General features: G+C 42.5%; 1 protein-coding gene across 1 annotated transcript; it reads left to right on the top strand.

Moving 5' to 3' along the window:
- Positions 1–39,297: 39,297 nt before the first annotated feature.
- LOC147439908 (NADH dehydrogenase [ubiquinone] 1 beta subcomplex subunit 10-B-like) lies at positions 39,298–63,769 on the top strand. The gene is made up of 2 exons (XM_086485635.1): positions 39,298–39,705; positions 63,550–63,769. Exon 1 carries the CDS (start codon positions 39,356–39,358, stop codon positions 39,689–39,691), a length of 336 nt encoding a protein of 111 aa, XP_086341761.1. The 5' UTR covers positions 39,298–39,355; the 3' UTR covers positions 39,692–39,705; positions 63,550–63,769.
- Positions 63,770–72,089: the final 8,320 nt, after the last annotated feature.

The raw sequence follows: 72,089 nt of genomic DNA, 5'->3' as shown, positions 1-72,089 counted from the left end.
ATATCGAGCAAATGTGAGAGCTAGGATAAACAAGGAAAGATCTACTGCAGTATGGCTTAACTATCTAGGGGCATGTGATGCTCATCGAAAGCTAGTAGACAATTGGGGTGAACATCTCCAGAGTGTCATCTGGTGCAGCCCGCGACCCATTGACCTCGCTCAATTGGAGGTTACAGAGCCGAAATTGAGTCGAACTATAAGAAGACGTCAAAACCGAGAGTTAGCACAACAACAAAAGGAGGTAGAACTAAAAGAAAGGTCTCCGTCAGGACAAGAGCCTGCTGACTTACATACGACTCCTGAACATTTTAAATCTTATACCACGGGGGAGCGAAAGGTTGTGTATGCCAAAGCCCAACAAATACCTACCAATGGAAGCAGTGGAGTCTATGATGGTCCAGCGATAGTTAAAGAGATAGAATTATCAGAACCAGGTGAGGAGTCTAAACCAGTCTTTATTGCTCAAGACCTTACCGAAACTGAAGAGGCTGTACTTAAGGAGCTCCTCAAGGAATACAAGGATATCTTTGCTTGGACATATCATGACATGAAGGGCGTTCCACCTTCTGTGGTGCAACATACAATTCCCATGATCAACACTGCTAAACCCGACCCTATCCAATGAATCCTAAGTACGCCAAAATTGTACAAGAGGAGATTGAAAAACTTATCCAATGTGGATTCATATACCCTATTGAGCACTCAGAATGGGTTTCTCCAATAGTCATTGTGCCAAAAAAGAATGGGAAACTAAGAGTGTGCGTGGACCTCAAGAAAGTTAATGCAACCACTAGGAGAGATCATTATCCCTTGCCATATTCAGAACATGTGCTTGAAAGAGTTGCGGGCAAGGAAGCTTATAGCTTTTTAGATGGGTACTCTGGTTACAATCAAATCACAATTGCATTAGAGGACCAAGCTAAAACTGCTTTTATCACAGAGTTTGGAGTGTTTGCATTTCGTGTTATGGCTTTTGGCTTAACGAATGCCCCTGCTACATTCCAACGATTAATAAACACTGCGTTTAAAGAATTTCTAAGGGAGTTTTGTGAAGCTTTCCTAGACGACCTTGTGTTTATTCTTCTTGGGAGAAGCATTTGTTATATCTATGAAAAATATTTGAAAGGTGCATATTTTATCGCATCTCATTGAACCCTTTCAAATGCCAATTTTGGGTTAAGCATGGAGTCATTCTAGGGCATATAGTGTCCAAGAATGGGATATCCACAGATGAGAGTAAGATTAAAGCCATTGCCGATTTGCCACCACCTACTAACTATAAAGGAGTTCAAAGATTTATGGGCCATGTTGGTTATTATCGAAGGTTTATTTTTAACTTTTTCGAGATAGCGCGTCCATTGTACAAGCTTCTTATCGAGTTTCACTGGACGGAAGAATGTCATCAATCTTATGAGTTATTAAAGAAGGCCCTAACAAGTGCTCCAATCCTGCGAACACCTGATTGGAATGTACCTTTTCATGTGCATATTGATGCATCAAATTTTGCTATTGGGTGTGTTCTAACTCAACCAGGAGAACATAAATTGGACTACCCTATTAGCTTTGCAAGTCGCCAATTAAATGATGCCGAGATAAACTACACTACTACAGAGCGCGAAGGTCTAGCTATGATTTACGCAGTAAAGAAATTTCGCTATTACCTTCTTGCTACCAAGTTTGTGTTTTATGTTGGTCATCAAGCATTGCTATATTTGGTAAACAAGCCGTGTTCCACAGGTCGAATTACACGATGGTTGTTAATTCTTCTTGAGTTTGACTTCACCGTTGTTGTGAGGCCTGGGAGGAAACATGTCATGGCGGATCATTTATCTCGTATCCCTAATGGCGAAGCTCCTACGGGGGTTGATGATGAATTGCCTGATACTCCTTTGTTCATTGTTGAGACAATGCCTGAATGGAGTGAAAAGATTGTTAACTTCTTAGTTAATGGTTTTCCACCCAAAGAACTGCGAAAAGATATAGCTCGAAAATTAATCAAGGAATGCGAACCCTATTGCTTACTGGCTGGAACTCTCTATAAGAGAGGAAAAGATTATGTTCTTAGACGCTGTGCCCGCGAGGATGAGTATTTATATATTCTACAAGAGGCACACATGGGCATAGCTAGTGGTCACTTTTCAGGAAAGTTGACTGCCCGAAAGATCTTACAGTCAGGCTATTGGTGGCCCACTCTGTTTAAGGATGCATCACTTTTTGCAAAGGGATGTGATGAATGCCAACGCTTCAACAAGCCACAAAGAAGGGATAGGATGCCTCTACATTCCATCAAGGTAACCCAACCATTTGAAAAGTGGGGCTTAGACTTTGTAGGACCGATTAGTCCTGCTGCACGTAACACGCAATCACGATATATCATTGTCGCTACCGACTATGTAACCAAATGGGCTGAAGCAAAAGCAACACGAAAGGCGGATGCAAAAACAACAGCTAAGTTCCTCTTTGAGAACATTATCACACGTTTTGGATGCCCCTTTGAACTTGTGAGTGACAATGGAACTCATTTTATAAATGAAGTAATAAAATAACTCACATCAAACTTCATGATATCTCACCAAAAGTCTACACCCTATTATCCCCAAGCAAATGGCCAAGCTGAGAGTACCAACAAAACTCTCATCTCCATTTTGACAAAGACAGTCGAGGCTCATCGCACTGATTGGGACCTAAAGCTTACATCAGCTTTATGGGCTTATCGTACTGCGTATAAAGATGCTATTAATTGCACACCAGTTAAGATGGTGTATGGCCAAGAAGCAGTTATGCCATGGGAGTTTGTCATTCCTAGTCTTCGAGTAGCTTCTCAAGAAGGTTGGGAGGGTAACCCCTTAGTGGAGCGATTATATATCCTGGAAAGGCTAGATGAAGAAAGGCAATTAGCTGTGCGAAATGCTCTAATGGAGAAGGATAGGAGAAAGCAGTGGTTTGATAGCCATTTAAAGGATAAAGACATCAAGGTTGGTGATAAAGTTCTTATGTACGGGGTACGTAATGAAAAGAAGAAATTGAAATACGCTGGTAAGGGACCATATCGAGTGTGTGAAATTACTCCGTAAGGTACCATTCGTGTGGAGACTCTAGATGGAGTTGAAACCATTGGATTCCTTAATGGGAGTAAATTCAAAAGATATTATGATCCTCTAAGCCAGGAAGAGTTGCAAGCCATCCATCAAAAGAAGGTTTCCAAGGAACAAGCAGAGCTTTAAAAAATCCAAGCAAGAGTTGAAGCTCGAGAACGACAACAACGTCTTAGACGCCAACGAGAGGCTAATTTGGGAATCACGCAAGCATTTTTCGAGGACACAGATGACGACTCATTAGAATCTGAGCCACCCCTACGATACCCAATTGAGCTAAATAGCCCCTATGGGAAAGTACTATACAATGCCTTATTAGATACGGGAGCTAAACACAATTTGTTATCCTATGGAGTTTGGTGTCAATTAGGGAAACCGACCCTATCCCCGAGTACGATGCAAGTCAAGGGCATTAATAAAAAGAAAACTGCTATTCTTGGAGTCCTTCAGACCCCTGTTGTCTACGACAATGGAAGCGTAGTGCAGAGGTTTCTAGTCATGCCCGCAGGAGCTATGGAAGGCAACGTAAACCTGGGACGCACGTGGATGTTGGCAACCAAATGCACTATTGATTGGGATACTGGTAGTGTCACGACGCGACCACCGACTCTTACCCCTATCATTCAAGCAAAGTCACCTACGTGTAGTGGACCTCCATGAAGCTACAAAAGAATCCACACCTCGCAGTGTTCAAGAATCACCTGATGAACCACTTCAAGTTCGATCCTGGGAGAGTACCTTACCACCCTTGCAACTTGACGAGGCACCTAGGGTAATAGAAAACTACTGGCAAAAATCCTCACCTATTACCAACCGGAACAATTAGTTTCAAAGGGTGACGACATCATTTCAAACGATATGATCTATCCAAGGAAGGGGGGAGTGTTTGTGGACATCCATCATTCACTTGCTTCCCTCTCAACCTTTCTCCCTGACCTCTTAATCTCCGATCTTAGGGAATGTATATATAAAGCCTTATACTCACAAAAACAAGATAAAAAAGTAAAAAAGCAAGAGCCATAACACAAATCATAAAAACAAATTATGCACAAGAACACGACCCTTGTAATATTTGCACTCTAACCATCATCTATTTGCGTGTACAGATATGGCTAGTACGCTAGAGTCATCCACTCCTGCCTTGGGTGAGAGGTACCCTTGTTACTTTTCATAAATATATCACATGGTCTTTCCAGTGCTTGCATGTGAATGGGATTTGATAGGTTCGCTTGCATGTGAGAGGAATTTTGAGGAGTTAGAATGGCTGATACGTCTCTTGACCACGTCTGATCCATACTGAGTAGAGAGCGTTTCTCCCATTGCACAAGCCTACCCTTTTGACATAGATGACTATAGACGTCTAGTGACCTTCTTAGTAAACATGGGCACCTATGATGAAGAAGAAAATTTACACGACTACATGGATGGCACATATGGTCTCATGGATGATGACTTTGTTTATCTCGACGACGGGATAGGGGTTTAGCCTTAGGGTTTCCCCCCAACCTCTACAATATCCTATTCCCTTGACTCTCTAGGGGGAGTGCAAATAATTAGGTTAGGGTTCCTTATGTTTTTTGTTGTGTTCAATAAGTGTTAGTACCTTTTTCCACTAATGTGCCTCCTGTAGGTATTCCTTTTGTTTCCTAGTGTGTACAGGAGCGTGTTGCTATTGGTAGGATTTGGACCTTCATGGAATCTTTATCTCGACTCACTCTTCAAATCAAGCGCGACCATCGACACAAATAGGTGTTTCTTGTCCATTAGCATTGCCCCTTATCTTTTTTGCATCTATGATTGTCTGCTTTAATTGTGATTGGTAGCCTAATATTCACCGCATTTGCTTAGTATCACACATTTAATTCAATGTAATTTTTTGTCATAATCACTTGTCTAGGTTTAAAAATCAAGCAGTCCGACTAAGCTAATTTGACCAAGTTAGGTGTTAGAAATCTTCTCTTAATACCATGGGGAATGCCTTCCTAATAATCAATAGTTACTTAGGTTCTTAATCCGATTTAGGCAACATTGTGTAAAATGTACTAGGGCTTTCTAGTGGGCTTGACCCTATTGACCTTTAGCTTAAGTATTATAAAGGGAGTTAACTAGTGTGATGAGCCTGGGGAGGTGTATCAGTGTTATATGACCCCCCAAAGTTACAAAATTAAAATGCTGAAAATGAACAAACAAAAAATCAAAGTGCCACACTATAAAATCTTAAGCTAGAAGAGAAATCTTAGCTTGATTTGGTACTTCACTCACATGTATTGCCTATGGTACTAGAGCCCTAGAGGTTCCCAGTGTAGGCGCTTTTCCTTGAAAAGCAAAAAACCCAAGGCATACAAAATAAGCACACATATCAAATTGAATCAATGTGAAAAGACTTTGGGGGCTCAAAGAAAAAGTAATCAGTCAGACGATGATTTCATGAGAAATTCCTTTTATGGTAGCTTAACTACAAGGTCTTCTAGATATAGCCTCTAGTCAGCCCTCGAACATGAATACTTGGCTCTCGCGATTAAACAACTTAATTGATCACGAAAAATTAAGAAGCTTACCCATGGTATTAATATTTGATCTCTAGTGCCTTTCGACCGTCAAATTAGCGACCCCAGACTTGTTTAATTTTTTACCTTTACATCTGTTTATGCATTTGATTACATTGCAATTTAATGTTCATTGCTGACAAATTGTTTGAAATTCTTTTACCAATCAATTTGTCTACCTAAAACTACATATGCTTTTTAATCACTTATAAGAATGCAATTACTGTGCCAATGTTGTTTGATTTTGCAGTGACTGAAGAAGGCTAAGGACATTCATCTCAAATGCTCTTCCACCTCGACGAACGAGCTTCAACTCAATAGCTTCCGAGGACGGAATCTACATCAGGAAGGGGGGCATGTTAACCCTCACGGCTCACGGACACCTCAACACCTACGACGGACGTGTATTATGTATTTGGTAGAGTCAGGTACCGGGCTTGTCGGACCAATAGGAAAAGGGTAAGAGTGATCGCCGATGAGAGGCGCACTCTAACTGGGACATTCAAGGGATTAGTTGGCTAAGCATGGGCGCCCAAGTGTGAATGGGGTGAGCTCATATAAAAGCCACTAAACCTAAAATTCACTTATTCTCTCATTTGTGCAATAGAAGAGTGCTCTTGCTCCGTCTCCATCTCCATCTTCTTCTTCTTCACCTCCTTGTGTGTGTGTGTATGTGAGAGAGAGAGGGAGAGTGTGTGTGCGATCGAGCATTACGAAGGCACGACGGCGGCGAAGCGGTTGAGCGCGGCACGAGTGCAGCTTCTTCTTCATCGCGGCGAGGAATCCACCACGAAGGTGAGCGTAGAGCGGTGAGTGACACACCCTTTACTCTCTTGAGCTTGCTAGATTAGTCTTGTTGTGTGCTTGGAGCCATTTGTGGCTCGCACACCGTGTATCGGCAAGTCCCTTGCTTCGACAGTGCGGCAAGGAGCGCACAGTTTAATATGAGAAAATCATTTGGGTTGGTTAGATATTAGATATTTAATGGCATTACCTCTCTCTTGAAATCATAGTCATCCTTGACTATGAGGTAAAGGAGATAAATTCATAGTCATTAGTCAATTTGTCTTAGCGGGTAGAGGATCCCTTTTTACCCTACAACATCATTCCAAGATGGCTGACTAATCCATTTGGTGCTTGGGAGACATAGCTGCCGCAAGCATGTCTTCTCTTTAGTCCATTTCATCCTCCCAAGTAGAGTGACAAATTCTACATGGTGTTTGAGAGATGTCATCATCCCAAACATGATTCTTAGTATGCATACTACTTAAATTTGTGCACAATAAACAAGAAATTAGTCTTATAAGACAAAAACATTGATCATTTAAAAGAAACATGTACATTTGCTTACTCTAATGTAGCATTGTAAGCATTGGCAAGGTTTACACGATCTATAAGTTGGATTCCTTGCATCCATCTAGTATCTTCAAAAGGATAATTTTTGAACTTAATAAGATACCGTTAGATAATCTTACCATGTCGTAGTACCTTGTCTTCATGCCGAAGGATAGCTTTGGGTTGTAGCACCTCTTCTTGGTCTTCGATTTCGGGAGGGTCTTCAATACTTGGTTCATTTGGAGGCTCTCCTTTGTAGTGCTTAAGTAGGCTCACATGAAAATCCTTGTGTATGAGCCAATGGTTAGGCAACTTGAGTTGATAATCCACCTCATTGATTCGCTTCAAATTTTAAAAAGGACCATAGTATCTTTTTTCTAGTTTAGCATAATACTTTTGATGGCCCGTAGAATTTTTGCCCGTCGTTTGCCTCAATCGAGACTTAGGAAACTTAAGTAAGACCCAATCATTTTCTTTGAACGTTAAGGCCCTTCTGTGCTTGTCAACAACAACTTTTTGCCTCCTAGCCAATCACATGCAGCATGCAGTCAAGTACATGGGTAGTTTTTTTACCAGTGTCCTCCTTATCCCTTAGAGAGAGAGAGAGAGAGAGAGCTTGAAAATATCTAGATATTTGGTAGATGGAAGTAGAAGCTCATTGGACCCCTCTTTAGCCCAACCAATAGCATTCAAGCACACCATGTGGTTAAGCTTAGTGAGAGTCTGACATGTGTCCCATGTGCTCTTTTAGAATTCCCATAACTTTGAGATTTTTATTCATAGGAAGCTTCTCAAGCAACTTTCTCATTAAGTGTGTAGGTTCTCTTTTTAACTCAAGCATCTTACCCACCATGCATAGAAAGATTCTCAAGCAACTTCCTCATTGAATGTGACAAGCGCCTCAAGTACCTTAGTCATCAAGCATGACAAGCACCTTAGGTGGAGTTCCCACCTGAAGCTTAGCCCTAGCTTGCCTAAGGTCGAAGGCAAGTTTAGGTCGGGTTCCCACCTCAAGCACAGCCCTAGCTTGCTTAAGGTTCCCACCTCAAGCACAACCCTAGCTTGCTTAAGGTCAAAGACAAGTTTAGGTCAGGTCCCACCTCAAGCTTGCCCTAGCTTGCTTAAGGTCAAAGGACTTTTAACACTAACCATTGGAGGTCTTTAATGAATCTAACCCTAAGGTTTTTAAAACTTCATTAGTTAACCTTACTCTTTGACAGAACATCTTTCATTTGGGCCCCTTTACCATTGGCCCCATGTTGAGATAGATCCGTAAGCACATGTCTATATGCTAACCTTTGCTCCCGTTTATTATCCCATATTAAATGATCAGTGTAATATGAGAAAATCATTTGGGTTGGTTAGATATTAGATATTTCATGACATTACCTCTCTCTTGAACCATATTCGTCCTCGACTATGAGGTAAAAGAGATAAAGTCATAGTCATTAGTCATTTTGTCTTAGCGGGTAGAGGATCCCTTTTTACCCTTCGACATCATTCCAAGATGGATGACTAAATTATTTGGTGCTTGGGAGACATAGCTGCCGCAAGCACATCTGCTCTTTAGTCCATTTCATCCTCCCAAGTAGAGTGACAAATTCTACATAGTGTTTGAGAGGCGTCGACATCCAAACATGATTCTTAGTATGCATACTACTTAAATTTGTGCACAATGCAGAGAGAATTAGTCTTATAAGACAAAAACATTGATCATTTAAAAGAAACATGTACATTTGCTTACTCTAATGTAGCATTGTAAGCTCTGACAAGGTTTATACCATCCTTAAGCTGGATTCCTTGCATCCATCTAGCATCTTCAAAAGGATAATTTTTGAACTTAATCAAATACCGTTGGATAATCTTACCGTGTCGTAGTACCTTGTCTTCATGCTGAAGGATAGCTTCGGGTTGTAGCACCTCTTCTTGGTCTTCGATTTCGGGAGGGTCTTCAATAATTGGTTCATTTGGAGGCTCTCCTTTGTAAGTAGGCTCAAATGAAAAGCATTGTGTATGAGCAAATGGTTAGGCAACTTGAGTTGATAAGACACCTCATTGATTGGCTTCAAAATTTGAAAAGGACCATAGTATCTTTTTTGCTAGTTTAGCATGATACTTTTGATGGCCCGTAGGATTTTTGCCCGTCGTTTGCCTCAATCGAGCCTTAGGAAACTTAAGTAAGACCCAATCATTTTCTTTGAACGTTAAGGCCCTTCTGTGTTTGTGAGCAGCAACTTTTTGCCTTCCTTGGGAGATGGATATAGCCTCCTTAATCTTTTGAAAAGATGCTTGCAGGTCACAGCTATACTCATCGGCAACAAAGATCTTCCCATGTACTTTAAGTAGCAAGGGAGTTTTAGGTATTTCCTCTATGATTTCAAAAGGTGCTTTTCCCGCAGAAGTATGGATAGTATTATTATACGCATACTCTACAAGAGATAAGTACTTTTCCATTGCGAGCGTTGATCTACTTCTGTAACATAAGTCTTTAGTAGATCAAGAATCGTAAGATTGGCTATCTCACTTTGGCCATCCGTTTGTGGGTGATAGGCCGAAGAGAAATTCTATCTTGTACCTAGATTTTCGAAGAGACCTTTCTAAAAATTACTAGTCATTCTAGGATCTCTATCTGACACGATGTATGTTGGCAATCCATGGTGTTTGAAAATCTGTGATATGAAGAAAGTTGCCATTTGGTGTGCCTTAATAGTCTTCTTGACAGGGATAAAGTGTGCTTGCTTGCTAAACCTGTCGACTATTGTCCATATCCCCGTATTCCCATGGATAGACTTGGGTAATCCAAAGATAAAATCCATGGATATTCTCTCCCATGGTGAATTAAGAATTGGCAATGGCTGGAGTAATCCAGGTTGCTTTCCTCTATCATACTTGGTCTTTTGGCATACTACACATTTTGAAACATACTCTTGTATGTCCACTTTGATGGTAGGCCAATAAAAGTATGTCTCTACTCCTTGAAGAGTAGGTTGAATGCCTCTATGCCCCGCATAGGGAGGAGCATGGGATTCATACATGACTTTCTCACGAAGGGAGTGGGTAACACATAGTCTATTGCCATGGAGAAGATAACCATCCTGCAAGGTAAATGGTTCCTCTTTCTTCCCCAAAGCAAGGGCTGGCATTATGTCTTTAAAGTCACGGTCAGTAGCATACTCATCTATCATAGAAGATAGATCATTGTGAGTTGCTATTGACACAGCATTAACTTTTGGTCGTCGTGAAAGTGCATCAGCCACTTGATTGTGCTTACCAGCAATGTGATTAATGTGTAAATTAAATTGCGAAAGAAAATTTGCCCACCTCGTTTGTTTGTTGGAAAGCTTTGTTTGCGTCATGAAGTACTCGAGACTTTGATGGGTTGTTCCTAAAATGAATGGAGTACCCAATAGATAGTGCTTCCATGTGTCTAGGACATGTCGAACAGCTAACAGCTCTTTCTCATAAATGCCTAAGACCCGTTCATCCGTGTTGAGCCTTCAACTCTCATATGCTATGGCATGCCCTTCTTGAAGCAAGATTGCTCCAAGGCAATCACCACAAGCATCACATTGGACCTCAAATGGCTTTGAGAGACCTGGAATCATAAGAATCAGTTAGGAGGTGAGTTTCTCTTTAAGCTTGTCAAAAGCACTTTGCTCCTATCAGTCCATGAACACTTAACGTTTTTCTTTGTTAAGTCATGTAATGGTCCTGCTATTTGAGAGAATTTTGCTATGAAGCGTCTATAGTATGCATACATACCAATAAAGCTTTTTAGCTCATGTAGATTCCTTGGATTAAGCCATGCTTTTATTACCTCCAACTTTGATGGATCCATATGGTTACCATCTCGAGAGATAATTTGACCTAAGTATTGAATCTCTTGAAGGAAAAAATCGCTTTTCTTTTGATTGAGAAAAAGCTTATTCTCCCTTAATGCTTGAAATATCACTTGGAGATGTTGCTTGTGTTCCTCCAAGGAATTGGAGTAGATGATGATATCATCAAAGAACACTCCAACGAATTTGCGGTAGGGTCTAAAAATTTCTCCATTAATCTATTGAATGTAGCGGGTGCATTAGTCAAGCCAAAAGGCATGACTAGATATTCATAAAGGCCAAACGTTGTACGAAACACGGTCTTTAGGATATCTTCATTCACTATCCTTATTCAATGGTAGCCACTTTTAAGGTCAATCCTAATGAAGTAGGTAGAGCCTTGTAGCTTATCAAACAGATCTTCGACTCGAGGCACAAGAAATCTGTTTTTGATAGTGATATAGTTTAGTGTGCGATAGCCCACACACATGCGGTATGTACCCTCTTTCTTTTGTACTAAAAGGACTGGAGAACAAAAGGGAGAGGAGCTAGGAGTCGGAGCTAGGAGTCACCATCCCTTTGTCTACCAATTCTTGTACTTGCTTCATGATCTCCTCTTGTTGAGCTTGTGAAACTCGATAAGGAGGTTTATTAGGCGGTGAGCTTCCTGATAGGAGCTCAATTCGATGGTCATCATCCCCTCGTTTTGGAGGTAAGTCCATAGGGATATCATCAATGAACACATCTTGGAATACTTTTAGAAAGTTAGACAAGTCTAACTCTTCTTGATTCCTACCATTCACCTTTGATGAAACAGGGATTCTTTGACAAAATTCATGTATGCAGAAACTAAGCTCTTCATTGATTTATCAAGAGCAAGAGGATTTACAAGTGGGATAGTACGACCAAATTCATTAGCATCTATATACATATTCTTTCCCTTGTAGGTGAAGTAGATTCTCCTTTCAAGGAACTTCATGTTGGCAGCCATGCAGTTGAACAATGGTACCCCTAGGATAGCATCCTCATGTTGGAGAGGAGAGATAAAGAAGTCTTCTTTGTCAACATAGCTTTGGACATGAAGCCTCAATTTCCCAATCAAGGGAGTAACGGAGGCTTGTTGTCCCTTGAAAGTGGCATCAGTAGTTACAGCATCTCCCATCTCAAAAGCTTGAATGCCCAACTTGGTGTCCAACTCCATTGATATGAAGTTGTGAGTAGAACCAGGGTCAAACAAGATGAAGGCATCATGCTCCCTGACCTTTTCCCAAGCATAGGAGAGAGGTGATCCTTTGCAATGAGCATCCTCTTTTGGAGCTTCGATAGTGGAAGCTCTAGGACTCTCATTGCGAGCATTTCTTTTGGGGCAAGAACGATAGCCAAGTCCTTGCTCCCCACACTTAAAACATTTGTGATCCTTGCGAAAAGTTTCAAGCTCTTTAGGAGAGAGTTTATTTTTACCTTTGTAAACTCCTTTCTCCTTGGACCGATTATTGTTGTTGTTATTATTGGAATGGCCTTGGGAAAACTTTTGGGCATTGATTTTTCCCTTTGCATAACTTTTGTCTTTATTTTCCATGGGCTTGACATTCCGTATAACCCCTTGTTGGAAATTGATGCATGAAGCAACCATGGTATGGTGGATTACTTCGCTGATAGAACCAGGCCGTTGAGAGTTGACATACTCGGCCATCTCTTCAGGTATTCCTGCACACAATTGTTGCTTTTGCTCAGCAAAGTCTATCTTTTGAAAGACAATAGCCTTGAAATGTAAATCCCAACACTTGTCTACATATTTGTGGATAGACTCGTGAGGGAGAAGCCTCAAACTCTGCCATTTGGTGAGCACTTTGTCCTTTGCATCACTTGCAAGGAATTACTTCATGATGGAAACTCGTAAAGTTTTCCATGTCTAAGGGGCTTCGCCATTGCCATGAAGGCTAGCCCACCATTTACGAGCCGATTTTTGGAAGTGCATAGCTACATGGCGTTGTTTGGAGGACTCCGTGAAACCCTCGTCTCCAAAGGCCGCATCAAATTGTTGGATGAAGGCCAATACTTTGTCGGTAGCACCAAAGGTGCCATCATAGGTGAGGAAGGAGACACTCTTTCCTCCCTCTTTGAACTTCTTGAGCTTTTGCGACCTTCGCCATGCAGGGTAAGATTTGCGATGTCCTCCCCTCTTATATTCTCTAGGAGAATATCCATAGCTTTCATCGGTAGAGGAGAAGGTCAAGAAGAAGGATAAGAGGGTGACCTCTTTCTTGCCCTTTTCTTCCTTGGTTTCCTCTCTTCCCTTTTGGAGTGACGAGGAGAGGGACTATGGGTTAACCGTTTCCTCTTGGGAGGAGTTGGTGAGCGTTTAGTCCGCCTTTTTCGTGGAGCCACATCTTCGGAGGAATTTAGGGATTCATTGCTTTCTTGATCTTTGGATTTCTCCTCTCGTATGGAAGAGAGGCTTTTTTTGGGGGTCTCTTCAAGAGGCCTCATAAGCTCTCTCTCCTCTTGGAGAGGAAAGGAAATCCCATAAGCACGAAGTTGTTGAGTAACTTCGGCTTGCAAAGTGGGGTTGCCCATAGCTTGTTGCAACCTAGTGACAAGATAATTAACAAACATGGGGGCATCATCATTGGCACCTTCATGTGCAAAAGCAAAGTTATCAACGTTCATTCTACTCTCTTGGTTATTGTCAGCCATGTTAATTAAAATTATATGTTTACTTAGTGTATACTTTGGCAATTCAAAACCTTAGTTGCTACTCTTCTTAGCCTTTGAAAATAGGCACTTAAGTATCTACACCCACGGCTCGAATTGGTTAATTATAGAGAGTAGTGGAGTAAGTCTAACATAGCGAAGTTGCTGAGGGATAGCTCCTTTCCGACTTCTTATGGCTCAATAATGGTAAAGACGTAGGCAAGTCTAAAAAGACTCCAATATTAAGACCAAAGCTCCCGAGGTGTGCACCATATCCCACATAGTGGGCTCAACAAAACCGATAATAGATCTCATACCCACTTACCCTAATATAATTAACAAAAACAACCATTAATAGCCTAATTAAGGACCTCTCTTCTTAAGCAAGAAAAGAGAAACCAAATGATTTGATAACAATGTAATGGAAATTGCCTATGAACTTTGAAAGTAGTTGAATTAGGAAATAAGGTGAAGCACTTTTGAGAGATTACTTTGTGAGCATAGCGGGTGAATTTAATTGATGGTAGCAACATAAACATGGTACTTAGTTAACTTGGCATGAACAATACTTTTGCAAGAGAGAGAGTTTAGAGAACATGACAATAGTTGAGAACCGGATTCATACGGAGCCGGTCCCCCCTCCAATAGGCATTTGTATTATAGTTTCTCCCATCAAGGGAGACTTGGTACAATACAATCTTTGTGTTCCTTGTGACCTAGGTGATGCAGTGAAGATGGAAAGCTTCATGCATCACAAACATAACATAAACTTGAAGAAAGCATTAACTATCCCAACCGCAGTCCCAAGGCCTCAAACACCTTCGAAGGTGGAGAGAGCTAGCAAGGAATGAGGATAGGGAAGAGGAAGAAGAAACATTCCATAGGAGAAAGAAATAGTTCCTCACTTATCATTACTCTTCTTGCTAGCATACATAATAGCATAGTAATGAAGATGGAGGAGATGGCAACCTTAAGCATTGAAGCATGGCTCTTGGTTGGATTTGCATTCCATAGCCAAGAGTGTTGGTGTAGGCTCTCACTCTCACAAGCTTGGAGAAGGAGGTGGTGTTCCTCAACTTTCACCAAGTGAGAATGCCTCTGCAAATGAGTGTGTGTGTGTGGAGTATATCCACCTAGCACCCCCCCTCCTTGCTTTGGGCGAGTGGTGACCTTTCTGCATGTTGCAAGCTCATTGGACCCCTCTCCCCCTAGCCAATCACATGCAGCATGCAGTCAAGTACATGGGTAGTCTTTTGACAAGTGTCCTCCTTACCCCTTAGAGAGAGAGAGAGAGAGAGAGAGAGAGAGAGCTTGAAAATATCTAGATATTTGTTAGATGGAAGTAGAAGCTCATTGGACCCCTCTTTAGCCCAACCAATAGCATTCAAGCACACCATGTGGTTAAGCTTAGTGAGAGTCTGACATGTGTCCCATGTGCTCTTTTAGAGTTCCCCTAAATTTGAGATTTTTATGCATAGGAAGCTTCTCAAGCAACTTCCTCATTAAGTGTGTAGGTTCTCTTTTTTACTCAAGCATCTTACCCACCATGCATAGAAAGATTCTCAAGCAACTTCCTCATTGAATGTGACAAGCGCCTCAAGTACCTTAGTCATCAAGCATGACAAGCACCTTAGGTGGAGTTCCCACCTGAAGCTTAGCCCTAGCTTGCCTAAGGTCGAAGGCAAGTTTAGGTCGGGTTCCCACCTCAAGCACAGCCCTAGCTTGCTTAAGGTTCCTACCTCAAGCACAACCCTAGCTTGCTTAAGGTCAAAGACAAGTTTAGGTCGGGTTCCCACCTCAAGCTCAACCCTAGCTTGCTTAAGGTCAAAGGACTTTTAACACTAACCATTGGAGGTCTTTAATGAAGCTAACCCTTAGGTATTTTAAGCTTCATTAGTTAGACCATCTCTCATTTGGGCCCCTTTACCATTGGCCTCGTGTTGAGATAGATCCGTAAGCACATGTATATATTCTAACCCTTGTTCCCGTTTATTATCCCATATTCAATGGTCACTTTAATATGAGAAAATCATTTGGGTTGGTTAGATATTAGATATCTAATGACATCACTCATCCAATTTACCCCTCCTACCTATCCATAGATGACAGTGCCACCACATTTTAAGGTACACTTGGAGTAAGCACATCATTATTAAGCATGAAGTTGGTAGTTCACAACAACTAGCTTCAAAGAACAAGGATAAATAAGGAGTTGATGGTGCCAGTAAAGGTGCTCAAGTTTATTCATAGAAGTAGAAACAGACCTTTTGGATGGGCTCATAAAGTCTTCCTCTCCCAAATCAAACCCATCATCTTCAGCAATCATTCAACAGAGAAAGCAAGCAAAGATATCAAGGACCTAGTAAAGGCTTTTTGCAGCAACGGTTTTGAGAAAATTAGACTCTGGCAAATCATCTACAAGTACTTAAATTATTTTAAAGAATTGAAATCTTGTAAGGAGTTCCAAAAAATTCAACTCATTCTTCAAAAGGTGGGCACTAGGTCCGTTAAGGTGGCCTAGTGCCCCCCTTAGTGGACTCTCAAAAATCATAGTTTTATCCTGACCTAGTGCGGGTTTGGAAGGAGGGTTACACACACCAATATTTGCTTCACTTGAGAATATTGTAGGAACCTCCCCGTAATGTTAATTTACCTATCATTAAGGATTTTTAGCAAATCTAAAAGGATACCATATGATGTGGGCAACTATCATGCATTACAAAATAGAGGTATAATCAAAGTATTGCCTTACACGAGTCCACTATCCCATTATCTAGACTAAACCACTGCATGGTGAGAGCTATAAAAAAAAAGGCCCACTTCTTCCATGTGGAGATGGCTAGAGAGAAGGGGGGAGGAGATGAGCACAGAGTAGGTCTTTGGCGGAGCTATTGAGAATAATTATACTCACTCCTTATTGACATTATGAACATAGAATGAATAAGTGGGCGGGCGCCTAGTCATGGAACCTGAAACCTAACAATCTCCCACTTGAAGGACAATGTGGCTCAAGTGGCTAAAGAATGTAGGGGCTATTATGTTCAATTGTACAAAACGTAAAGTATAAATGTAGCTTCACCCTACGCCCATCATCTCTATGCAATGTGCGAACTGCTATGAGGCTAAGCTCTTCGTTAGAGCATCCACTGGGTTTTCATCCGTGTGAACTTTTACTAACTCAATGTGTTTGCTAGCCAAAATATCTTGTACCACATGATACCCGACCTCTATGTGTTTCTACTTGGAGTGAAACACGGGGTTCTTTGTTAATGCAATCGCATTCTGATTGTCACAATGTAGACACTGGAGTCTGGTGTACACCAAGGTCTCCCCCTTACTAGAACTAGAAACTGTAACATACTCTGCCTCAATGGTGGAAGACGAAGTGCAATTTTGGATACATGATCTCCAAGAAATTGCATCTCCAGTAAACAAGAGAACGTAGCCAGATGTGGATCTCCTAGTGTCCACACAACCAGCATAATCTGAATCAGTGAATCCAACTATGGATGCATCACTGTTTCCAAAGTGTAAGCACTTGCTAGCTGAGCCCTTGATGTATCTCAAGATGTGCTTCACTGTTTTCCAAATTCTTTCTGCGTGGATTTGCTATAAACCTGTTGACCACTCCTACTGCATATGCAATGTCTGGCCGTGTGCTAACCATGGCGAACATGAGACTGTCAATTGCCAAAAAACATGACACCTTTGCCATCTCTGCCTTTTCAGCATCTGATTCGGGACAATCATGCTTGCTAAGTTTCCGTATGCTATCATTGGGGTACTCCATGCTTTCCCCTCTTGCATATTAAAATGTTGCAAGACCTTGTGAATATACTCATCCTGTGAAAGTTCAAGTCTACCACGTTTGTGATCTCTCTTAATACGCACACCAAGAAAATGATGTGCATCACCCAAATCTTTCATAGAAAATTGCTTGCTTAAAGCATCCTTGAGAAGTGCAATCTCATATTTTGACTTCTCGGCTATGAGCATATCATCCACGTACAAAATTAGAATGATGAGGGAGCCATCGTTCAACCTCTTTGTGTACAAGCAGTGATCCTCTTGGGTTCGCACGTAACCGTGGGACTAAATGTACTTATCGAAATTGATGTACCATTGCCTTGAGCCTTGCTTTAATCCATGCAAAGCTTTCTTGAGTCTACACACCAGTTCTATCCGTGTTGGCTTCTCCGGATTTATCGTAAAACCTTCTGCCTGTTTCATGTAGACATCCTCTTCAAGATCCCCATGAAGAAACGTTGTCTTTACATCCATTTGGACCAATTCCATGTCCTTGATGGCTACTAGACCAAGCAAAAGATGCAATGTAGTCATCTTGACCACTGGAGAAAAGATTTCATCAATATCCACGCCTTTCGTTTGCTTGAACCCTTTTGCAACTAATCTTGCCTTATACTTAGGCTCGTGATCATTCATTGTATACTTCTTCTTGTACAACCCTTTGCATGGCAATGCCTGTTTACCTGCTCGTAACTTTGTCAATTCTTAAGTTTCATTTGCTAAGATTGAGTTTTACTCAGATTGCACATCCTCTTCCCACTTCACGCTATCGTCCATTTGAATGGCCTCTTTGTAGCAAGTGGGCTCACCGCAATCAGTGACTAGTAAGCAGTCCAATTCTGGCTCAAAACGCTTAGGTGCACAAGATGTACGAGTAGATCTCCAAAGTGCTTGACTTTGGATTACTCTCTCTTTGGAGCAACATGTGTGTGTGTGTGTGTGTGTGTGTGTGTGTGTGTGTGTGTGTGTGTGTGTGTGTACTAGTGGAAGGTGTATCTCTTGCACGTCCAACATTCTATGTAATTGGAGGTGAGGCAACATCCTCAAACCGTACGCTACGATACTCAATGTCTTTCATTGGCTTTCTATGCATCTTAGACTCGTTGAATATCACCTGATCTGCGTATAAACTTCTTAGATTCTGGGTGCCAGAGACGATATCCCATCTCTCCGTCCACACCATATCCAATGAAGATGCACTTGTGTGATTTGGGGTCCAGCTTTTGTTTAAGCTCTTTTGGCACATGTGAGAATGATTCACACTCAAACACACATAACCTGTCATAATTGGGCTCTTTGCCCGTCTACATCTCCTGCGAAACCTTGTACTTTAGTGGTGTACTAGGTGACCGATTGATCAAGTAAGCAGCCGTCGTAACAGCTTCTCCCCAAAATTCTTGAGGTAAGTTGGCCTTAAGTGACCCGTTCTTGAATGGTTTTATTCATCCTCTCAGCCACACCATTTTGGGTGGGTGTGTAAGGCGTGGGAAACTGTCTTCTAATGCCTCTTTTACTATGAAAGTCCTTTAACTCGTAGGAGATGTACTCGCCTCCATTGTCACATCGCAAAGTTTTAAGCTTTCTACCCGATTGGTTCTCTACCAATGCTAAGAACTTCTGAAAGATACTAAAGATGTGGCTCTTTTGCTTCAAGAGATAAACCCACACCTTTCTAGTAGAGTCATCTATGAATGTTAGGAAGTATAATGCTCCCCCTAGAGACTTGACTGTCATAGGTCCGCACAAGTCGCTATGAACGAGATCTAGAGGACTCCCTAACTCTTGTGCAAAGGCGTTGATGTCAACCTAGTCTGTTTGCCATAGATACAATGCTCACATAAAGAGAAGTTAGAGTAATCTAACACATGGATATAAGTAGAACGTTGCAAGACTTTCATTCCCTTCTGACTCATATGACCTAGCCAGCTATGCCACAACTCTGTAGACGATAGCTCGGCTACACAAATAGAGTTCTCTTTCACAGAAGGGACATAAAGTGGGTACAATGAGCCATGTTTCTGGCCTTTAAGCATGTCCATATTTCCCTTTTTGATAATCCAAGAACCATGAGTAAATATGGTAGTATAACCCAAATCATCCAGATGTCCAACTAACATCAAACTCTTTGTCAATTTGGGTACATGTCTGACATTGTGCGACATAAACTCAGTGACATTACACATAGAAAACGCCGCATATATCAAGCTCATAAGAATTGCCTAGTTTCACCGTGGCATGTATGGTAGTGTATGTAGAAACCCACTCCTTGTGAGGAGTCACATGAAAGCTAGCACTTGAGTCCACAATCCAATTCTGCACATAACACTCGTCAAGAGCTAACAATGCATCAGACTCAAATCCGATGTGAAAATCAACACATCATTTGGCAGTTAGAAACTGTCTCAATGGTTGGATACTCAACCACATTAATCTCTTCAATTTTTATGTTGCTTTTGGGTTTGTCAGACTTTGCTTTCTCTTTGCCCTTGTCACGCTGCATTGTGCGGCAATCTTTCTTCAAATGTCCCTTTTTATGGCAGTAGTAACACTTAACGTTTTTCATGTCTTTTCCACGACTCTTGCTACGACCTTGCCTGCGATCCTAAGAAAAACCGCGGCTACGACCACACTACGTTTGCTTGTCACGATTGCCACTAGCCAACATCGTTGGAAACTAGCTTGCCATTAGGTGCATAATTGCTTATGACTGTGTTGAAGGTATCCCATGACAATAGTAGCAAGCATAGCAAGAAAATGGCCTTCATTTCATCACCAAAATTGAGACCTTTTGAAGTAATCTGTAAAAATATGTTGTTGAACTCGATCAAATGAGAACTAACATTAGTGCCCTCTTTCATATTCATGCGCATCAATTTCTTCATCAAGTAAATCTTGTTCAAGGCATTGTTGCCATCCCATGCTGCATATACAGAGCATCCCATGAATATTTGGCATTGGCCTTATCCATTATGGTAAAGTAAAGGATTCACCAAGGTGCAAGAGAATGATCACAATAGCACGCTCATTCAAGTCTTCCCACTATTCATCAGTGTACGCATTCTCTCTTCTTTCATGCAGAGTGCTATCAAGCCTTTGTTGTTTAAAACAACTTGCATACGTTGCGGCCAAATAGAAAATTTTGTGCCATCAAACTTTTTGATGTAGTGTAGTACTCTTCTCTTTCGGAAGCGCCACTCATAGCCATGACTCAAGAGAATGTAGCCAAAAACTTTATGGTGAATTTCCTGGGATCATTTTGTCAAAGTTTCCCCTAGAACAGGAGCGAAAACTCAAACCAAAAGTAGTAAAATCACTGTGTAAGAACAACTAGAAGTGTTTAGAACGCATAAAATGGACTAACGGGAAAAATTCGACAAAGTTTACTCTCAAACCCAACAAACCAAAAAGTAAGCGTATAAACTGCTCAAAACAACCACTGGGCATAAACTACTCAAAACCACTACTGTGTGACCACCATGTCGACGTCAAAAGCACAAGAAACTGCCTAGATACATATCCTATGGTGAGGGTACCGTAAGAGGGGAACTCTAGTTACCTACATCACGGAAGGTATTTCAACATTCGAGAATACTCCAGCTCAAAGAAAACCTCATGCAATGACCCTACAAAGGCTAAAGTAGACACAAAACGACTAGCCACAGTCTCAGAAAGGGCTCTTCCGATCCGAATCTCAGAAACAACCGAAAAAATTGCCAAAATAGCCAAAAATTGCTGCACACATAGTACAATGGTCAGTGTTCGCAACTCAATGTACATGAGTGACTGTGCACGAACATGCGCCAATAACTGTATGCAGTAATAAGTATCCTTGCGGGGATATCTGCTCTCAAAAGAGCTCAATAGCACAATGTGAAGGAGTACGAGCGGAAGTGCGACGCGAGAGAGAGAGAGAGTGCGAGAAGAAGAGCACGACGATATGGTGAACTCGCTCTACTGTAATGTGTAGAGCATAGTGAGTTCTTATTAGGTTTTTACAAAAGAATATATGTACATACCTGGCGGCCCGCCCACTTACCTGGGAGTACGAGCGGAAGTGCGACGCGAGAGAGAGAGTGTGAGAAGAAGAGCACGACGATATGGTGAACTCGCTCTACTGTAATGTGTAGAGCATAGTGAGTTCTTATTAGGTTTTTACAAAAGAATATGTGTACATACCTGGCGGCCCGCCCACTTACCTGGGCGACCACATTGGGCTTTATACCCCAACAACCTCCCACTTAAAGTCCAATGTGGTACTTTAAGTGTGAGAGAAGCTACTATACAAGCTAATATACAACAGATGTGGAGAAGTGATGTACTACCCTACACCTAACTGCTTGCGAAAATGCACAAAGCTCTCTGAGGGAAGTCCTTTTGTAAGTAGATCAGCAGGATTTCCTGTGGTGTGAACTTTGACAAGCTGAAGTTGCTTATCCTCGAGCATTTCCCTGATGAAATGATACTTCACATCCACATGCTTTGTCTTTGAGTGATAAACTGGATTGCGAGCCAATTGTATAGCACTTTGACTATCACAATATAACACAGGCATCTCTTCTTTGATTCCCAAATCTATTACTAGTCGATTAAGCCAAATTGATTCTTTTCATGCCTCTAATGCTGCAACATATTCAGCCTCTGTAGTAGACTGAGTAACACAATCATGTAATCTAGAACGCCATGATACTGCTCCACCAGCCAATGTAAAGACATACCCTGACGTAGACCTTCGGTTGTCTAAGTCACCTGCATAATCTGTGTCTGTAAAACCCTTTACACTTAGCTCTTGACTCCCATAGCATATACGCATACTCTTTGTAGCTTTCAGGTATCTCAATATTCCTTTCACTACCTCCCAATGTTTCTTGCATGGGTTTGACATGTATCGACTTACTACTCACACTGCAAATGCAATGTCTGGGCGAGTAGCAATCATTGCATACATCAAACTACCCACTGCAGACGCATATGGAATCTTATCCATTTCAGCCTGTTCTTCTTCAGACACAGGACAATCTTGTTTGCTAAGTTTCACATATGGTGGCAATGGAACACTCAGTGCCTTTCCCTTCTCCATATTGAAACGTTGCAAAACTTGTCAATATACTCTGTTTGAGATAACCAAATCAACTTCTTTGATCTGTCTCTCTCAATGCGCATACCAAGTATATGACTTGCCTCACCGATGTCTTTCATGTCAAACGATTTTGCCATCTTTGACTTCAAAGCTGAAATTTCTTCCAAGTGCTTGCCAGCAATCAACATGTCATCCACATACAAAATAAGGATCAGCCAACTACCATCCTTAGCCTTCTTTGTATATAGACAGTGATCGAACTCACTACGTTTGTAGCCTTGAGAAAGCATAAACTTGTGGAATTTATGGTACCATGCCCTCGGTGATTGTTTTAAGCCATAAAGACTCTTTAACAGCTGGCATACCTAATCTTCCTTGCCTTTCTCAACAAACCCTTCTGGCTGCTGCATGTAAATTTCAACATCTAAATCACCATGCAAGAACGCAGTGTTGACATCCATTTGGTGCAACACCAAATCTAATATGGCAACCAATGCAAGAAAGCATCTCAATGTAGTCATCTTGACCACCGGAGAGAAGACTTCATCAAAGTCAATGCCTTGTTCTTGCTTAAAGCCCTTGGCAACAAGCCTTGCTTTGTACTTTGGTTGACTATCATGAGCGGTGATCTTATACCTGTAAACCCATTTACAAGGTAGAGCCTTTTTGCCCTGTGGTAATTTAACTAGCTTCCATGTCTTGTTTTTATGCAGAGCTGTCATCTCTGACTGCATGGCCAATTGCCAATTCCCGGAGTCCTTCATTTGCACTACTTCCTTGTAACATGAAGGCTCATTGCAATCAGTCAACATGACATACTTCATAGATGGAACAAACCTATCAGGAGGTCGCGTGACACGTCCAGATCTACGCACAATAGGTGGCTCAGGCTCAGCCACAACTTGTGGTTCCACTCTATCCTGTCCTTGCTCCTCTTGAGCCCTGACATTTTGTCTTGCACGTGCAGGTCCATCTTCTTGGAAGACAACTCTTCTAATCTCCTCAACCCTCTCTGGTTTAGAATGATATTTGGATTCATTAAAGTGAACATCATTGCTGCGGACAACCTTTCTGGATTCGGGATCCCAAAGTCTGTACCCTATCTCACCAGAATTACCATAGCCTAGAAAGATGCACTTTCTACTCTTTGGCTCGAGTTTGTTCCTAAATTCCTTTGGAACGTGAGTATATGCCTCACAGCCAAAGACTCTGAGATGCTTGTATGAGGGCATTTTGCCTGACCATACCATCTCTGGCACGGAATCCTTCTGCAAAACCTTGCTAGGAGATCTATTTACAAGATGAACAGCTGTTGATACAGCTTCAGCCCAAAACCCATTTGGCAGCTGTGCATTAGACAACATACTTCTGACCTTTCTTGTATGGTCCTATTCATCCTCTCAGCAACACCATTTTGAGGAGGATTGTAAGGAGTAGTAAGTTCACGTTTTATACCTTTTGACTCACAAAAGTCCTGAAAGGCCTTTCAAACATACTCTCCACCATTGTCAGTGCGTAAGCATTTAAGCTTCTTGCCACTCTGATTCTCCACAAGTGTCACAAACTTTTTGAAAACACTAAACGCTTCATCCTTGTGCTTGAGAAAGTAAACCCATACTTTCCTCGAGTAATCATCTATAAATGTCATAAAGTAAGAAGCTCCCCCTAGAGATAGGTTAGGCATAGGTCCACACAAATCACTATGAACAAGTGCCAACTGTGTATCTCTTCTACTGCTTCTATGCTTATGTGGCTGCTGTGTTTGCTTACCATACAGACAATGTTCACAGAATTCAAAATCATTAAATGAAAAGCCAGGCAAATAACCAGAACGAGACAAGATGTCCATTCCCTTCTTGGACATATGTCCTAACCGGCTATGCCACTGTTAACCCTCACGGCACACGGACACCCCATCACCTACGACGGACGTGTATTATGTATTTGGTAGAGTCAGGTACCGGGCTTGTCGGTCCAATAGGGAAAGGTAGAGTGATCGTCGATGAGAGGCGCACTTTAACTTGGACATTCAAGGGATTAGTTGGTTAAGCATGGGCGCCCAAGTGTGAATGGGGTGAGCTCCTATAAAAGCCAACTAAACCTAATTTTTACTCATTCTCTCATTTGTGCAATTGAAGAGTGCTCTTGCTCCATCTCCATCTTCTTCTTCTTCACCTCCTTGTGTGTGTGTGTGAGAGAGAGAGAGAGAGAGGGAGAGTGTGTGTGCGATCGAGCATTACGAAGGCACGACGGTGGCGAAGCGGTTGAGCGCGGCACGACTGCAGCTTCTTCTTCATCGCGGCGAGGAATCCACCACGAAGGCGAGCGTAGAGCGGTGAGTGACACACCCTTTGTTCTCTTGAGCTTGCTAGTTTAGGCTTGTTGTGTGCTTGGAGCCGTTTGTGGCTCGCACACGGTGTATTGGCAAGTCCCTTGCTTCGACAGTGCGACAAGGAGCGCACATTTTTGGCGCCACTGCCGGGGATATGCCCTACACTAAGCTCGGTTAGCACTTTACGCTTCCTTGTGGTGCAATTTCTATCATAGGAAAGGCAAGGAAGGAGTGTGTGGAAGGTTTCTGTTTTTTGCGTTTTCTGCAATTGCTGTCAAGTTTCAATTTCTGCTATTGTCTGCGTTTTTTCAATTTCTGCAATTTTTGCATTTTCAAGTTCGGCGTTTTCAATTTCTGCAATTTTCTGTATTTCTGCGTTTTTTCAATTTTCTGCAATTTCTGCGTTTTTTCTGCATTTTCTGTAATTTCTGCGTTTTTTCTGCATTTTCTGCGTTTTTTTTGCATTTTCTGCATTTCTGCATTTCTGCGTTTTTTTCAATTTTTGTATTTTCTGCATCAAAAATAATAATAATTTTGAAAAAAAAAAGGAAAAAAATTCGGAAATTAAAAACGCGAGCGAGTGGGCGGCGATATTTTTCGAAAATAAAAAACGTGACTCTTAAAACGGACGGGTTGGTTTGTATAAAAGATAGATCGGGATCGGGATCATTTTCCCAGGCCCAGGCCCAGGCCCAGGCCCAGGCCCAGGCCCAGGCCTCAGTCCTCAGTCTTATGATATATACTAGACTCACTCTTATATATATACCGTACTCCCTCAAGAGAGAATGAGAGCATGTGGGACAAGTCCTCCACTCTCCTCCTTTCTCTTCCCACTTGCACCCTTAGACTTTCTAGTTTGGGCCTAGTTCCCTACTGGAAATTGACAGTTTTAGGGATTCCGAGAGCATAGAGTGACCAAACGGAGGGCTGTAAAGCACAGCACGACCCTCTGACCGATACGCTCGTTTCGAGCTATCACACGGCCCATTCCACGACACGCTCTAAAAAAAATCTAGCAAAAAAAACAAACAAAAAACACGCTAAAAACTAGTCACAAGGCCTCCTAGAGCAGCTTTTTGACACCTTAGGGTATCAGAAGCACATGCACTTACGCTCTGGGCGGGTGCTAGAACACGAGCATATTGAGAGTGCCTCTGTTCATACGGACACCCATTACCCATCCACGATAAGCTCTAGACCCTCAGCGGGGACACAAGGTAGCACCACCCAAGACCCTAAAATAGCCGCTAGTGATTCCTCCTCCGACTCAGAAATCATGGAAGCATACCCTACCCAAAACACTGAGAGAGAAGGCCATGCACCTCCCGAAGCTCCACAGCCTAGTACTAGTATGTTTAGCCGTTTCATGGAAACATTAGGTAGAGCTACTCGCTCGGAACCTGATGCAAATGAAGCACACGAAGGGGGTGGGGAAGTGGACTCTCCTTTCACATCGCACGTGGACCCCACACCCCCAAAGAGTGTCCATGTGGATATCCTACCAACTTCTTACCAAGAAGGCCCTGTTGAGTTGCCTCCTTCAGAAGTTCCCTCTAGAGTACCGTTGGTGACAAGTAAAACCACGGGGAGCAACATTGCTTCTACCTCACAAGAAACCATTAACACGTCGACTCTAGAAGGATTGTTCATTAATGATCATTGGACATACGACCTCCACACTGAGGTGTTGACGGATCTACACTCTGGCCACGCTTACCATGTAGGATGGATAGAGATTGTACAATCCACCTCTAGTGCCACGAGCATCGAAGATCAACAGAAAATGATCTGTAATGTTATCCATGGCATTATTCAATCAGAAAGGCAAAACCGAGGGGTAAATATACTCTCAACTGGCCCCATGAGATTTCTGGATACGAGCAAGGCTCAACAGCCTACTCTATCACAAATGGAGACTCCTCTAATGAGCCCCATGGACCCATCTTATGTCATTTCACCTGGGGTCTCTATGCAATCTAAGCCTCCGAGCGACAACTTTAGCTTCCCTAACTTGGCTCAACCCTCTATCAAGGAAAACACAGTGCTCACTCCAGGGATAAGCCTAACAGAGAATGTACCGATGACATCTACGGTTAGCGCAGTACCACTACCTAGTGTTGTAGTACCTAATATGGGGCCTCGACCATATGTGCCTTTAGCCCCTTATGCACACATGGCCCCCACACCTCCAATTGTACCACTTGCTTATGCTCCTCGAGTGCCGCTCCCTAGCTCTTATCCGAGTGGACCTATGCCCGGTTATGTTCCATATCCTGCATCATCTACACATATGCCAAGAGCGGTACCCGTTCCTCTCCCACATATGATTCCAAGAGTACCTCCACCGGCCCTACCTCCTCACATAGGTGACTTGGCAGCGTTTGCTCAAACCATAGGTCGATCTATCGCGGAAAATATGCGTCATGCATCTGATAGAGAGCCTAGAAGTAAGGCAGTACAAATTGCCAAACTCACGCAAAAATTCAATGGGGACGAAGATGCTAGAAAACACATTGAAGTGTTTGAACAAGTATGTGATTCCTTAGGGGAACGCAACGAACTACATAAGTGCAATGCCTTAAGCTTGACATTAAGTGGGAAGGCTGGAGATTGGTATAGGACCCTAAGGGTGGACGAGAAAACAATCTACCCTACCCTTCGAAGGTTGTTTCTAAAGGAGTACATACGAGAAGGTGTGCTTTGGGGTGTAGCACAGTAAGGGACTTCATTAGTCGTCTAAAGCACTTAAACTCTCGTTGCCCTGTAAATGAGCGCTTCAACAATAACCAACTGCTTGATCGATTCATTCGAGGGTTGAGGAATGAAGGAATCTATAATGGACTAGTGATTAGAGGTATCACAACCTGGGAAGATGTCACTGCCAATGCAATCCAATTAGAGGACAACTTGATGATAGCAGGCATGAGGGTGTCTACTGACACGAGATCCACTAGCTCACAAGCCATTGAGTATGAACCCATGACTGCAAAGCCCATTGCCAATGAGCCAAAGGTATTTGAGACATTCTTGACAGACCTCACCAAGGCAATCCAAGAGTCTCTTAAGAATAATCGACCCCCTCAAAATAGTCACATGTATCCAAGAAGGGAGCAACAATGGTGTTCCATTTGCTTAGGTCCACATAGCACTAGTGAGTGCCCTACGTTTAGAGTAAAATTTAATGGAACTTGCAACGCATGTGGTAGGTATGGTCACCAAGCTAAGGATTGTTTAATGATCAAACGTATGATGGCAAATAGACCACCTGTAGCCTGGACGGATGCGCCTCGAGCTCCTGTATTGATGCCTACTCCACCTGTTGAGCAACTACCGCAACACATGGTCCCTAGATCTCAAAATGTTGTACAAGCTACACCGTTACCACCTCCTGTGCTAGGACCGCAGCCCCCGCATCCAAGAGTCGCCCCTATGAACCAAGTGGGTTGCGAGCCATCTAATGCTTATGCAGATGGCTGTGAGGAGGAAATAGACACTAGTATTGCCTACGGACTTGATACATTGGAAGAATGTCCTATATACTACATGGAAGATTGTTGGGGACAAGTCAAGCCGGTTTATCAAGCTGCTGCTCTCGCATCCAGAGGTCAAAATATCAACACCCAGGCTAGGAGGCCACCTCTTCAATGCTACGAGTGTGGTGGACCACATCGAGTAGCGGAGTGCCCGATTAGGCTGCAAAAGAATGCTGCACAGATGCAAATGAATCAAGGGAGCACGTCTGCAATGCCAATACTCACATGTAATCGTTGTGGCATAGATCACTTGATTGCCCAATGCCCCTATAACCCAAATGCGCCTAAAATCACACCCTTGAATTTGGTCGAAATTGCTAGTGTGACATCACCAATACCACCCATCGCACCCGCTTATGCGATTACACGGTCCATGCTTCAAGGGCGAGGACATATCCTCGAAGAGAGAGATACCGCGTCAGTTATCCAAGCAAAGAAAAAGAAGACACGAAGGAAGAAGTCGCAGAATACGGAAAATTCAAAGCCAAGTTCCAAAACAAACATAGGAACAGGAGATGACCCCGTGTATATGAATGACCTCGAGGATGATTCAGATTCAGTCGAGACAATGGAGACTAGAACCAATACCACAAAGGGAAAGACCGACAAAGAAAACCGTAACATGGAACCAAATGAAAACCGAATAAGAGAAAATCATAAAGAGCCTCTGAAAACACCACAAGTGTTTCCAAATCCAATCCAAGACCCCCAAGATAAACCGCAGGGGCAAAAAGGGAAGAATCGTAAAAAGAAGATTGGGACGTACCCAAACCCAGTAGACGAGATTGAGCAGGTGAAACATCTAAGAGGTTTAGTGGAGGAGACTCAAAGGAAACTAGAACCAGAACCCATGCATATCAAAATTCATGACACAGTGTTTCCCACGCAAGTTCATCCACCCCACATGAACCATAGACCGTTAGCCATATCTAGTATCATCCAAGAAGGGAGTGAGGACAGGACATCAGAAAGTGAGCATACACCCTTCTTGTTGGAAAGGATGTTTAACGAAGGAATACCTGATCCCATTGAGGAATATGAGATTCCATCCTCACCAGTTCCTAGTCAAGGACCTACACCCTGCAAAACGCCAATGAATGTTGCCAAACTAGTGGACTTCATGTCTTCTGAGGTCCGAACCACGATCATAGCAAAGCTGTATGGAGATCCTGAGTTATTCCTTGCACTTCGAGCATTCCTTAACGGAGAGCTACGAACGGGATTACCGCAGTTTGCGCAACCAAATAGGCCTGACTCGATTATGATTGATGAGGAAAATCATGTGCAATCACTTGACTTAGATGGACACGAGTCTGTGATCGAGGTACCCATTAACGAATTAGGGCAGTATTTTGAAGGCGACGAGTCTAATGCGACCCTACCCATCACTACCAAGGGATTAACTATAAAGGGAATTCTTGATGGTGGTGCGGGAGTTAGCATCGTTACAAAAGATTGTTGGGAATCCATGGGAAAACCCCGCCTCAGTGTTACTAACATTGTGGTAAAGATGGCAAATGGTACCATAGCCAAACCTATGGGGATGCTCAAGGATCTTAAGATCAAAGTTCTAGGACACAAGGTACGACATACGTTCATTGTAATGGATTTCTCTAAACACCTTATGTCATATGAAATGATTTTAGGACGACCATTCATGAGGGAAGCACAAATGGTTCACGATTGGTCTAAAAATCATGTCTATTTGCAATTCCAAGACTCTGTCCTTAGAGTGGATTTGGTGACTGGTAAGGTACACCCCTTAGGGAGTAAAACCATTATTGATCATCGCTCTGACACCACAGTTCACTCGGCCCCACTACAATATTGTTACACTTGTAAGAAGGATACAGACATTGGCCAAGATTCTCCTTATATGGATATCCTACCTGGGATGACTGAGTCGGACAATGTGGATTGGGTCCACCTAGCATCAACCATAGACACTTGGGGAAATAGGGGGACGACCTGGGTAACCCCTGAGGGGGATGAAATGCCTATACCCTTAAATATGCTACAAGCAATGCATATCGCTTCCGACAAGACTCATCCTAATGTCACGAAGAAAACACACAAGTGGGTCCCTAAAGCTTCTTTAGTGACCATAGCTAGTGCTAAAAAACAGAAGCCTTGTAAGAAACGTACCACTCGCTCCAATAAAAGTAAGAAAATGTTGCGATGGATCCCTAAACGACTATTGGAAGCCCAAGGCTACTATCAAGGAAATGATCAAATCTGGGTACCAAAACGTAGATTGTGCTCTTACCTCTCACCTGACCCAAGTGAGCCCAATCCCGTAGCTCCAAAACGAATCAATGATCGTGGAAAGAAAAAAATCACAGAATGCTACACACCCGCTCCCGAGCTAGTTTGGGTACCAAAGAAAGAACGATTTGTTCCACCTAGCTCAGGAAGGGGGGAGTCCCATGAAGATTCTAGCTCCTCATGTAATACATCCATAGAGGTAAAAGCTTCTACACCGCCTCCATCTATAGTAGTGGACCTCCATGAAGCTACAAAAGAATCCACACCTCCCAGTGTTCAAGAATCACCTGATGAACCACTTCAAGTTCAATCCTGGGAGAGTACCTTACCACCCTTGCAACTTGACAAGGCACCTAGGGTAATAGAAAACTACTGGCAAAAATCCTCACCTATTACCAACTGGAATAATTGGTTTCAAAGGGTGACAAGCTCATTTCAAACGGTATGATCTACCCAAGGAAGGGGGGAGTGTTTGCTGACAGTCATCATTCACTTGCTTCCCTCCCAACCTTTTTCCCTGACCTCTCAATTCCAATCTTAGGGAATGTACATATAAAGCTTTATACTCACAAAAAAAAGAAAAAGAGCAAAAGCAATTAGCAAACGAGTATGCACATTAAAGTCAAAACATTGACTCAGACCTACACATGTCACATCTGGTACAGTGAAACAGAAACCTATGCCATAAAACACCTTTGATCCTCATCACTTGAATGATGGAGGGTAGGTAAGATTAGTACGATAGGAGTGTTTCTGTTTTAGAGTTGAGTGATTAGCAAAGTTTTCTTTTCCCACTGATGTGCCTCCTAGAGGTATTGTTTGTATTTCATAGTGTGTACAGGAGCGTGTTGCTATTGATAGGGTTTGGACCTTCATGGAACCTTCAAATCAAGCACGACCATCAACACAAACAGGTGTTTCTTGTCCATTAGCATTGCCGTTATCTTTTTGCATCCATGTTTGTCTGCTTTGATTGTGATTGGTAGCATAATATTCAGCGCATTGGCTTAGTATCAAACATTTAATTCAATGTAATCTTTTGTCATAATCACTTGTTTAGGTGTAAAAATCAAGCAGTCCGACTAAGCTAGTTTGACCAAGCTAGGTATTAGAAATCTTCTCTTAATACCATGGGGAATGCCTTCCTAATAAACAATGGTTACTTAGGTTCTTAATCCGATTTAGGCAGCATTGTATGAAATGTACTAGGGCTTTCTAGTGGGCTTAACCCTATCGACCTTTAGCTTAAGTATTATAAAGGGAGTTTACTAATGTGATGAGCCTGGGGAGTGTATCAGTGTTATATGACCCCCCAAAGTTACAAAATTTAAATGCTGAAAATGAACAAGCAAAAAATCAAAGTGCCACAATGTAAAATTTTAAGCTGGAAGAGAAATCTCAGCTTGATTTGGTACTTCACTCACATGTATTGCCTATGGTACTAGAGCCCTAGAGGTTCCCAGCATGGGCGCTTTTCCTTGAAAAGCAAAAAACCCAAGGCATACAAAATAAGCACACACATCATAATTGAATCACTGTGAAAAGACCTTGGGGGGTCAAAGAAAAAGTAATCAGTCAGGCGATGATTTCATGAGAAATTCCTTTTATGGTAGCTTAACTACAAAGTCTTCTAGGTATAGCCTCTAGTCAGCCCTCGAACATGAATACTTGGCTCTCGCGATTAAACAACTTAATTGACCACAGACAGTTAAGAAGCTTACCCATGGTATTAATATTCGATCTCTAGTGCTTTTCGACCGTCAAATTAGTGAACCCAGACTTGTTTAATTTTTTACCTTTACATCTGTTTATGCATTTGATTACATTGCAATTTAATGTTCATTGCTGAAAAATTGTTTGAAATTCTTTTACCAATCAATTTGTCTACCTAAAACTGCATATGCTTTTTAAGAGAATGCCATTACTGTGCCAATGTTGTTTGATTTTGCAGTGACTGAAGAAGGCTAAGGACATTCATCTCAAATGCTCTTCCACCTCGACGAACCAGCTTCAACTCAATAGCTTCCGAGGACGGAATCTACATCAGGAAGGGGGGCATGTTAACCCTCACGGCACACGGACACCCCATCACCTACGACGGACGTGTATTATGTATTTGGTAGAGTCAGGTACCGGGCTTGTCGGTCCAATAGGAAAAGGTAGAGTGATCGTCGATGAGAGGCGCACTTTAACTTGGACATTCAAGGGATTAGTTGGTTAAGCATGGGCGCCCAAGTGTGAATGGGGTGAGCTCCTATAAAAGCCAACTAAACCTAATTTTTACTCATTCTCTCATTTGTGCAATTGAAGAGTGCTCTTGCTCCATCTCCATCTTCTTCTTCTTCACCTCCTTGTGTGTGTGTGTGAGAGAGAGAGAGAGAGGGAGAGTGTGTGTGCGATCGAGCATTACGAAGGCACGACGGCGGCGAAGCGGTTGAGCGCGGCACGACTGCAGCTTCTTCTTCATCGCGGCGAGGAATCCACCACGAAGGCGAGCGTAGAGCGGTGAGTGACACACCCTTTGTTCTCTTGAGCTTGCTAGTTTAGGCTTGTTGTGTGCTTGGAGCCGTTTGTGGCTCGCACACGGTGTATTGGCAAGTCCCTTGCTTCGACAGTGCGACAAGGAGCGCACAGCCACAAAGAAACGTTCGGCTGCTCGGTTAGATTGATTACATTTTTAGAGACATTTGATACATAAATCATGTAAACTCCTCCAGACTTTACTCCATGTGCTACTGTCATAGAACCTTTGGATATCTTCCACATGTTCTGTCCAAAAGTGGTGACGTAGCCAGCATCATCAAGTAAACCTGTGCTGATCAAGCTCTTTGTAATTGCGGGAACATGTCTCACATTCTTCAGCGTGAAAGAAGAGCCATTATGAAACTTCAATTGAACATCTCAAACACCTAAGATCTCACATGTCTGCCCATTGCCTAGCCGAACATGATCTTTAGTGGGCACATAAGAGGTAAACCACTCCTTGTTTGGAGACACATGAAGTGATGCCCCTGAGTCTATAATCCAGTCACTCAGTGCATTTCCATCAGATGCTGTAAGAAGAGCTGAGTCCATTGTATTCTTCAAGAAGTAGATGTCTCCTGACACTAGATTGTCATCCACTGCAACAGTGTTTGTCACATTTATTTCTTGAATCTTCACTGAGGACTTGTTCTTCTCACCATGGTCTTCAGCTTTCTCTTTGCCTTTTTCTGCTTTTCATTCTCTGCAGTCTCTTTTCATGTGACCCTTCTTGCCACAATGGTAACATTCTATGTCACTCTTGCCTTTAGCACTGCGGGACTTGCTATGAGACTGATTCCTCTTTCCACCTTTGTACTTTTCTTTGGTCCTTCCCCTGACAACTAAGGCTGTTCCTTTGCCTTTGTCCATTGTCTTTCTATTGGTTTCTTCAGTAAGCAGACTTCCTTCTACACCTGCTATGTTCAAACCATCTGGAGGTGCAGAATTACTCAAAGATGTGCGAAAAGTGTCCCAACTTTCCGGCAATGTGATCAACAGGAACATAGCTCTAACAGGTTCATCAAACTTGACACCTTGAGCTGACAACTGACTGTAGATTGTGTTGAATTCATTCAGATGATTGGACATAGGTGTCGCTTCTTTCATCTTCAAGTCAACAAGCTTCTTAAGCCAGTATACATGTGAAGCTGCACTCTGCTTCTCATAAAGATCACTCAACTTTAACCATGCTTGATAAGCCGACATCTCGTCTGCTACATTGAAGTAAACGCTTTCTGCCAAAGTCAGCATAATGGTAGAAAGTGCCAATTCATCCATTTCGCTCCATTCATCTTCGTCCATATCTTCTGGTTTTATCCCCTTGAGATTTATAGGTTTTATCTGCTTCTTTTGTACCAACATGTGCCAAATCTTCTTCTTCCACAATGGGAAATTGGTTCCATCCAGCTTCTTGATATTGTAAAGAGCAGTGTCCTGTGATCCAGCCATAGTTACGCTTCACAGTGGTTTACTTTCCTAGGAAAATTCGGCAGAGTTTCCCCTGTAAACTGACCTCTGAACCAATATCAACCTGTCAAATGAACAAAGAAAGCTTCAGATTCTGCATAAATTTCGGCAGAGTCTCCTTTGTAAAATGGCTCTGGTGTACTGAAAAAACAGACCAAAAAACAGCTCAAAAAACACTGTCTCTCTGACACAGTAAGCTGCGGGTAAACCTGTCCCGCACCTGTACTGTCTCTCACTGTCTTGTAAGCATAGACTGTGACAATGCCTCAACGGCAGTAAAGGAAAGATGCAATCCCAACTGTCTAACTCACAGTCAATACATCCTAGCTGCCTATCTAAGGGTGCTCGAGGGATCGCTCCAAGACCTGTATCACCGAAAGGATCTCAACATTTGAGAATCCCCCAACTCAATAAAATCCCACTCGACCCTCAACAAAGGCTGCAGTAAATCTGACAGTACATAGACTTCCCACAAAGTCATACATCCACAAATTTCCCACTATATGCTGTGACACGTACATAGTGGGAACGCATGCTACAAGATCTATCTTGTAATTTTTTAGATACATAATTATCTTTCCTATAATGTACATATGCATATTTAAGTATAATAATAAGCCTTCTATCTCATCCTATTATTTTTCTCAAGGGTAACCTATTCTTACTTTACCATCAGAAAATACTATGGGAAAAGCATCAATAGCTCCGCCTCTTTAACTTGGGGCAAAAAGCATTGATTCTTTATTTCTACTATCTCATTATCATCTCACACCCTAGCTAGATCCTATATCTAGGGTAAAGTCCAATATATATATATATATTCTATGTATTTTTTATACTTTTCTTATATTTCTTTTTAAATAGCTACTAGGAGGGAATCAAATCCTAGTGGGACACTAGGTGGCATGATTTCAAAGATACACTTATTTTAATACATTATTGCAAGCATGATTACAAAACTTTGTCAAAGAGCAATGTCATGCTTTCATATGGCATGAGGTGTCCTTTGGAATTAAATGAAAGTCTAGGCTAAGGGGACCACGGGAAGACTTTTGCTGCCAAAAATGGACCCTATTTTGATGAATTTTTTACACAAGGTTTCAATCCTAATTGGAAAATGATTTTAGAATGAAAATCGTAGCTAATGAGCTGAAGTTTTTGCCCATATTTTTACTTTTTTATTTGGAGCCACGGTTGAGGAGATATGATCAAAATATTGGACCCCAGTCTGCCCACATCATGCAGGGACAGCTCATTTCCAACTTTTCCAATTTCTATTCACACTGGCTCCTCTCTTCTTGTGTAAACCCTTGGGGGTTCCCTTCACCTATAAAAGGGGACCTCTTCTTCCTTGAAAAGGAACTCAAGCATTCAAGCCATTGATGAGAGGAATTCTCGAGGGAGTGAGTAGTAATGCCTAATTGTACTTAGCCATTAACATAAGCCCAAGCCTACACTTTCTCCTAGAGGGAGACTAGCCATTCTTGCAACAAGCTAACCTTGGAAGATAAACTCTAATCAAAGAAGGTCTTGCACTTGGTGTATCAATCAAAGTGGAATTATCCACTCTTCTTCTCTCTCCCATCAATAATGGTGCCGAAGGGTTTCAAGTAAGATGTATTCTACATTGATGTTTTCTTGATTTCTTGTTGTTTTCATTTTCATCTCTAATCCAACATATATATATATATATGTGTGTGTGTGTGTGTGTGTGTGTATCTAATCTCATCTCCTTAACCAAACCTATCTCTCTCATTCTTAGTAATTCATCCTCTCTAGGTTCTCTTGCTACAGGTACATCTCTCCCCGCAGTATCCTTGTTGCCTACGGGCAAGAATAGGGCTTGGGAGGGAAACTTCTCATCTCTTCACTTCTCTCATATCTACATTTCTCACATACTATCCTAGATGAATAACCCACATGATGATCATTTCTATCGCTTTCACTCTGTACGATCTATTAGAATTAACATATGGATTAGCCGTAAAATACACTTTCAACAACGTATAGTGTTTCTCTTCGGCCCTGAAAGGCTCAATGAAATACTTCTATCACCGGATCCCATCATACTACCTCTCATAGACTATAATTTTTCTTTTGATGTAAGCGTAGTATCTTGCTATGAACCAAGAGGATTTGTACACACAATTAATCCCAATCACTAGACAAAATATATATATTATGGTAAGCACAAAACTACAATTCCAAAGAACAATTCGCAGCCTATTTGGTCAGCCAAGATTGAATGCCATTAACTCATCCATTAACCCTTTCATATTACCCATGATACGATATAGCCTTGATGTTTTCATCTTCGTATTGTTTTGACATTCTCTTTTGCGTTCTTTCTTTGTGTGTGTGAGTGCAAGAGAGAAAGAGCGAGTCTTCTTTGATTGCACTTCTTTCCAAACCCTAGTCTTCATGGCATCTATGGTTTAACTCCTTCATATAGTTTTTGTTGAGTTCTCTCACAAACTCTCACAGCCATAAGCCCGGTGCTTTCCTGGCAAGACCGCAAATTTCTTGACACCGTCGAGACCACGTAGTCGAAAATGGCCTGCGCAGACCTTTGTCGAAGCCGAACGGTGACCGAGATGACCTCATAATTTCACTCTTTGCCGTGTCTTCGCCTGTCGAATTTCACTCCAATCTGAGCTGGTGACTCTAGCCTCCTGCAGTGCTGCCCCGAGCCTCGATCTGAGCTCTGATACCAGTTGAAGGGGTACGGGCGGAAGTGCGACGCGAGAGAGAGAGTGCGAGAAGAAGAGCACGACGATATGGTGAACTCGCTCTACTGTAATGTGTAGAGCATAGTGAGTTCTTATTAGGTTTTTACAAAAGAATATGTGTACATACCTGGCGGCCCGCCCACTTACCTGGGCGACCACATTGGGCTTTATACCCCAACACAATGGTGTGCTAAAACAAACATGCATCTGTCCGCAGAGAAACTACTGTCAAAATGATTGCCAAAATCGCCTAAAGACGCTGTGCTTGTAAGTGTCTGGAAACTTGGAGAAATTGTGTGTAAGCGTGCTCAAAAGCCCCTTGTAACCTTTGTGTCGGTGTCGATATGGGAATGTCGATGCCGATTTCCGCTGCCGGACGAAAATGCGCGAGTCAAGTAGCCATGAAGAGAGTCGAAATTGAAAACTGTATCGTAGAGCGAAATCGGTGTGCTTGGTGCCAATGCCGGGTGTCACTCCTCTGTGGTAGAGGCACCTCACCCGTGCATGTTGCAAGCAGAGCCGTCCGTGGGAAAATGGTCACCTGCGAAAAAACTAGCGTTGGATTGGATGTCGAAATCCGCCTTTAATTAGCGGTGTCGAGACGTTGAGGTCACCGAGAGTCTGAGTCGATGCCGAAAAGTGAAAGTGATGTCGCCTTCCACCACCGGATGGAAGTGGCTAGCCGAATAGCCGTAGGGGAGAATCACCCATAGTCGATGCCGTAAAGAGTGTCGCCAATGCCAAGATCGAGTCGAGAGCCGATGGTGCTCTCTCGCTCTACCTGTATGTTGTTATTGTCGATACCGAGGCCGCCTGCCATCGCCGGACGGGAGTCTCCAATGCCGAGACAAGGTGTCGAAGTTGCAAATCCCTGCTCTCTCTCTCTCTCTCTCTCTCTCTCAAGCTCTCTTACTCTATCTCTCAATCTCTCACACGCTATCTCTCAAGCTCTCGGGAGTATATGTGAGCGGGGAATTGGGGTGTCAAGGGCGCTCGTGGGAGCGAAGGCTTGCACACATTGTGTGTAAAGTCAATTTTGTTAAAAATCAACTTTTATAGCTCTGTCAAAACTGACAAAATGCTGCAGACAATCAAAATGGCAGGCTTTGTCTAACAACGAAATCAGTATGTGTGTGTGTGTGTGTGTGTGAGTTTGCTTGCCTTGTTGCAGTACTTTGCCTTGTTGCTCAAACTCCCTGTTGCTGATTCTACCGGATTGTACCAGTGGTGTCTCAAGCTTCAAATGCTCGATTCTTTACTGCTATCTCATCTGCTACAATGCCAAGATGCTCCAAATTTCCCTTCGACCGATTCTAGGATGTTGCTTGCAGCTCTGTCGACTTTGTCGCTTTCTCCTTGCTTGATTGCTTCAAGCGTTCAAGGCTTGCCCAATTCAACCTGCAGATCCTGACCTGCTTGCTCTCGATTTAGCTACCGACCTTGCTTCTGTTATGCTCCCAAGCTCTGGAATGTCCAACCCTGCTCGACCTGCTTAGTTCTTCCCACTCACAAGCTCTACCAAGGTCGGTTCACTGCCCGATTCATCTTTATAACACACCCTTTTCTTACTTAATTCATTTCTTAAAAAAGTTCCTTAAATGTTACTCTTGGGTGAATGAAAACGTGAGAAATTTCGGAATTAAAATATCTTTTGAATGAACCCATGTGATATGCACATATGTTTTAGATGATCTCTCTCTCAAAAGATACACAAGTAGGAGTAGTGTTCCGGAAAACCCTTCCCTTTAAGCCAATTGAACGTGGAAGTTTTGCAAATTAAACTATACTTATAGCTATATTTAAACTGTTTTCTAGCAAAATCCATGCAAAATTGTTTCTTTTCACTCGTGTTAATTCATTGACTCGAATTTCCAATCGACTCAAGGCTAAGCTGAGAGACACTTCTCTTGAACACTCAACAGGAGGCAAAGAAAGAAACAGAGAATAGGTTTAATTTTTGAAAGACAACTCGAGGGCTTTTCAAACATTAAAGCCACTACTAAAATGTGTGCAGAGTCCATCCACATTCTTAAGAAACCTTTCACGTTTCAAATCCTCTTTATCTGTCCATTTATATCGTTCTCTTGAAAATCTTTCAACAGCGTGTGTGTAGAGCAGCTGCAGAAGGAGCGAGATGGGATTCAAGGGCGTGAAGTTCGACGAGGAGCCGCCAGAGGACTTCGATCCGGCGGACCCCTACAAAGACCCTGTGGCATTCCTGGAGATGCGAGAGTTCATTGTGCGCGAGAAGTGGGTGAAGATCGAGCGCGCCAAGATCTTGCGCGAGCGGGTACGCCAATGCTACCGCCGGGAGGGCGTTAACCACCTTCAGAACTGCCGCACCGCTGTTCTTCAGTACTTGGAATCCCTCAAGGGCGTCGGCTGGGGCAAGGACGGCCGCCCTGCCTATGCCCATGACCCTGAATCTACCTGGCCTGCCACCCCACCTCCACCCCCTCCCTTCAAGTAGGAGCCATTGATAAGGTCGGTCCTCTGCCTTTCCTGCTCGTAATAATCGGGATCCCTGTTTGAGGGCGTCACTTTGCCATTCTTCCCCAGTTTTTTGCTTGTAATCAGAGTGGATTGTCATTGTTGTTATTCTGTAGCCCCAACAAGAGAGGCTTTCCTTTCACTATACATATGCGTTTTGACCATTTCCTTCATGAATGGAATGCTTATGGCTTAGTTCCTGCAATGAAATCTAGTTGTGGTGAATCTTAATTGTTATTTCACTGCTGATATTTAACAATCAATGTGCCTAGTGACAGTTATTAGGAACAGTTTTTCTGAAGTTGGGTTTGCCTAACTCTTTGGTTCAAGCATTTGACTGATTTATTGCCTGCCATGAGTAAGTTTATGCCTACTTGCAAGCTTTCAACTGGTGAGCTCTGTCCATCAAATCTGTTGTGAAGCTTTCATTTAAGCTCCTATGAGACGATTTTGTGTTAGAAAGGCTTCATTGGCGCCGATGACAGTCCATAATGAAGGAAGTTTTTCTATCTAATGCATGTTTTAGTTCTTTGCGTCATTGTCGATAATGCGTGAGTCTACCTTGCACTTCTATAGAAGCAAGAGAATTTCAGTACTTAGGCCTACTTTTCTTGATCGCCTCCTAAAAAGAGAAGGAAGCAGATTTTGGGCGTTTGCTTGCAAGGTATAAAGCAACCCTTGCCCCTTCACTTGCACACAGAGTACTTGCAGATTGATGTTGCGTGGTTGTATGAGCACCTACTCTCGGATTTCAGTCCTCTAGCTAGAGTTTAATCAGTAAAGAAAGACCTGAATGGGGGTGTTGACAGTGGCAGTTCAGGGCCACTAACTTTGTAAAAGGGGCATCTGGCTCTCTCTCTCTCTCTCTCTCTCTCGGAAAATGGTTCAACCTTTCTATCACCCAAGTGTGGTAGATTGGTTATGCCATTGCCCTCTTGAATAACAGGTCTCGAGTTCAACTCTCTTGTCGGCTAGACTCTAAGGCCTCTTAGGATAGTTTCCTAGGATGTTAAAACGCTCTTTTTCTTCTTATTCTTCTCTCTCTCTCTCTCTCTCTCTCTCTCTCTCTCTCCACTCTCTATTACAATTCAGTTGTTTGAATTGATAAAGTGTTGGGGATTTGTGGTTCTCTCTATGTATTCCGCTACATCTTGTCAAAAGTGATTACAGTGGTATTGGAGCTTCAACTACTCCCGTGCTGTCTACAAACCGATGCAGGGTCCTAACAACATGGACTGAGTGTTTGTTCTGGCATCTCTGTGGATTCGTCCAATCAGTCCTAGTTTCTCCTAGGGACAGGTGTTAGGTAGTGAGTGTCGTTGCCCTGCGAGTGTGAGGTTGTTTTCTCATGTCGGGATGTGTCTAGGCTCTAGCCATGTTTAGCCTTGGGTTTTGGCTTGGTTCCATGGCCATGTTGGCTTCTGATGCACAAAGGATTTTCCCCCCTCTTTCTAGATGTTGCTAGGTACCTTTTGGCCTCCCTTCCCTATTTCCTCTCAAGGATTTCCCTCTTTTGAGGTCGTGAGGGGTGAGATGATGGGTTGGGCAGGGCCTATATATGGGTCTCTTGATGAGAATTGGATCGTGCTAGCTAGGGTGGATGAAAGAGAAACATCATGTACACAAGTGAGTGTGTGTTGGCTAGATTATCACTCAAGCGAATTAGGTTCTAAGATCAATTAACTTGGACTCATAAACACGATCTTGAGTATTAAGCCATCACAAGCTTACCATAAACAAGGGAGATGTAATGCAAAATGGAATTGTGTTTATTCATTTATGAAATGAGCTTTAAGTAGCTCTACAACCTTGCACCACTGCATGTGGGATAATGTAACAGACTTGGACACACCAAGTCGAGATTCTACCGCGACACCACAAGAAAATACTTCAAAACAGCTCACAGTTCACAATTGATTTGACACTTGCCCGGCAGAGTTCCGTGCCTAGAGATATTGGTCCCAAAGACTGGTGCCCCTTTTGCTATTTCTTTTTGTATTAATCTGCAACTCAAAAGTACAAGCGAGTAGTCGGAACTCACTCTCAGACTCTCTGTCCAGATGCTTTGAGAAGTGAGAGCCCAAACTACCAATATAAAGGTTTACAAGGGATGCTAGAAGCAGAGCCCCAAAAGCTTTAAAATCAAAAGCCTTTAAAAATTTAAAAGCCTTGTAAAAATAAAGCATTTAGTCTCTCTCTGTGTGTCTCTGCGTAATATAAAGCAATGAACCTGTGTAGCCAAAACAGCCCACACAACGCAAAAAGCCTTGCTTTCTGTACGCTCAGCCACGTGTCAGTCCGTACAGCTTCCGTGAATCGCGGGACTGTCGTATAGCATGCCACGTCAGCCCTAACGCTGAATTTTTCGCCATTTCCGGGAGCTGGCCAGAGAAAGGGTGTGTGTATCCGCTGCTCCCCTGCAGGTTGCCACGTCATAGATTTGTGACATACCCCCCTCTTGAAAGCATTGTAATCGCCCTAGATTACGTCTGCAAAACAGAGAGAAGCCATAAACTGTCTTAGCGGATACTGACTGTTAGTGCTGACGCACTAGGAACGCACATCTAGCACATGTACCAATTGATAGTCATATCACACGACATCACATGACATCACATGACAAATCACAATCAACTTTAATTCGGATCTCAGACCATGATTTATCGGCAATGCAATTAGCAATAGCATCTAGATCCACTCAGGACCTCATAAATGCCCGATTGACTAATCCCTATTGCAACCATGTCTATCGAGATCATTCAGACCAAAATACTGCAGTCATTTCGTCTAGCAATTCTTGCACTTAAACAAGTCAAGAACAAATCAGTTTCATATATCCGAGATTCCATTTCATAAAGTCATACAACAGAATACTGTCAGCTCTCAGTATCCCTAAAGCTCAAAGAGACATCAATGACTCTAGTATTCAAAAATCGAGGCATCTGTTGACAAAGGAGCGGAGTACTCTTGTGCAAACCCACTGCACCATATCTTCGACCAAGCTGAATTCGGGGTTCCATTTGGAATAGACTATATGCTAAACCAAAAGCTTTAAGGTAAAGTTCACAATCTGAGGAGTATCTGCTAGGTCCTCCTCCTCCATCCACTTCGCATCCAATGCAGGATAGTTCTTGAATTTAACCAAGAACCGCCTTCTCACTTTACTCTTAATCTTTCTGTCCTTATGTGCCAATATTTGTTTGGGAACAAGGATCTCCTCGTTCTCTTCCACTTCGGGTTGCTCATCAGGCTTCCCATCTTCGGGCACATCACCTTTAAAAGGTTTCAAGAGACTCACATGAAATGCATCGTGAATCCTCCAAGTGTCAGGCAGTTTCAGTGGGAAGGAGACATCATTTGTCACAAGCCGGGCACCATGTGCCAATAGAAAAGAACAGACTGAATAGACGTTTAGCACTTCATTAACAACTGAACTGAAAAGAGAGAGATGACACGCGACACGGAGTGGCGGAATTCCACCCCTGAGAGTATTGGCCCCAAACCTTGGCGCCCCTTTCGGTATTTCTTTATACCACGAGAAAGGGACTCCTTTCTGTGTCGAGATATGCAAAGGGGAAGCTACCTCTACAAACTTTTCAATGAACCGCCTGTAGTACGAAGACAATCCCAAGAAGCTTCTAACTTCATGGACATTCTTCAAATTAGGCCAATCACGGATAGTCTCTATCTTGGCCGGATCCATCTGCACTCTTGCTGCTGACACAATGTGTCCCAAAAGTGTATCTTTGGTAGGAAAAATTCACTTTTCTTCGCATTAATCACTAACTTGTGATCTCGTAATGCCTGAAAGACTTGAAGCAAATGTTCTCTATGTTCTGCCTCATCCTTGGAGAAAACAATGATGTCAAAGAAAGTGCCAACGAATAGTCTGTACTCTCAATAAATCCTGTCCATCATCCGGTTAGATGTTGCAGGAGCATTGGTTAGGCCAAAAGGCATCACCAAAAACTCAAATAACCCAAAAGTCGTCCGAAAGTCTGTCTTGTAGACATCTCCGGTGCGATGCAGATATGATGATATCCACTTTTCAAGTCGATCCTGCTAAAGCACGAGGATCCCTGAAGTCGGTCAAGTATATCATCGATTCTAGGAATCGGAAATCTGTTATTGATGGTGATTTTGTTGAGAGCTCTATAATCGATGCGCATTCTCCAAGATCGGTCTTTCTTCAAACCCAACAACATTGGAGAGCAGTACGGTGAAGTACTAGGCTGGACAAGACCCTTTTCCAAGAGGTCTTTCACTTGGTTCATAATCTCTTCGTTCTGGGCTCGGCTCACACGATAAGGTGGCGAGTTCAGTGGTGTGCTTCCAGGTATCAGATCAATGGTATCATCTTTAGGACGAGCGGGTGGTAACTCGCTTGGCAGGCCCTTTGAGAAGCAATCGGCATGAGCGTGGAGAAAATCTTGTCGTTCTTTATCAAGTTCAGACATATTTGTCCTATCCTCATCACTCAACTCTTTCAAAAAGATTGAGTAAACAAACAGATTGGATTTTATTAATTTTGAAATGGTAGAAGCCGATACAATAGGGACAGACTCGCCCTTAAGTTTTACATCGAGTACAATGGTTCTGCCCTTCTCTGTGGTCAAAGTCGCTTTCCTCGCTCGAGAGTCGACCACGGCGTTGTTCTTATGGTATCAGGGAATTCCCAAGAGGACATCACAACCTTCCAAAGGCATTATGTAGAAGTCCTCATGCCCCAAATTCCCCTAACAATGCAACCGAAGTTTGTTTCAATGATATGTGTAATGGCTGCGTCCCTGCCGGGTGCCGCTAGAATTGCCTCTGCAAGTGGTCCCATCCGGTCGGGTGTGATCTCGAGCCCCGCCGCCAGTTCAGGTGAAATGAAGTTGGCCTTGGCTCCTCCATCAAAGAAAATCAGGGCTTCTTGGTCTTTTACTTTGCCCCAAGCTCGACAAAGTTCTCTACTCTCGTCCATCGTGCTGGGTCAATACCCACGCAATTTGGAACCAGTCCCGTTTTCATCTTGCCTTTTCTTCCACGTTATCAGCTGCTCTCGAACTCTTAGGCCTCTCATCGTCCTTGTCGTTCTGTTCTTTCTATGCCACTTCGCGGAGATATGCCCAGTTTCCCCGCATCCAAAGCACTTCCCCTCCTTAGAGAGCTCTCTCTCGAGGAGTAAGTTTGGGTCGTGCATCCTTTTCTTTCTTTTTTGGACTGCTCTTCCTCTTTTTACTTTCATTTGTCGAAGTCTGTTTGGCCCTTTGCGTAATGATTTCATCTGTGGGTAGGTCGAACTGCCTGAGTGAATGGCAAAACCCTGTTTCGCATGACTCATCAACTCCTGAATGGAAGCTGACTTTTGTTCTAAGCAGTGGTCTCGGATCTCTGTAGGAAGACCCAAAGTAAACTGCTCAATCTGTTCTTTGAACGAGATCTTCTTAAATGAAGAGGCGGGTAGAAAAGAGCTCCAGAATCTCTCGCAATAAGCGTCCATTGTATCCTTCTTGGTCATCCAAACATGATTCCAAGCAGTTCGTATGTCGCGTTCATACTCTTGAGTCAGCCAGGAAGAAATAAAAAAATATTTTGAATTTCAGCCATTTAATTGGTGTTGTCTTGTTTAATAGAAGCGTGAACCACCAAGTTTGAGCATTCCCCTTGAAGTAAGAGGCAACTATCTGAATCTTAGAGTGCTCTAAGTAACGCCCTCCAGAGAAAGCTATGCCAAACTGCTGTACAAAAGACAAAGCCTTCGAAGCATCTCTATAACCGAAAAATGTGTCTAATTTTATTGACTGTCCACCTTCCTTAAACTCTTGGACTTTCTTGCTTTTATCTTCCAGAAAGTCATACTCGTTGGCTTTATAAAAATTCTTCTTCTTTGCGTAAAAGCTGCTGTCATCAGAGTTCGAACTATCTGAAGACGAGTCCTGTGTAGAATTGTCAACCACGGGGCGAGATTTAGGCTTCTTTGCCTTTTTCTTGCCCTTTCCGAAGCTTTGCTTTTTGCTTCGCTTTTTGTCTTTTTTGTCTTCTTCGCTCGAGTCAGAGGAGCTAGAAGAACTCAAAGAAGAAGAAGAAGAAGAAGAAGATGTCACGAGGACGTGGCAATTGCTAACTTGAGTTGTTGGTTTCTTTCCAATGATTTTTGTTTTATTTCTGAGACCCTCTTGTTGAGGTTGCAAATGGTCGGACATTGTATGGCCAATGTGAACTGTAGTTTCATCCGCAGACGGGAAGTTGGTCGGCATTGGAACTCGTAAAGTAAAAGGATGTCTAGGCTCAGTTCAAGATCATGTAGGTGTCACGAGGACGTGGCAACTACTAACCTTAGTTGTTGGTTTCTTTCCAATGATTTTTGTTTAATTTTCGAGACCCTCTTTTTGAAGTTGCAAATGGTCGGACATTGTATGGCCAATGTGAACGGTAGTTTCACCCGCAGACGGGAAGTTGGTCGGCACTGGAATTCGTAAAGTAAGAGGATGTCTAGGCTCAAAGCAAGATCATGTAGGTCCCCCCGTCGCACTTAGCAAGTTGGTGGATACTAGGAAGTGAACTCAATAAAGGCATAAAGTCAAGGTGGGATCACCAACAGAAAGTATCCGACAGTTGGGCCATATTGCACTTTTGGATGCGGTCCCAATGAGGATAGATGGTCAGAAGACCAGCGAGAGCCCGACGGAAGTATCTCCTAAAAATTAGGGAACTGCTATTCTGGGCCGTGAAATGTGTTCGTGTCATTACCTTCGGTATGACCAAGGGAACATTTTATTACTTTGCTGCAAAGTCAACTAATGCTTAAGTTGAGAGATTTTTAAGCAGGAAGCCCAATGCGGGGAAATTGCATGTATGAGTGCCAAGTGGCACTTTGTGGTCAATTTACCAAGTCCGGGAGAACAGAACCCGTAACTGACTTTTGAGAGCAGTTTTGGAGGCTGTTAACTTGGATTTTCAGCCATTTCTCTCCATTTTTGAGCTTCCCATGACTTTGCCTAGGTCCAAGGAGCTCATTTTCAGCATTGGAAGGCATCAGATGCGTGTTTACATAGCTGTTTTGCTGCGTTTTCAGCGATACGCAGGTTTTGGCAGCCATGGAAATTTATCTTCTCCTTTCATCTATTTGTTCACAGATGCATTACAGGTCAAGGGCAGAAGAGAGGGAGCTCGATTTATGCTGGGGGGATGCTTCATTGAGAGCCTGTCACAGGTTAAGAGCTATGGAGTGCTTCCTTTCCCTCTCATGTACAGTGTGGTGCTAGGAGTGATGCCCTGCACACTACACATTGCTCTCTCTCCCCCCTACGTGCAGTTATGTGATGCCCCACAAGAGGGCTCCTCATTTGACTGCTGTACAGTTGTGTGGGTTCATGCTTTTGTGCTGAGGCAAGAGCCTCCTTGAGTAGGAACAGGGGTAGCTAGCTGCTGCTCCAAAGCAGGCATTGGTGAGGGTCGTAACCTCACCATACAGGTGCAAAATCAGCGCTGTGTATGCGCTGTATTTTTACTGTTTTTCAGCCATACGGATGCCAGGATCATTGGGAATCGTGCCCCACTGGCAAAGGACAGTTAGGGGACTGTTTGGGGCTGAAAACAGGGTGCTGAATTTACTGTTTTTGGACAGGAATCAGAGGGTATACGCCAGTGCAAGCGAGTTCCATCAGGGGAATTGGTTTCGCGCAAGTTTTGGGGTTGTTATGCTACCGAAATTTGGCCAAATCAAATGGTATCTAGTGGGATACAGTCAAAGGATTCCCAGGACCTTACCTTGTAATTTACCCTCCTAAAGAACAAAGAAATACCGAAAGAGGCGCCAATTTTGGGGCCTACAGGTTGTTGGTGTCTGCTCGGAGCATTCTAGCTTCCGAGCTGTGTGTGTGATCAAGTGTTAATTCCCATCGCAGGTTCTCTTTCCAAAGTGGTCTGTGTGTGTATAAAGTAAAGAATATTGGGTGAAAAGCAACACTTACCGCCCCACCACGGGCCGGTTTCATGGTTCCATTGCCGGGATATCAATCACTTTTTCCTCAAAGAGTGAGCGTGGATTGTTTAGGGTAAAGACACACAGTGCAGGAACACGGGGATTACACTATGGCCGACAAGGGGAAGGGAATTATGGAAGAGGGTTCCTCTTCACAGGACAAACAGGAAATTCCGCATGTACGCCCTGCTAAAAAGTGGTCAAATTAGGGCTGATTTTCTGCTGCGTTTTAAGGGTTTGCAAGTATGAACCAAGATGAGATAGGGAGGGTCTCACGGTGGTAGATTGGCCACTTGATCTTCTGCGGGAGTGATGTGGGTCTTCCAGGTGACACGCTGCTTGCCGATTCTTTGAGGCGATTGCTTGGATTCTATGACGCATTGGTAAATCATCTTGAAATTTGAGCTTGCTTGGTCGTGGGTGGTACGTCAGGTTGTGGAATTATGTTCGTTTGCAGAGGCAAGAGCCTTTTGCAACACGTAAAAGTTAAGGGACAGGTTGCAAGATGCTATGTGGTGAAGTTCAAGAACTATCCACCTGTGGATGCAAAGTGGATGAAAGAGCATGAACTGTCAGTCACCAAATGTATTGCAGCTTTACCTTGAGGCCTTCGGGTTATAGCCTACGTATGCCCCAACCCAATGTCTGCAAAGGAGGGGTAATGATAGAGCTAGCACATCAAATGTACTCATGGATTCAGTGCAACAGGAGTGTACAGTTTGACAAAAGTATGAAGGCCTCATTAAGTCATTTGTACACATGTTTTGACACTCTTTCTTGCGGATACATGCGATGATAAAAGAGTGCTAACAACACAAGATCATCAGTGGCATGTATTTATGGTATGCAATCGAGGACGTTTGCGATTTCAAGAGGGGGGTATGTCACGAGGACGTGGCAACTACTAACCTTAGTTGTTGGTTTCTTTCCAATGATTTTTGTTTAATTTTCGAGACCCTCTTTTTGAAGTTGCAAATGGTCGGACATTGTATGGCCAATGTGAACGGTAGTTTCACCCGTAGACGGGAAGTTGGTCGGCATTGGAATTCGTAAAGTAAGAGGATGTCTAGGCTCAGAGCAAGATCATGTAGGTCCCCCCGTCGCACTTAGCAAGTTGGTGGATACTAGGAAGTGAACTCAATAAAGGCGTAAAGTCAAGGTGGGATCACCAACAGAAAGTATCCGACAGTTGGGCCATATTGCACTTTTGGATGCGGTCCCAATGAGGATAGATGGTTAGAATACCAGCGAGAGCCCGACGGAAGCATCTCCTAAAAATTAGGGAAGTGCTATTCTGGGCCGTGAAATGTGTTCGTGTCATTACCTTCGGTATGACCAAGGGAACATTTTATTACTTTGCTGCAAAGTCAACTGATGCACAAGTTGAGAGATTTTTAAGCAGGAAGCCCAATGCGGGGAAATTGCATGTATGAGTGCCAAGTGGCACTTTGTGGTCAATTTACCAAGTCTGGGAGAACGGAACCCGTAACTGACTTTTGAGAGCAGTTTTGGAGGCTGTTAACTTGGATTTTCAGCCATTTCTCTCCATTTTTGAGCTTCCCATGACTTTGCCTAGGTCCAAGGAGCTCATTTTCAGCATTGGAAGGCATCAGATGTGTGTTTACAGGGCTGTTTTGCTGCGTTTTCAGCGATACGCAGGTTTGGGCAGCCATGGAAATCTTCTTCTTTTTGCATCTATTTGCTCACAGATGCATTACAGGTCAAGGGCAGAAGAGAGGGCGCTCGAGTTATGCTGGGGGGATGCTTCATTGAGAGCCTGTCACAGGTTAAGAGCTATGGAGTGCTTCCTTTCCCTCTCATGTACAGTGTGGTGCTAGGAGTGATGCCCTGCACACTACACACTGCTCTCTCTCCCCTACGTGTAGTTATGTGATGCCCCACAAGAGGGCTCCTCATTTGACTGCTGTACAGTTGTGTGGGTTCATGCTTTGTGCTGAGGCGAGAGCCTCCTTGAGTAGGAACAAGGGTAGCTAGCTGCTGCTCCAAAGCAGGCATTGGTGAGGGTCATAACCTCACCATACAGGTGCAAAATCAGCGCTGTGTATGCGCTGTATTTTTACTGTTTTTAAGCCATACGGACGCCAGGATCATTGGGAATCGTGCCCCATTGGCAAAGGACAGTTAGGGGACTGTTTGGGGCTGAAAACAGGGCAAAAACCAGTAAATACAGCGTGCTGAATTTACTGTTTTTGGACAGGAATCAGAGGGTATACGCCAGTGCAAGCGAGTTCCATCAGGGGAATTGGTTTCGCGCAAGTTTTGGGGTTGTTATGTTGCCGAAATTTGGCCAAATCAAATGGTATCTAGTGGGATACAGTCAAAGGATTCCCAGGACCTTACCTTGTAATTTACCCTCCTAAAGAATAAAGAAATACCGAAAGGGGCGCCAATTTTGGGGCCTACAGGTTGTTGGTGTCTGCTCGGAGCATTCTAGCTTCCGAGCCGTGTGTGTGATCAAGTGTTAATTCCCGTCGCAGGTTCTCTTTGCAAAGTGCTTTGTGTGTGTGTATAAAGTAAAGAATATCGGGTGAAAGCCAACGCTTACCGCCCCACCACGGGCCGGTTTCAGTAGGTCCCCCTGTCGCACTTAGCAAGTTGGTGAATACTAGGAAATGAACTCAATAAAGGTACAATGTCAAGGTGGGGTCACCAAAGGAAAGTACTCGACAACTCGGCTACATTGCATTTTTGGATGCGGTCCCAATGGGCATTGATGGTCAGATGACCAGTGGGAGCCCAACAGAAGCATCTCCTAAAATTTAGGAAACTGCTATTTTGGGCCATGAAATGTGTTCGCGTCATTAGCTTCAAAATGACAAGGGGAACATTTTATTACTCTGCAGCAAAGTCAATTGATGTACCAATTGAGAGATTTTTAAGTTGGAAAAGCCCAATGCGGGGAAATTGCATGTATAAGTGCCAAGTGACACTTTTTGGCCAATTTACCAAGTCTGGGAAAACAGAATTCGTAACTGACTTTTAAGAGCAATTTTGGAGGCTGATAACTCTGATTTTCAGCCATTTCTCTCCATTTTTGAGCTTCCCATGACTTTACCTAGGACCAAGGAGCTCATTTTCAACATTGGAAGGCATTGGATTTGTGTTTACAGGGCTGTTTTGTTGCGTTTTCAGCAATACACAAGTTTTGGCAGCCATGGAAATCTTCTCCTTTTGCATCTATTTGTTCACAGATGCATTATAAATCAAGCGCAGATGAGGGTTCGCTCGATTTATGCTGGGGGGATGTTTCATCGAGAACTTGTCACATGTTAAGAGCTATGGAGTGCTTCCTTTATACTCCATGTACAGTGTGGTGCTTTGAGGTTCTTGAGGTTCTTGGGTTCTTCTTTCGCTTGCAATCTGTGTTAGAGAAGGATCTTCTCTTCACCCGAGTTCTACTCTTTTCCGCGGGTGCACCCCTTGGCGGCCTTGCGCTGACACCAAAGTTGCTTTTTCCCACCTCACGTCGATTGGCCGGCTGCTAAGTGCACGGTCCGCTCTCAATGAGTGAAAAGAGGCACAAGGGGAGGCTAGACAAGCCCTTCTTTCTCGGCATTCCTCAAAAACACGATTAGGAATTGACACGCCCAAGAGGTCTTGGGTTACGTGCCACCGCAACAAGCAAAAAAAATTCTTGTGGTTCTTTCCTTGAGTGATACAGAACACTGCCAAAGCTCTGATACCAATGTAAGGTGGAGCGGAAGTGAATGTTGAACTTTGTTCAAGATGAGTGCTCCAAACTGTGCTCAAGGGTTCCTTTTTCTTAGGGAAGGGAGAGCCTTCCGTTCTTTATTGAGAGAGTGCAATGGACGCAAACAAAGTGAATGGACACGGTGTGTGAAGGTGCATGAGACTGAGAGATAGAGAGAGAAGAGAATACGACACTAGAGATGTTGTCAAATCCTCCTCCAAGGGCCCCACTCTCGATGGCGACAGTGGTCTACTATTGATTGTACAAATCTCTACAATGCTTGGACTTGCCGACGATGTCGACGACAATGAGGACACGACGAGACGGGCTGAAATCTGAAAACGCTAATGGCTGAAATCTGCAAATCTTTATCTGCTGAATTCTGACCCTATGTCGATGACGATGACGATGACGATGTCGATGGTGACGATGCGACGATGACGCGCTGAAAACACAGGTGCTGAAACCGTGCGGCGAGGATCTGCTGCGGGAAGGTGAGATCTGCGAGGTTCGGGGGTTCTACTGCGATGTCTGACTGCTGAAAACTGAAAACACTGGTGCTTAATGAGGTTTCGTCGCGATGAATCTGTAAAACGTTGAAGTGTGATGCAGATGTAAAAACGCTAGGGCCGATCTTTGTCTTCTGCTGCTGCCGGTGGTTTGCAATGCAAAACGCTAGGCTGATTTGATGGGGTTCTGTCTCCAGGATGCATAATAAGCAAAAATGCTGGCTGCTCTAGTCCAAAAACGCTAGATGTTGCAGTCTAAACGCTAGGCCTCTGTGGGGTTCTGCTGAGAAGTTGCCTGTTGAGCAAGGTGCTCCTATTGCCTCTTCTCAAGAAAGTGCTAGCGCTAGGTTTCTATTTATACAAACTTAGCAAAATTGCCCTACCTACTTTCCAACAAATGTCACTTAAAAATAATAAGTGAAAAATGTCAAAAATAGGGAAAATAGGTCTATGCACTGTAAAAATGCTACTGATGGGTTCTGACGATGGTCATGCTGTGTGCAACCAGAGGATATGCATCTATTCTAAGTGTCTGGACATTCACGGTCTGCGAACAGACTCACAAAAGTGCCAGATCACTTCCTATTCTAGACTGATTGACTGAACTGAACCCTTGTCATGGTGTAGCTTGTCCACGGACACATAGGGTTGGATGTGTCACGCGTCAGAATGCGAAGCTCAATGTATAGTTGCCGAAGAGAACGGATAGCTATGGAATTAGAGTGTGAGGCCCAAAGTGACCTATGCATGCAAGAGTTTGTCTACTAGGTCCTCTCCTTGAAGGACGAACCACCAAAAGCAGACATCACGCTGGGTAGAGATGATGACTCTTAAGAATCGAGTCATTGAAAATTGTATTTCAATAAATATGATGGTAAGATGGATGCTGCTATGATTTATTCTTGATTGCATCAATTTAATGCTTACTTAGCTACTAACCAGAAAAGCAGTAAAAGTAAAGTTTTGATAGCTGCGATGTATTTATTGGATGATGCCATTAATTGGTTTGGTATCAAGCTTGGCAAGATGCACAGATGGCCGAGCACCTTGAGCGGGCCGAAGATGAGGATTGTTTTTACTGCTGCAGTACTTGGATCAATTGAAAGAATGGGCATTGGCGATGTTAGTGGGGATGTCGTATGTTAGTTGTTCTACACCCACTGTTGGGCATTGATGATGTTAGTGGGGATGTCGTGGTATCGATGGAGCTGATGGTTACATTGGACTACCATGGGTCTATACCTTGCACTTTCCTCTAAGGGTGAATCTGAGCTTATCGTGGATTCATCTGGGTATATTTTTTAATCGTATAGCGGACATGTAGACTTCACATCGTGAAGTTTTCTTTCGAGTTACGACCCATTGATATTGTGTTAATTCTTTCTATCTTTTGTGGTGCGTATGTCCTATCAAGTACCTATTTTTGTGCTAATTTTTCCGATTTAATGCTTCTTTTAGTGCTAGGCTTCATTATGGCTGTGTTATGGTTATGTTGGACTACCATGCGTCTATACCTTACACTTTCCTTTAGGAGTAAATCTGGGCTTATCTTGGATTCATCTAGGTATACTAATCATTCATCTAGTTTGCATTCAAAGAATACACAGTGTTTTAACCATTGTAGATCGTGTCAGTAAGTTTTACATGCTCATTCCTTGGAAGGCCACAGTAATAGCACAAGAAAGTAGGTGTGCTCATTAAGCATTGGTATCTCCTTTGTGGTTTGCCAAAGTCAATTGTTTCAAATAGAGATGTTAAGTTTATGGCACTTGTGGTCATGAGTGCATGCTTCCCTCTACTATAAAGAAGAGAACTCTTATTAAGGAACATAGGGTGCCTCGCCTCTAGATCATAAAAATGCTAGGTTGTGGTTGTATGCATCACATAAACTTTTTGCGTTGGTTCAACTTAGCTTGTGTGCCGCACACCGCTTTTTGTGTTTGGTTGTTTGCCAGATGCCATACCAAGCGTAGTGCCATGTTGGCCAATATGGTAGAGCAACAAAACGCAGTGGCTCAGTGGTTACATGCTCGTGGATTGCAGGGTGTGCAGCTGTAGATGCCACTCCATGCAGGCCACTGTGTGCACAACTCAGCAACTCACATCTATCCTCTTCATGGATGCTCTCTTTGCGAAACATAAGTGATTGGCAGTGCTCCCTTTGTCCTTCTTGGCTCCCCCTCTCTCTCTCTCTCTCTCTCTCTCTCTCTCTCTCTCTCTCTCAAGATGTTTTTGCTTGCAGGTTGTAGGCTTTCAACTAAGGAAAGGAAATGTATACAAATTAAATGCAATTGTAATGGATGAACAAGCTGCACAGCTCACTTTTTGATAAAATGGTGGCGACCATATAACAGAGCAGTGAGTACCTAGTTGATATATTGTCTCCTACAGAACTTCTATGGACGGCGACTGGGACACTATTGGAACCAAGGCTTGTGCCTTGTGCTAGTTCCATTCACATTCCGCACGAAGAGCGTGTCCTTGCAGCTTGGAGTAGCGATGGGCACTGTAAGCAGCCTCACAGACACCACATTGATGATCTGCATGGCTTGCGTTCTGAACTTGAGAGCTTATGAATGAGTTGAAACTCGGGCCAGGGTGTCGTACATGTTTGCCATAGAGGGGGGGCCATGAAACCAGTATATGTTGTTCTCTTGAGTGGCTGATTGAAGGAGCCAAATTGAGGGGTAAGGAAATCAGCGAGCTCAGTTGACATGCGTGCTACTGGACTTAGTTCAAGGGGCTCCCATGCTCTTCAGCACTATCTGCAGCAGTAGCTGGTGGAAACGTTGTTCATGCAGTAGCTTTGATGCCAGAGTGTGGGAGACTGCATCATCGCACGTAGATCCTAGTGACTATGCACAGTACAACAAGGTGATTGCTGCCTCATTGCCAACATGGTGCAAAAGATTTCCGTACGGAGAGTGCTGCTTGCCCCCCATGGATGTGGCCCTCCATCTGCTGTTTTGCCATCAGACTCCAATTCAATGTAGGTGCATGCCTCTTGCATGATTGAGGATTGTTGATTGATGTTACTAATCTAGTCATCTTTTATGTATGTGATCTGTGAAGGGCTTGCGTTGCTCAGAGCAAGCTATTTGAATCCTAAGGCACACCAGGCTCATCGCTCATAGCTCGCTCTTTGAGGCAGAGGATAAGCTATTGAAAGCAATAAAGAAACAGCAAGAAACTCACTACAGAGGTGCAACAGAGGAGACCAGCTCTTTGAAGTTTGAGTCTGTTTGACTGCATTAGGCCTGACAGACCGTCCTCATAGGTGAAGTCACAAATGGCACCTGATACAGCTCTTGACAGCTTTTTACTCCTGCTCCTCCGACAGTTTCACCCTAAAGGTTGAAGCTCTTATAACTTATCAGAAGTCGAAACCCTCTGTCTCCATTTCCAAACTGCTAGTGTCAAAAGCTGATACTAGCTAATCACGCAATGCTTACAACCTCTCGCACAAGTTATTGGACAGTTTCGAGATCAACAATGCAGAGGCTTTCCTCTCGAACAAGTTGTTTCGAGATCAACAACAATGCAGAGGCTCTCCTAGCGATGGAGTATCATGGGTGATGATGGCATTCTCTTGATAGAAGCTCAAGTCAATCTGTTCCAGTGAGAACAGGACTAACTACTCGGTTCTCCCATAAAACTAGTTGGAGCTGCGAATACACTCAAAGAGGGTTTATTGCCCTTTCACTTGAGAATTTTGCCATGAGGGTAGACCAATTCTCTATCATAAACAAAAGGTAGGGGACGGGCCGTATTAGTTTGAGCTACAATGGCAGGGCATAGGACTTGCCATTCTAGAACACATGCTCTTTTGATGTGATCCTTGTCCCACTTGTACACCAGTGATCCCACCAAACCAAGAACGAAAAGAGCCAGATTCCCTATCTTTTAGACATTTCCAGATCACACTCGAAAAAGCCTCGTTCTTAAAAAGTAGATGTGGATGGCATCATCTAGAAGGCCATTCATTTGAGGTCTTCTTATGGCATGCATGGAGTTCAATACTAGTACCTCCTCACCTTAAGCAGGAGGGGATGCCACGTGCACATGGATTTATGTGCCACATGGACATGCTTCTTCACCTTCCAGAGCCAATTCTGTACATATCTCTAGATAGGAGTGTCTAGATGTCACGAGATTATGAAAAATACTAACTTTATTTGCTGGTTTCCTTCCCTTGATTTTTTATTTAATTTTTGGGACCCTCTTTTTGAAGTCATAAATGGTCGGACATTGTATGGCCAGTGTGAAACGGACGATGGTTGGGAGTTTCACTTGCAACATTGAAGGCCGAGCAGCCACAAGTTGGTTGGGTCGATCGGTATTGAAATCTAACTAGTAAAAGGTGGCTAGGGTCAATTAAAGTCATTTAGGCCCCTCGTTGAGGCTTCATAAGTTAAACCAATTGAGCATAAAGGAAACTTGGCAAGACACCTCGGCTAGGAAGGGGCGCCCAAATCGATTTGGGGCGGCTGGGTCTAATTTAGAAACTCAATTCTCCTTTGTCTTATGTAGCACGATGATTTTGCTCTCGTGCACCTCTCTCCTCTTGAATATAGAATTGTGATGCCTAGCGTACAATTTTGTGCAATTGCTGAGGCAAGAGTCTCTTGTATAGGTACCAGATTAACTAAGTGCTAATCCCAAGCAGGTACAGATTTAGAGAGATTTCTCGCGAGAAACTTGAGAGCTATCTACAACTGCGTTCGGCACATGGAGTCCAAGCTGTAATTTTTTGCAGGTTTAGGGTTTTGACCCTTTTTGATGTCCAAGAGTCCCAAGAGCTTCAAGGAAGCTAGGGACCTGTCAAACAAATGTTCCGATGCATTTTAGAGGCAAAAAACAAATATTTTAGCTTGTTGTATTTTCCATAGTCACATGGGGACGGGGACGGGTCTCGTGGTTGTGACGGGTCCCGAGGACGGGAATGTGGAAAATCAGGGGACGGGACAGGGGACCCGTGTTTAAAAAAACTTGTTCTATACTAGACAACACTAAGACCAGAAGATTGCAAAGAAAAATTGGTTTTTGTACTCATAAATACCAAAATATGACGTGGTAAGAACACGACGAGCATGGGTTGCACATGTTGACGTGATGATCAATCGTCATACTCAGAGGGAAGAAATTAATGATGTACAAGTGAAGAGTGGATTAATAGAGTCTAGTGGGCAACTGAAACCGGCCTGTTCAATCCAAAAAGGGCGGTAGACTTTAAACTTAAACCTTATTTGCTTTCACCCATTTAATTTGTCATCCACTTTACCTGTACTTTCAAGACACAACAAAGGGGAAAGGGATACAGGCTGCTAGATTGCACATGTATGAGTAGACCGACACCAGATTGGCCCCTAACTTAGGCGCTCCTTTCGGTATTTCTTTATTGTTCAAAAGAGGGAATAAACGCTGTGGTTCCTTACAAGCTGCCCCGCACAAACTTGGCTGAATTTCAACTGTTCCGGCCTGATTTTGGCAGCATTACTGTACTAGGACCCTTCACAGTCAGTATTACCACGCATTGAGTGACTTTCCCGACGTATACGGGCGGGCACTTTGCAAGACCTGGCGAGAATCTGCAGCACGCTGAATTCTCTGTTTTCAGCCTCGAAAATGCGCCAGATCGCCTGTACAGCGGTCCCCTTGCGTCCCCGAACCTCCTGGGGGTATTAGGGTCCGTTTAGGGTCAAAACCCTAAACCTGCAAAAATACACAGCAGGCTGTAATTTACTGTTTCAGGCTCCGTTTCGCGGGCCGGTCGCATCCGTAGCAAGTCCTCGAGCTCCCGCACCTGTAGGGCTACTTGCCCTTTGAAACGGACGAGATTTCGAACGTGAAACCTCTCCGAATCACCTGTACCTGCGGGGGATTAGCCGCTAGCTAATCCAGTACCTGTGCAAGAGGCTCTTGCCTCGGCAATCGTGCATGAACCCACACAACTGTACATTGGTCAAATGAAGAGCCCACTAGAGGGGCATAACATACTGCCAAAGGGGGGAGAGAGGGTAGTGCGTAGCGTGCAGAGTATCACTCCTGGCACTGCACTGTGCATAAGAGGGAAAGCAAGCACTCCATAGCTCTTAACCTGTGACAAAAGCTGCAAATGAGCCTCTCCCAGCTTAAAGTTCAGCGCCACTTCTTCCTTGAGGAGGCAAGTGCACAGAAATGTGCCACTTGGCGCATTTACAAGCATTTTTCCGTTTCGGTGTTGCCGCCTAAAAATCTCCCAACCGGTGGCCCAGTTGACTTCACGGCAGAGTAAGAAAATGTTCCCCTTGTCATTCCGGAGGTAATGACGCAAATACATTTTCAGGTCCCAAAATAGCAGTTCCCTAAATTTTAGGAGATGCTGCCATTGTATCTTTCTAGGTCATCCGACCCTCTTTGTACACTGCGGCCACGTCCAGAACTGAAAAGTAGCCTCTGTAGCAAAGGATTTCACTTTGGCTAGTCAATGACCCCACTTTGGCTAACCATAGTCCTTGTCCACCTTAGTGCTCTCTTGCCCTCAGGCCTGGACTCCCTCTGGACAGTTCCACACTAGCTATGCAATGCAGGGCAGTTACATTTCCCGAGGGGTGTTTCCAAAAAGTGAAAGTAAATAAATAATAGGAAAGAAATCAACAAAAAGGATAGATAGTAGTCACACGCTGGTGACAACAACATTGACATATAGCTCAAGACTCTGAAAGCCCTAGAAAAAAGGTGTGGGGTCCCCTGCTTGCGTCCCCCCTAATGTGTCATCGGGGACCTGCGTCCCGGGATGCGTCCCCTCTGCGTTCCATGTGAGGGACCCCTCTGCGTCGCGTCCCCCTGTCCCGTCCGGCATCCTCGCGTCCCTCGTTTCGTCCCTACCGAAAAGGGCTACATCCCTGAGTCCCCTGTTTCTATGGTATTTTATCGCCAGTTTTGTAAAAGTGCTCTAATGCGCACGGAAAGTCACCTATTACATGGGGATTTTGTCTGTGAAGCCTTCTACTATCGTTATGTTGCCGAAATTGGCCTAGTGTAGGCAATGTTCAGCCCAATATAATTGGGACAGCGCGTAGAGGTTTACAGGTTCTCTCCAAGACCGGAAGGGGTGCTAATCTTTGGGGCCAACAGGGTGTCACTGTCTACTTGGGAGCACTCTAGTTACCGAGTCGTGATTTGTTGTGAAGTGGTAATTCCAAATTCGTGAAATCACTTTGTGTCATAAAGTACAATAAAGTTAAACAACGTATAGATCGGGTGAAAGCCAAAGTTTACTACCCTTAAGTGAGGCTATAGGCCGGTTTCATGGTTTCATTGCTTGGACAATATCACTTTTTCCTCAAGAAGTGAACCTTCGTTGGCATATAATAGAGCAACCTAGCGTTTTAGAATGGTGGATTACCAACGGCAGCACCCCCAGCGTTTTTGGGACAGCAATCAACCTAGCGCTTTTGGGTGGATCAACTAGCAAAGGCTAAGGCAAAGGCATGAGGCGACGAGCAGAAAGAGGAACGAGGTGGGTGAGGCAGCGCGAAGCAGGTGGCTTGCACCTCGTGCGAATAATTGTTTTTTTTTTTAATATTAAGGCATGCGATTGTGAACACTATTTTGATCATGTGCTGGTTGGCTAGAGCCGTCCATGCAATCTTCCACGCCAACTGTGGGGGTTCAAAAGTTGATCGTGCTTGGACTTCTATTTCAACAAGGCAATTAGGTCTCCCCAAATGAAAAGCCTTTAAAAATATGTTACGTGCATAAGTGAAGGGTGAGTTTAGGAAATGAAGAGACCCATGGAAGTGGAAAGTCAAAAGGCTTCTTGTGTCCATATAAATAGAGATGGTTGAGTGCACTTTTATACATTTGTTTTTTTTCTTTCCTTATTTCTCTTAAGCGCCAACACAACCGACCACTCCCACCGAATCGGCCATGCCTAATGCACATAGCTGAAAAGGAAACCTTCACATAGAACTAACAACACCAAAATAAGCAAACAAACTTACTTGAATAAAACCCGAGAAGCCCGAGATTCGCAAACCCAACACACAGAGGTTGACCGTGCCACCAATGTCAGCAACCTCTGCCACAGGCAGCCAACATTGTCGGGAGCCTCACCAACCTTGACCCCATGTGAGCTAAGCCCACTACTAAAAAGTTGCAGCAAACATCACACAACCACCGAATGCGACTCGCGACAGTAGCATCCACCCATCGAAGCTCCACATATCAACCACCAGCCTGTTATTGAAATTGTCTACGCCCCTCGCTTCGAATTGGATCCGAATCTAAACAACCGCCTTGTTGTTAAACGAAGACCGCAACACATTCCCCCACCTTCCATTGAGCAGAACCAAGAAACCAGGGTGGGCTTGCGCCCTTGTGGGTACAAGGGCAGGCCGTCGCCAGACCTGAGTGTCCAAAAATAAGGAGGAGCAAGCAAGGACGGGAGCCGGCAAGGGTGTCACCAGTCGGAACCTCTCGCCTCATAGTAGATCCCTGATGTGAGCGCCTTGCCACACAGCCCCTGTTGGCATCCTTGAAGACAAGGACTAGAGCAGCTCCAAACTCCCCTACAACAGCCTTCGAAGGGGCATCCACCCATGAGCGCCACACCCATGAGCGCCACACACAACTGAGTTTGTCAAAACCCTAAACCCCCCATACCTCACGCATTGCTCAAATGTATTAAATCTTCTAGTAATGTAGGTAGTTAACTTTCAAAATTAATCATAGCTTTATTTTTGGTGAAATTACACACACACACACACACACACACACACACACACACACACTCACTCTCTCTTGGTCACTTCATCTAACATTAAGTGTTGCATCCAACTACACACACACACATACCTTCTGGCAATGCATTTTTACTTTGGTTCCCCTAAATAACTCTTGGTTTGGCACTTCATCGTGTTGTAGTTGCTCTAGCACCTCATCTGGAGGGGTTTTGATTGTGCTTTAAAGCACTTTATATAGCTAGGAATAGTTACATCCAACTATATGCACTCGATTTAAACTTGAGTTGTTGAGTTAACTGATGCCTTGTGGGAGAGTACCTTGTGCTTTACTATACACCTCCCTTAATGATAACTCCTAACTTTTGCTATGCAGAATACAATGGATAAGTAGAGCTGTCCACCATAAAAATGTTATCTAGTAAACCCCGCACCCATTTGGTTACCTTATGGGATGAACCCTTTAATATAACTCTCAGTAGGTTTGTTTAAACCCCATTTTTTGCCTCATGCTTGGGCGAGAGTCAGGGCTTCTGATTTGGTCAGGATACCTAAGATTTAGCACTCTGTCGCGACGGGTCTCTTCCACTCATGGTGCGTCACGATGAACAGATCTCGTTCTGATAACCTAGCTTGATGGTGGGTGGCTTGGCACGGATTTTTGGCCATCTTCTCTTGGTATGATTCTAAGCAGTCAAACCTCATACCCTCATATTGAGAAGGTTCGGTGCTAGGGGGTTGCGGCACCTCGATAACTGAGGATTTTTGGTGTTTTCCCTTGCCTCTTCCTCTTGCACTATATAAGGCGAGGGGATTTTTCTCCGCCCTCACTTAAGACTTGGTATAGGAGAAGAATACGTGAGTGAGGTCGGAATGATTCTTGGCTCTACAATAGTCTACATCCGCTGCTACTTTGATGATTATTAGGATAGCTTCCACTTCAAATGTTTTATTTATTCACCATCAATAGTGTGTGCTGTGCATTCTACCACATTGGCTTTTTACCTAATTGGCTTCTATTCAAACTAGTCTTTCACTAATGTTAATTGATGAAATACATGTTATAATCCGGTGCTATAGGGATATTTTGAAACTTAAAACCCTACATTCTTGCTCTTACTAATTTGTTATATGCCTATGATGGGAAGACTTGGGCATGAAAAATGGCGAGAATGGTTCTTAATAGTGGTCTTTTGTATAGAAAAGCTGAACATTGGCCCTGTTTAGTGTTGGAGACATTTTTGAGAAAAGTTGATATACTTAATCTAAGCTTGTGCTTATGATGTATAGAATAAAAGATGGGGGATTCTGGCACTAGCTTCTGATCAACATATGGTTATTGATCTAGTCTTGTTGCTTTACTACTTAAAATTTAGCATAAACATAGATTTTGGTTGGCTTATGGTTACTGATATGGTTTTATGGTGTTGAAGTATGGGGAAACACATTTGCATATACTTGCAGAAAAGACTTACCTTCAGCCAATTGATAATTACTGGAATAGTGTTCGAGTTCTGGCTTAAATTAAGTCCTTAGATAAACCATATGTTATTACCTTTTCAAGCTCTTAGGTATGATACTGCCATGACATGGGGGTATCCTTTTACATGCATACATATTCAAGTAGGTTGATTGGTTACTGGTTGACTCGTTGTTGGATGATACACTTGGCAATCATATGGCTCTTAAACTCTTTATTACAATTGCAGATAGTTTTTGACTCTTAATTATTGAGTGTATTTATTGGCATGATCTACTATATGGCTGTGATTATTGGGATAGTTTCGAGTTGAAGTTGGGTTTTCACTAGTAACTATCCTTGGAAATTTTGGCTTAGTGCATTGTCATGCTGACATGCCAAGATCTTATACTTCTAGTACACTGACTTTGCTGAATTCCTGGTGGTTGATGACCGGAAGATTTGGTCTATGGGGTTGGACCTTTGATCATGGTCCCTAGTTGTTGCTAGTATGGTATTTTTTGCTGGGATTGAGTTCTACCTAATGACCTGGCTCTGTTTAGTCATTGTCTGTTGGTGAGGAAGTTAAATTTATTTTTTTGAAAAAAGAGAAAAAACTCCGTCTAAAATTTGTATCTGTCGGTTTCAGTAAAAAGTTTTTGGCAAGATCTACTATGTAATAGTGCTTGATCTTGGCTAAATCCTAGGAGATATGAGAATCTGTATAGCACTAGATTACTTTGCTTTGTATGGTCGGAGATCTAGCTTTGATTGGTAACCTTATACAAACATACATATTCTCGGATTTGAGTGAAACCTTGATTCTTACTGTCATATTTAGATTTTTTGACTCTGATCCAATAAATCTTCTCCGATTGCTAAGCCTAATAAATCTTCACCTTAAATGATTAATATTTTGGGATTTTGCTACAACAACTTTTTAACATACGGTGAAAAAATGGATTTTTTTGATAAACATATACAAGGCTAGCACACTCGTAGTAATGTTATTTGTGAGCTTGCTCTAAAAGCTTCAATACTAACCGTCGTTGTGATGAAACATTTGGGTAATCTAAGATTTCTGGACATTGTGTTCTACTATGGATTGGTTTATGCTATTTGAAGGGCTTAATTTTGGATTAGTTACAAAACAAAGCACTGCATATAAGTTTTGGTCCATATATTTTTTGTAGCTACAAAACAAAGAAGTGCATAGAATTGTTTAACTTATGGATAAGTGAACACTTTTTTTTAGTAATGGTTGTTATAAAAGAGAAGTTTTACATATGAAGCAATTTTGGTAGGAATACTTATGATGTAGAAGAAACTCGAGATTTTAACTACTTAGGACGGTAGCTAATCTACTATTTTTAAAGTTTGACATGGATAACAACTGATAGGTTCTTTGAAGCTTGCCATATGTAGCCAAGTTTAACATATCTGTTGTCTTGACTATATGGATGCAGGGGAGAATTCTATCTTGGCTTAAAAAGGTTTAGCATGTTGCAGTCCCACTTTGAAAACATTTGATAATTCAATTGGGATAGTTCTGATACCATTGTATACAAACATTTGGAATGATGATACCTCATTCTTATAATGATGTACAGTTATGAATCAAAGATTGAGTTGTTTTTGTACGAATCTTTGCGTAGTCACTTAAAGCCATTCAGTTTTTGAACATCATGTTCTTTGGTGTATATGTATTTAAATTGAAATAGCTACACCCCCCTCCTAAACACCAGGCCCTCCCAGGCAACTGGGTGGACAGAGACGCTGGCTTTAGATATTTCTTGTTTATAGGCTTTGATTGATCCACTGTCTATAATTCTTTGTTAGGTTGACATGTGTTATGTGGTTTCTCCTTGACTATAGACTAGATTCTTGCTCACGACTATGGTAGTCGATTGGCTCAGTCGATTTTAGGTAACAAGTTAATCCAATTTTACTCACCCATGCTTAATTCAGTTTATTCGGATGATTTCAGGAACATGTTTTGCTTAGTCGGTTTTAGGTAACAGGTGAATCCAATTTCAATCACACATGCTGATTTCAATTTATTCGGATGATTTCAGGAACATGTTACTTTTAAACAAACTACATGTATCATGATTTTTTTAGGGATTAGGATTAAAGGCAGTATTATCTAAAGACTATGAATGACAACTTTACTTTTTTAAAACTGACTGCCAAAGCCTTAAAACTCTTATAAAAGTAATGTCTTCCTTGAAGACAACATCTCATATTGTGTTAATAAGACTCACTTTACCCTCTTCAAGGACGCTTTGACTTGGCACATCTCTGCTAATGCCTGATACTTGACTTTTGTTACTCTCATCTACTTGATAAGGTAGTAGGCCCATACACAATGGGCCTATTGTCAACCCATTGTGTATGGCACTATGGATAGGGTGGACACACACACACACACACACTTGGTCACTTCATCTATATTTATTGTTGCATCCAACTACACGCATACACATACCTTTTGGCAATGCATTTTTACTTTGGTTTCCCATTGTGTATGGCACCTGGGATAGGGTGGACACACACACACACACACACACACACACACACACACACACTTGGTCACTTCATCTAATATTAACCGTTGCATCCAACTACACACACACACACACATATCTTCCAGCAATGCATTTTTACTTTGGTTCCCCTAAATAACTCTTGGTTTGGCACTTCATCAGGTTGTAGTTGCTCTAGCACCTTATCTGGAGGGGTTTTGATGGTGTTTTGAATCACTTTATCTGTCTATGAATAGTTACATCCAACTATATGCAGTCGATTTAAACTTGAGTTGTTGAGTTAAATGATGCCTTGTGGGAGATTACCTTGTGCTTTACTATACACCTCCCTTAATGATAACTCCTAACTCTTGCTATGCAGAATACAGTGGATAAGTAGAGATGTCCACCATAAAATTTTTGTATAGTAAACCTTGCACCCATTTGGTAACCTTATGGGATGAACCCCTTAATATAACTCTTACAAGGTTTGTTTAAACTCCATTTTTGCCTCATGCTTGGGCCAGAGTCGGGGCTTGTGATTCGGTCAAGATACCTAAGATTTAGGACGGTCGCGACGGGTCTCTTCCACTCATGGTGCGTATAGATCTCGTTCTGATAACCTAGCTTGATGGTGGGTGGCTTGGCTCTGATTTTTGGCGATCTTCTCTTGGTATGATACTAAGCAGTAAAACCTCCTGCCCTCATATTGAGAAGGTTCGGTGCTAGGCGGTTGCGGCACCTCCATAACTGAGGACTTTTGGTGTTTTCTCCTGTCTCTTCCTCTTTCACTATATAAGGTGAGGGATTTCTTCTCCCTCCTCACTTAGACTTGATGTAGGAGAGAAATGCGTGAGTGAGGTCGGAATGATGCTTGGCTCTGCAATACTCTACATCTGCTGCTACTTTGATGATTATTAGGATTGCATCCACTTCAAAGGTTTTATTTATTCACCATCAATAGTGTGCGATGTGCATTCTACCACATTGGGCCTTTACCTAATTGGCTTCTGTTCTAAACTAGTCTTTTACTAATGTTAATTGATTAAATACTTGTTATAATCCGGTGCTGTGGGGATATTTTGAAACTTAAAATCCTACATTCCTGCTGTTACTAATTTGTTATATGTCTATAATGGGAAGACTTGGGCATAAAAAATGGCGAGATTGGTTCTTAATAGTGGTCTTTTGTATGAAATAGCTGAACACTGGCCCTGTTCTGTGTTGGAGACATTTTTGAGAAAAGTTGATATACTAAATCTAACCTTGGCACGACCTTGTGCTTATGCTGTATGCAATAAAAGATGGGATTCTAGCACTACCTTCTGACTAGCGTATGCAATAAAAGATGGGATTCTAGCACTACCTTCTGACTAGCGTATGGTTATTGATGTAGTGTTGTTGCTTTACTACTTAAAATCTAGCATAAAGAGAGATTCTGGCTGGCTTATGGTTACTGATATGGTTTTATGGTGTTGTGGTATGGGGAAACCCGTTTGCATATACTTGCAGAAAAAACTAACCTTAAGCCAGTTGATAATTACTGGAATTATATTACCTTTTCAAGCTCTTAGGTATGATACTGCTATGAGATGGGGTATCCTTTTACATGCATACATATTCAAGTAGGTTGAATGGTTACTGGTTGATTGGTTGTTGATGATACACTTGGCAATCATATGGCTCTTAAACTCTTTATTACAAAGTCTCCAAAGACTTAGAGGTTGTGGTTTTACTGAATTTTCCTGAAATTATTTCTTTTATGATCTACAAAAGAATGGAAGCTCTGCTCACTTGATCTCTGCTATCTAGTAGAATACAATATTGATTGACTATGATTCATCTGACTTGGGCACAAAACATGGATTTTTTTCTCTTCGACTATTATTGGTCCTTTGCCTAATGTAGCAAATTTCTGGACAATTGGACTACTGGCCTGCTTACTAAGCTTGAGAGTCTACTAATCTAAACTTTGATATCTCTATTGATGGATTACTTGGGCACAAAATAGGATTGACTCTTGAGATAAGTTTTGACTCTTAATTATTGAGTGTATTTATTGGCATAATCTACTAGATGGCTGTGATTATTAGGATAGTTTTGAGTTGAACTCGGGTTTTCACTAGCAACAATCCTTGGAAATTTTGGCTGAGTTCACTATCATGTTGACATGGCAAGATCTTATACTTCTAGTACGTTGACTTTGTTGGATTCCTGTTGGTTGATAACTTAAGTGGATGATCTGGTCTATGGCTGGACCTTTGATCATGGTCCCTAGCGTTTGCTAGTATGGTATTTTTTGCTGGCATTAAATTCTACCTAATGACCTGGCTCTATTTACTCATTATCTGTTGGTGAGGAAGTTGAATTTATTTAAAAAAAAAGAAAAGAATCCACCTAAAACCTGCATCGGCAAGTATTATTGGGTATTTTCAGTAAAAAGTTTTTGGCAAGGTCTACTATGTAATAGTGCTTGATCTTGGCTAAATCCTGGGAAATATGAGAACCTGTACTGCAGTAGATTACTTTGCTTTGTATGGTCGGAGATCTAGCTTTGATTGGTAACCTTATACAAACATACATATTCTCAGATTTGAGTCAAACATTGGTTCTTACTGCCATATTTTTATTTTCTAACTCTGATCCAATAAATCTTCTTAAAAATTCTTAAGTCTCCTTTCTAGTTGCTAAGCCGAATAAATCTTCAGCTTAAATGATTGAAATTTTGAGATTTTGCTACTGCAGCGTTCTAACATATGGTGGAAAAATGGATTTTTTTGATAAACCTATACAGGGCTAGCACACCCGTAGTAATGTTATTTGTGAGCTTGCTCTAAAAGCTTCAATACTAACGCTATTGTGATGAAACATTTGGGTAAATTGAGATTTATGGCCATTGTGTTCTACTATGGGTTGGTTTGTTCTATTTGAAGGGCTTGACTTTGGTGCATATATTTGAATGTAGTTACAAAACAAAGCATTGCATAGAAGTTTTGGTCCATACATTTTTTGTAGCTAGTCTAATAATTTTTAAGTTTGACATGGATAACAATTGATAGGTTCTTTGAAGCCTGCCATATGTAGCCAAGTCTAACATACCTGTTGTCTTGACTATATGGATGCATGGGAGAATTCTTTCTCGACTTAAAAAGGTTAAGCATGCTGCAGTCCGACTTTGAAAACGTTTGATAATTTAACTGGGATAGTTATGATACCTTCGTATAAAAACATTTGGAATGATACCTCATTTTTCTAATGCTGTACAATTATGAATCAAAGACTGAGTTGTTTTTGTACAAATCTTTGCCTAGTCATCTAAAGCCAATCGTTTTTTGAACATCATGTTCTCCGGTGTATATATTTAAATTGAAATAGCTACACACACCCCTAAAGACCAGGCCCTCCTGGGTAACTGGGTGGACCGGGACGTTGGCTTTAGATATTTCTTTTCTATAGGCTTTGATTGATCCACTGTCTATAATTCCTTGTTAGGTTGACATGTGTTAGCAGTCTCGCCTTGATTATAGACTGGATTCTTGCTCAGGACCTTTTGGCTCAGTCGGTTTAGGTAGCACGTTAATCCAATTTTACTCCCCATGCTTAATTCAGTTTATTCGGATGATTTCAGGAACATGTTACTTTTAAACAAACTACACGTATGAGGATTTTTTAAGAGATCAAGAGCAAATGCAGTATCATCTAAAGACTAGGAATGACAACCTTACTTTTTTAGAACTGGTTGCCAACGCCTAAAAACTCCTACAGGAGTAATGTCTTCATTGAAGACTATCTGATATTATATTGATAAGATTGACTTTACCTCTTCAAGCACCCTTTGACTTGGCACATCTTTGTTAATGCCTCATACTTGACTTTTGTTACTCTCATCTACTTGATAAGGCAGTAGGCCCATACACAGTGGGCCTACTGCCAACCCATTGTGTACGGCACTTGCGATAGGGCGGGTACACACACACACACACACACACACACACACACACACACACACACACACACACACACACACACACACTTGGTCACTTCATCTAACATTAACTGTTGCATCCAACCACACACACACACACACACACATACCTTCTGGCAATGCATTTTTACTTTGGTTCCACGTTCCCCATTGTGTATGGCACCCGAGATAGGGAGGGTACACACACACACACACACACACACACACACACACTTGGTCACTTCATCTAACATTAACTATTGTATCCAACTACACACACACATACCTTCTGGGAATGCATTTTTACTTTGGTTCCCCTAAATAACTCTTGGTTTGGCACTTCATCGGGTTGTAGTTGCTCTATCACCTCATCTGGAGGGGTTTTGATTGCGCTTTGAATCACTTTATCTGGCTATGAATAGTTACATCCAGCTATATGCACTCGATTTAAACATGAGTTGGTGAGTTAATTGATGCCTTGTGGGAGCTTATCTTGTGCTTACTATACACCTCCCTTAATGATGACTCCTAACTTTTGATATGCAATACAATGGGTAAGTAGAGTTGTCCACCATAAAAAATTTGTCTAGTAAACCCCACACCCATTTGGTTACCTTATGGAATGAACCCCTTAATATAACTCTCACTAGGTTTTTTTAAAACCCATTTTTTGCCTCATGGTTGGGCGAGAGTTAGGGCTTTTGATTTGGTTGGGAAACCTAGGATTTACCACTCTGTTGCGACGGGTCTCTTCCACTCATTCTACCTAGCTTGATGGTGGGTGGCTCGGAACGGATTTTTGGCGATTTTCTATTGGTATGTTACTAAGAGGTAAAACCTCCTACCCTCATATTGAGAAGGTTCAGTGCTAGGCAATTGCGGCACCTCCATAACTGAGGACTTTTGGTGTTTTCCCCTGCCTCTTCCTCTTCCACTATATAAGGTGAGGGATTTTTTCTCCTCCCTCACTTAGACTTGGTATAGGAAAGAATGCGTGAGTGAGGTTGGAATGTTACTTGGCTTTGCAATAGTCTACATCTGCTGTTACTTTGATGATTATTAGGATTGCTTCCACTTCAAAGGTTTTATTTATTCACCATCAATAGTGTGTGCTGTGCATTCTACCACATTGGGCTTTTACCTAATTGGCTTCTATTCTAAACTAGTCTTTTACTAATGTTAATTGATGAAATACTTGTTATAATCCGGTGCTGCAGGGATATTTTGAAACTTAAAATCCTACATTCCTGTTGTTACTAATTTTTTATATGCCTATAATGGGAAGACTTGGGCATAAAAAATGGTGAGAATGGTTCTTAACAGTGGTCTTTTGTATAGAAAAGCTGAACATTGGCCCTGTTTTGTGTTGGAGACATTTTTGAGAAAAGTTGATATACTTAATCTAAGCTTGGCAGGACCTTGTGTTTATGATGTATGGAATAAAAGATGGGGGATTCTAGCACTAGCTTTTGACCAACATATGGTTATTGATCTAGTCTTGTTGCCTTGTTAGCATAAACAGAGATTTTGGCTGGCTTATGGTTACTGGTCTGGTTTTATGGTGTTGTGGTATGGGGAAACCCGTTTGCATATACTTGCAGAAAAGACTGACCTTCAACCAGTTGATAATTACTGGCATAGTGTTTGAGTTTTGGCTTAAATTAAGTTCTTAGGTAAACCATATTATATTACCTTTTCAAGCTCTTACGTATGATACTCCCATGAGACGGGGGTATCCTTTTACATGCATACATATTCAAGTAGGCTGATTGGTTACTGGTTGTCTGGCTGTTGATGATACACTTGGCAATCATATGGCTCTTAAACTCTTTATTAAAAATTCTCTAAACACTTAGAGGTGGTGGTTTTACTAAAAAAATCTAAAATTATTTCTTTTATGATCTAGAAAAGAATGGGAGCTTTGCTCACCTGGTCTCTGTTGTCTAGCAAAATACAATATTGACTAACTATGATTCATATGGCTTGGGCACAAAACATGATGGATTTTTTTCTGTCCAACTATTATTGGTCCTTAGGCTAATGTAGTAAATTTTTGAATAGTTGCATTGCTGGCCTGCTCATTGAGCTTGAGAGTCTAGTAATCTAAACGTTGATATCTCTATTGATGGATTACTTGGGCACAAAATAGGATTGACTCTTGAGATAGTTTTTGACTCTTAATTATTGAGTGTATTTATTGGCATGATCTACTATATGGCTGTGATTATTGGGATGATTCTGAGTTGAACTTGGGTTTTCACTAGTAACAATCCTTCGATTTTTTGGCTAAGTTATTGTCATGTTGACATGGCAAGATCTTATACTTCTAGTATGTTGACTTTGTTGGATTCCTGTTGGTTGATAACTAAAGTGGAAGATCTGGTCTATGGATGGACCTTTGATCATGGTCCCTAGCGTTTGCTAGTATGGTATTTTTTTGATGGAACTGAATTCTACCTAATGACATGGCTCTGTTTACTCATTATCAGTTGGTGAGGAAGTTAATTTAAAAAAAAATAAAAAGGAAAAACTCCATCTAAAGCTTGTATCTGCGGGTATTACTGGGTATTTTTAGTAAAAAGTTTTTGGCAAGATCTACTATGTAATAGTCCTTGATCTTGGCTAAATCCTAGGAGATATGAGAACATGTATAGCACTAGATTACTTTGCTTTGTATGGTCGGAGATCTAGCTTTGATTGGTAACCTTATACAAACATACAAATTCACGGATTTGAGTTAAACCTTGGTTATTACTGTCATATTTTGATTTTTTGACTCTGATCCAATAAATCTTCTTATAAATTCTTAAGTCTCCTTTCTTGTTGCTAAGCGGAATAAATCTTCAGCTTAAATGATTGAAATTTTGGGATTTTGCTATTACAACTTTCTAACATATGGTGGAAAAATGGTTTTTTTTTTATAAACCTATATAGGGCTAGCACACTCGTAGTAATGTTATTTGTGAGCTTGCTCTAAAAACTTCAATACTAACCGTTGTTGTGATGAAACATTTGGGTATTCTAAGATTTGTGGCCATTGTGTTCTACTATGGGTTGGTTTGTTCTATTTGAAGGGCTTGACTTTGGTGCATATATTTGGATGTAGTTAGAAAACAAAGCATTGCATACAAGTTTTGGTCTATACATTTTTTGTAGCTACGACAGAAAGAAGTGCATAGAATTTTCTAACTTATGGATAAGGGGATACTTTTTTTCAGTAAATGGTTATTATAAAAACGAAGTTTTACATATGAAGCAATTTTGGCAGGAATACTTATGATGTAGAAAAAACTCAAGGTTTTAACTACTTAGGACAGTAGCTAGTCTAATAGTTTGACATGGATAACAACTAATAGGTTCTTTGAAGCTTGCCACACGTAGCCAAGTCTAACATATATGTTGTCTTGACTATATGGATGTAGGGGAGAATTCTATCTTGACTTAAAAAGGTTTACCATGCTGTAGTCCGACTTTGAAAACATTTGATAATTTAATTGGGATAGCTCTAATATCTTTG

This window comes from Adiantum capillus-veneris, chromosome 16 (assembly GCF_014529385.1).
Source record: "Adiantum capillus-veneris isolate H3 chromosome 16, ASM1452938v2, whole genome shotgun sequence".
NCBI lineage: Eukaryota > Viridiplantae > Streptophyta > Polypodiopsida > Polypodiales > Pteridaceae > Adiantum > Adiantum capillus-veneris.
Note: the sequence above shows the minus strand (reverse complement) of the source record. Positions and strands in the feature narration are given on the sequence as shown.

Bases quoted from the DNA above. Each gene is read 5' to 3' on its own strand.
- LOC147439908 (XM_086485635.1), top strand. From the start codon at position 39,356: ATGGGATTCAAGGGCGTGAAGTTCGACGAGGAGCCGCCAGAGGACTTC.